The 72,089-nt window shown below is 40.0% G+C and overlaps 1 protein-coding gene and 1 long non-coding RNA gene across 2 annotated transcripts; both read right to left on the bottom strand.

The window, feature by feature from the left end:
* Nucleotides 1-28,103: 28,103 nt before the first annotated feature.
* TCIM (transcriptional and immune response regulator) lies at nt 28,104-28,678 on the bottom strand. The gene has a single exon (XM_037055426.1). It carries the CDS (start codon nt 28,608-28,610, stop codon nt 28,290-28,292), a length of 321 nt encoding a protein of 106 aa, XP_036911321.1. The 5' UTR covers nt 28,611-28,678; the 3' UTR covers nt 28,104-28,289.
* A 10,680-nt stretch (nt 28,679-39,358) lies between these two features.
* On the bottom strand, nt 39,359-42,255 carry LOC118993193 (uncharacterized). Its single transcript, XR_005067793.1, has 2 exons — nt 41,994-42,255; nt 39,359-41,802 (listed from the first exon to the last, which is right to left on the bottom strand). It is a non-coding gene; the product is annotated as an uncharacterized LOC118993193 (long non-coding RNA).
* Nucleotides 42,256-72,089: the final 29,834 nt, after the last annotated feature.

Raw genomic sequence — 72,089 nt, 5'->3', positions numbered from 1 at the left:
TTAATTAATTAATTAATAGGCTCTGTTTTTAGAGCACTTTTAGGAAACATTGAATGGAAAGTATGCGCATCGCCACATGCACTCTCCCTCCACACGTGCACTGCCTCTCCCACCATCCACACCCTGCATCAATGTGGTGTATTTGTTATAATTGATGAGCCCTGGTTGGCACATTCTTATCATCCCAAATTCAGAGATTCCTTTAGGGCTCACTCTTGGCCTTGTACATTCTACGGATTTTGACAAACATATAATGGGACACGTGTACCCACCACAGAGTAGCACACAGAATAATCTCACTGCCTTAGAAATCCCCAGTGCTTCATCCGTTTCTCCCCTCCCCCAACCCATGGCAACTACTAATCCAACCATGGTTTTGCCTTTCGCAGAATATCGAGTAGTTAAAACTACACAGCACATAGCCTTTTCAAATCAGTTTCTTTCACTTATCAATATGCATTTAAGTTTTCTCCGTGTCTTTTGTGACTTGAAGGCTCATTTCTATAAACACTAACTAGCACCATTTTTTAATTCTGAAGTTAAAATGTTAGTTTTTCTTTGAAGTAGAGAAATGAATTTTGTTATAAGTCGCTTTAAAAATTCAAACTACTCACAAGATCTTTGAAGTTTCTTGTGTCTGCCCTCAGCTGAGATTGTGTCACAGAGTAACGTGGGGTTATGTCCTCATGACACTTTTTTAATTGTAGCAAAATGAAATAAGTAGTGGACTATGAATTAGGACACCTAGAATTAGTATTTCCTGCTGAATCTGACAGTAGAGATCAAATCAAACCACCTATCTGAACTAAAAGCTTTTAATTTTTAAAATAAAGGGGTTAAAGACATCTAACATTCCTAATGGACTAGGAATATAATGCACAGACCTCTATTTCATAATAAGTGAATGTTAAATTAGTTTTATTTGACGTACCTAGTAATTTTTGTCCTTTATTATTCTGGTTTTATTTTAAAGTATTAAAATGGATACCCATAGATTTAAAATAACACACTATTTATATTAAAATATGCTATTTTATATACTTAAAATACTATTTTGAAAATACACTATTTTAATATACTTTCTAAATTCATTGGAATAGCAAATTACTTTTAGCAAAGAAGTTTTAAAACATCTCAAAAAATTTTTTGGTAAATGGTTGTGGAGTTATTCAGACATAATAAGTTGCACCTGCAACCTCCTGGGTTGCAGGGCATTGGGCATTGTCCTTCCTTAATTCGACAAGTACTGACTGAGTGTCCGCTATGTGCCATGCCAGGCAAAATAATGATGAACAAAAGAAATGTGCTGACCTCCTATTGTGTACAGGCAGGTGAAGTGTCAGGCATTAAACAGGGAACCACACTGCAGTTACATAGTGCGGTGGCCATCATGAGAACAGGTGTGTGCAACAGCGAGGTTTCATTTAGGCCAGGGCAACCAAGGGGACAAGTCCGTGAAAATGAATGAGACTTGAACAGTAAATAGGTGTTATGTACTCCTAGTCAATAATTAGGAGTCTGATTTTATATGTTTGAAAGTTTATATTCTGGTTTATGGGTTTAAAAGTTGTAATATGAACTCTTCGGAGTAATACAAAATTCAAGAGCTTAGAAGAAAGATTGGCTGGAAATAAGAGGTTGTTTCAGTCACATCCTCAAGCATACTTGGGCAAACATCTGTATACACTAAAAGTTCAGCCAAACCAATGAGCATGAACTTGGCATTAGCAGCCAGCTACCAAAAGGCGGTATTCCCAGATGATCTGAGCTCAGTGGTTCACTGGCTGCACACGCGCTCCTCCTTGGAATTTTCTCTCAGAGCTAGAGCGCAGATCTGGCAACTGGCCTGGGTGATGATAGCACAGTGTGAGCCCATAGAAGCCCACTTTCTCCTCTCTCTTTACATGTCCTTATTGACTGATAAATCTATTTACTTTGGAGAGTCATCTCGTCAACCACAAATCTGTTGTCTCTCAAGATGAAAATCTGAAGCTTCTTAATAGCCATTTGGTAGCATCATGTAGCAATTCATCACAGAGAGTACAAATAAAATAATAATAATTGCCACATGGGCATTTTTTCCTGGCAGGACAATGCTTAGTCTTGTTAAAGACTTGAAGTCATGTACTCTTAAGTACATCTTCTTCTAAAAGATGACAAGAAGTACTGGCAGTCCCACTGTAATTAAAAAGCAAACAGACCATCACCAGAACACACCTCTTTGATTACGTGGGTGAGAGAACTGAGTATCTTTGAAGTTAACAATCCCTTATAATTCCATAACGGCAAGAATTATAACCCAGATTACCTATCTCTCTGGACATATAGGCTACACAGCATATTGCATAGCAGTGAAGAAGAGCATATATTTTGGAGCAAAACAAACATGGGTTCAAATCCCACCCCACGATCCTTTAAGGCACAGGTGGCAAACACAAGGCCCGAGGGCCAAATCCGGCCCTCCACCTTGTTTTATCCGGGCCGGAACCTTGTTTCTACCCAGCGGCAGTGCCCAGCTGCCTGCCCCTAGATAAGGAGTAGTTGCATTTATACCGTCCTAAAATTACATTTGGCCCTTTGAAGGTGACTGTGAGGCTGATGTGGGTGGCCCCTGGTGAAAATGAGTTTGACACCACTGATCTAAGGCAAATTATTTAATGTGGAGTGTGGAGCCTTGTGACAAAGGTTCCCCACTCCGCATCTAGAATACATCTTCCCTTTTCTTCATTGTACAGGATGTCATTTTGCTTAGTTGCTGGGGTGGGGATTTGAAAAAGTTTTCCCTAAAGGAGATAAACGGCTCTTCTTCTGCTAAGCATTGTCTTCTCTGGATGTGGTTTCTGAAATGGGACAACCATTGACTGATCATGAAAGGAATGAGCCTAAAATAGGCTTAGATACCAAGGGCACAGAACAGAAATATGGAAAAAATTCTGACTCTTGGCCCATCTGAGGCCGTGTTTCTTCCCATATGATTCCTTAAGCATACCATTCATAATGACAAACTGTAAGGTTTATTTCTATGCTTCATTAAATGAAGGTCATAATAGCTGTATCATTGAGGTGTTACAAGAAGTTAATGATGTAATGTTTACAACTAATTTAGCGAGATGCCTGGTGCAGTTCCACACATGACAGAGAACTCGGGTCACCCTAGACCAGGGCTCCTTGTGAAATCTCCCTGCCCTGCAGACAAGTTAAAAGTGTCAATAGATATTAAACCGGAAATTACACTTGACACACCAGTATATAATAGACATGATGCTTCAAGATAACAGACCAAAATATAACATTTCAAATATTTTAGTTATTTTTTAAAGTGGATCTACAACTCTTGAATCAGTTGCCTGAGGAAGGAATGATTGGAAGTATTTCTTGGAGAGGGCGGTGGTGTGAGTTCTCCTGGCTACACATGAACACTCCTGGTGGGAGAAACCATCTTCTACCTTCTCAAGGCCAGAGAGGAATGTCAAGAAAACTAGTGAGGGTACTAAACATATGTGCGCTGCAGTTTATAACAGGGTGTGGAGAGAGACGGATCCAACTGGTCTGAGAAATATGACGCGTGAAATAAGCAATTGACTACCCCCTGCTGATGGTTAAGCTAAAGAGAAACTCCAGTGGATTTTACCTTCTTGGGGCAAAAGACAAGGAATATTTCCAGTGAACTAGATGTAGGCCATCCATAAAAAAAGAATACCCAGAACTTTCCAATAGAGCCACCAGGAGGGGCCATCTGGCTTCAGCAGAGAGAAGCTAAGGGATTGCTGTATTCCTAGAGGCTTAGGAAGGGGAAAATAAAAAGCCAGAGAAGTATAAATTATTCATTTTCAAGAGAAGTGTGATCACCCAGTGATGCTGGACAGATGGCCTTCAAAGAACCTACAAAGGCAACCTTGAAAGAAAAAGTCGTGTGAGCCCCTGCTGGTCCTGGAGAGCACAAGGCCATCCCCTTATAGCACGGCGAGGACTCCCCAGCTCCTCGTACTCTCCCCCACCCCGTGCAGATTCCTGGCCTATTGCAGGCCTTAGGTGGGAAAAAAGACTACTTTCAATAAGATGGAACTTTTCACCATTTCATAACTTTGACATTCTGTAAACTGAGTTGAGATTCTTTTGTGACACAAAGACATTCTAGGACTTTTAGTTTCTATCCAAGTTTTTATCTAGAGGTATGGGGAAAAAAAAACTACTGCATGAACAGGCTTAAAGGAAAAATAAAAATCAAAACAAGTTGCTTATATGTTTATATCCCATGAGTTTAGCTCTTTCAATGCACCGATTACACAGCTTCCTATTATGAACTCATTATGTGCTCTGCACTCAGATAAGTGTCTCAGAAATGAATAAAATTAGACAAAACCACCATTTCACTAAATTGAATATTGCTGGGGTTGTAGAGACTGGCTCTCGTCTATCATTGCATCCATTACAACAGCGCAATCCCTCCTCTAAAACTTTGGAAACAGTTGATGGAGCTAGAAATGGCAGTCATAAAATAATTAGAAGATCTGAGTTCTAGTTAAAGTTTCACTGCTGAGAAACAGTATAATATGGCCTATTTCCCTAGTCTTTGTGGTGCTTCTTCAGCATTTCTGTGAATTCAAAGGGAACAAGCTTGACAGGATAATTTCTGGGTTTAAAATTCTATAATTCTATAGCAATATTATTGTAACAACCCCAAACTAAAAACAACCCAAATGTCCATTAAGTGATGAATGGATAAATAAAATACAGTGTATCCATACAATGGAATATGACTGCTAGTAAAGAGAAATAATGTAGTGATGAAACCAGAAAAGTCAGCCTGTCTTTTGCTGTCTGTCACTACCAAAACCAATAAGTAGAGACAAGGATTGAATCTTTATTGGGAGATACATCCAGATACTGGTTATCTGAGAAGACAGTGGGTTATGTACCCTCAAATACCATCTTAACATCTCATTACAAGCTGACCTTTTTATAAGGAGAAGAAAGGGTAGGTAAGAGGTTTGGGAGGGAAAGGTTAATTAAATAAGAGTTGCAGTCTGGGAGCAATTTCTCTAGCACTTCTTTATCTGTGGATCAATAATTCTTTATCTGTGTGACTGATGTTTCCTCCCCAGAACACAGTGGCTCAGATACCATCTCCATCACTTGCAGACCCCTGGGGCACAAAGGTTGAATTGCTGGTTGACTTCCTGGAGTTATATAGGTTATGCTTTCCAGTTCCTGGAATAACAGCTTTCCAAATGCATTAATTACTTAAGCCTATCAACTATAACTCCAACTAACATCTTTAACTCTTTGAGTTTCCCCATCAGTGATAGAAACTACAGCATGGATAAGCCTGAAAACATGCCAAGTGAAAGGAGGCAGACACAAAGGCCACATCTGTATTTCAATTCACATGGAAGTCCAGAATAGAGAAATCTATAGACACATAAAGTAGATTAGTGATTGCCAAGGACTAGGAAAGAAAGGTGGGGTGGAAAAGGAAGCAATGGATAAAGAATATGAGAGTTCTTTTAGAAGTGATGAAAATGTCCTAAAATTCACTGTGGTGATGGCTGCACAACCCTGAGAATACACTAAAAACTCATAGGATGTACACCTTAAATCAGTGATCTGTATGGTATATGAATTATATTTCAATAATGTTTTTGAAATTTATCATGTTTGTATATGAATTAGAGGAAAAATTTGGTGAACACATTGAAGAAATGAAATGTGATAAAAATTTTAAAATAATATCCCATCCATTTTAAAAAAGATATCCTTCTTAATATTTTTATTTGTCACATTTTAATAATATACCTAATCTGGGATGAAAGAAAAAGTAAATAAAACCTTTTAGGATCAGAAGACTAATTTTACCATTTCTATCCTTCAACTCATAAGTCCTAATAGTAAAATTGTTCTTATTATTGATGGGTGAATAATGAAAACACAGGTAAATCTTAGTTTTTTAAAGGTTTTCCAGTTATTTTTAAGGTGAAAATACTTTCACCTCAATCTTCTAGTAAGAAGAAAAAAAAGACGTATACACTGAGCTCATACTGTGCACTAGGCCCCGTAAAAACCGAATTTGCACATATAATCTGATTTACTCCTCGCAGCAATGCTTACAAAAGTAGAATTATCCCAATGTCACAGAAGAATAAACCAATGCTTAAAAAAGGTGCAGTATTTTCACAAAGGTACACAATAGCACTCAGTAGATTTGGATTTTATTCTAAGTCATTAAGCTTTTTTAAAAAATACAAAAATTGTCGTGAATTTTAATTATTTCTATATTTCTACAATGTCTCTCTGTATAGTCTCTCAGATTCAGTATAAACTCACCATCCTAGCCTTAATGTCTTTGCTAACCTGGCCCTATTTCTTATCATTTCTCAGGACTTCAATAATAAGTTCTCAAAGCCACCATTGGATTTGTCTTTCTGTTCATCATATAGAATTTTCTTATCATTTAAATAAGAATGGAGGGTGGGGGTGGGTAGAGCAGGGAAAGGTGGTGGTGGGAAAGTGGAGATAACTGTACGTGAACAACAATAAAAAATGATAAAAAAATTAAAAGGTAACTTGCTAAAATAAAAAAGTGTATGTCAAAGAAAATAAGTTCTATTTTTTTAGTGGGAGGTCCTAGTTTGAAGTTAAGCTGATATTCTGACTTATCTGAACATGTTTTCTAAATGATGGGCAAGGCTTTCAGGCATTCATTTCCTGAATAGATGGGGCTGGAAGAAAGAAAGAAACATGGCTAGTGGCTCTGAGGCAATATGTGTTCCCTTCTGGCCCCATGGACTGGTGTTGGGCTTTCTGAAGAAAAGGCTACAAGCAGGAGCAATAAACAGCTCTTTTCTTGAGGAACCACAGAAACATGGTCCATATTGTTTACTTCAGTGCCCAAGTAATAGATTGTTAAATGGAGTCAGGTCGAGGCACGTTCTTCTCATAACTATGCGGAACACAGCATGAATGTGGACCCAAAAAGGCCTGCTGGAATTCAGCAACACTTTCTCCTAGAGAAACTGGCATTTGAAATATTAGAAGAAAACTCCTTTCAAGGATGTGAACATGAGCGTTCTCCCACCAAACACCAAAGTCACTAGAATTGAGGCGTGGTCTCCCCTTAGTGACCTCACCTTGCTGATGTCAATCAACATCAGCAAGCAATTTGAACTCATGGACCTGAGAGACTACAGAGAACACGGGTGGAACAGCCTCTGTTGGTTCACATAAATGTGTAGGTGAGATTTTGCACGGGGCTGAGTTTCTATAATGTGAGAAGGTACGAGTCAGTCAAATTGATTTTATTGTGTTTAATGTGACTCATTAGCACACATGAGCTATAGAGGATGTGAAAATGGAATTATAATTTGAATTCTGTCTACTTTATCGAATGTATCTGTCACTTCATGCTTGTCCCTTCTTCAACTTGTATTGTCCTCTCCCTTGGGTGCACTTTTTAAACAATAAGTGTAAATTCATCATGGCAGTATTATGCATGTTTCTTCCTCTATATTGGTCAACACGGCTGCAGGAGCGTTTACTCCAACGCTCTCAGTTTAGGATCATTGTGATCACAGCTCATGGAAGGTAAGTCATTTTCCCACGTTAAATCGTGCAGCTAAAGTTAGATGGACCACCTGAATGGTATTCAGGTTCTCCCACTTAACATTTTTTTATGATTCCACATTCTCTACCTAATAATTCACTATTTATCCTGCCCAAATTGGAAGTTAAGCAGCAAAACAGCCACCAAGCAGCCAATCTAATGAAAAGGAAAATTAACACTGAGTGTCTACTATGTATAAGGAAATGTTCTAAGTAATTTGCTCTTAGTCTTTATAACCACTTTTAGTATAGGTATTAATATTGCTATTTTATAAATCCAGGTCTGTCTAGTTAAAATTTCTTGCCAAAGAAGCCACAAAGCACGCCATTGGTCTTCAATTAACCAGGTGTGCCGTGAACATAAAACTTTCTTATGTTAGAGTTTCAAAGATCAAATTCTTTGATGATGTAGATATCATCAAAGAATTTCAAGTAGCAAAAATCTGTCAAGAATCTCTCTAAAGTGCATCTTGCCAAAAGTAAACCTAATGGCCATTAAGATTTGACTGGAGATTTTGCCAGGAGATTGGGAAGAACCCAAAAAAGACAGTGTAAAGAATTCTTAAATTCCTTTCATATGTGTACAGTTTGTTCACCAGGGAGAAGCTTTGATCTAGCAATCAGATAATCTAGGAAGTAATTTAAAATTCTTCTCAATATCTATACTATCCTCAGGGCAGGACACAAAGGCTTGTCTATTATTTTGATTCACATAAAAAGAGCAGCTTGGGCTTTGGGCGGTATTGACTTCTTCAGCTTCCAATTTGAACAAGGCAGGAAGTAGCTAAAGATTAACAAAGTAAGCAAACTTGTTTGCTGTGTAAACTGTGGGTAAGTTGGAGACAAACGTCAGGAATTCTGAACCCTTGGGCTGGGCTGTGTGGTTTCTATAGCAACTAATGATAGAAAATGAGGCAAATGGAGTGACTCATAAGAAATGTTTCTACCGAGTTCTCAAAGGCCAAATATGGTCATTGGGAGACCTTTAAAGAATAGAGTCACTGATGTCTTACTAATCACATTCAAAGGGCACAGTGTTCCTCAGTAAGAGCAGCTCTCTCCATGAGCAACCAAAGAGGCATATTCATTCATTTGTGAGGAACAGTGTGGTGTCCTTACTATTCACACATGGCTACTCCTTCCCAAAGCCCCACTGTCAAAGCATTGGAGAACATCAGTGTGTTATTGCTTGACCACACTGTACATGGTGACAGGGGTCAGGTCCACAGGGAACTGGACAGTGATTTAGGGGGTGGGGGCTTGCACTGTTGCATGAGCCAGATTCATTTCTGTTGGATCAGGGTGGCAGTGGGTGTTTGGAGGAGAATGAGGGGATCCACTCTGGATCTCTAAAAGGAAGTCGGAGGCCCACAAACAGTCCGTCTGCAAAGCACCTCGCCACGCCTGTCCTACAACTGCTGCAACTCGTCAGTAAGGCTGCTCTCTGGCTTCGTGCCCTGCTGACCTTCTTTGCTGTGTCCCAAGAACCTGTGTCCCAAGAGCTTCTCCGTGACAGATTTCTTTTCCCACTTTTTCACTTTTAGCCACTTCCCTATTTTTTGTCTTTTCCACATCATTGGTTAAGGCTTCCTTTAAAGCTCATTGCCACATTTTCATTATTTTTCTCAATATTCACTCTTATCTCTTATCCCATCTACTTTCACACAACAACCATAGTGAGCTTTTAAAAATATGGATCTATTTTGCCATCCTTCTCCTTGAAATAGTTCACTGACTTGGCTTTGCTCTAGAATTAAAGTCCAGACAGGATGAGCTCCACCCCAGACACCAGGCTTGCCTTCTCCACCTCCAAGCTGCCAAGCTACTTCTCTTGTCTCAGGGCCTTCGAATACCCAGACCCTTCTGCCTCTTCCTCCCATTCTTGGCCCGCCTGAGACACCCTTCGGGTTTCCCACTGAGAGTCCCATTCTCACTCAATACAGACCAGTGTTAATTAGGTCTTCTCTGATAGTCTCACTCATAGCACCCTGTACTTGAGATATATTGTAGTCTGAAATTATATGTTTGTGACAAGTATTTGATCCTGCAAATGCAACTGCAAGGCAATACAAATCTATTTCATGTTACTTTATACCCATGACCTAGCACAGTATCTGGCTACATACGTGTTGGTTAAATCAAATTGAATTTACCTCATTTAAAGGTAGTGGGAAGGGGTAGAAAAGTAAAGTGTTTATACTCCTAGGTACTGCTTGTCTTTTAAGTAGAGATTACAAAAGCACATCACGCAAAAGATATCCCTTACCTCACAATTTGTGGAGCATGTTTAATCACATAGTAGGCTATTTTGGGAAGATGTATGATGCAAGCTCTTGATCATATTATGCCCAGAAGAAACGACCACACTTGTCTTGGCTAATCCTGGTCTTGAATCATTTCCTGTTAGCTCTGAAAGTGCCTCGAATGCAGTACCAGACTCGTGGGGAAGGTTCTCAGTTTTGAGCAGGTTGAGTTGGCTCTGTGATGTCAGTCCTGCGTTGCAAACAGACCTCCACCATTCAAGTGCATTTCTCAAGGAAGCCCTTGGAATTGGAATTGGTGAGGCGGTTTGAGACTGACTAAAACAGTGTGCCAAAGAGAGGTTCTCCGAAAACTATTTTGCATAGCAATAAACTGCCTTTAAGCCATCCCTAGAGCTATGATAAAAATACAGAGCAGATTCATTCAGAAGAAATTTTCATTATAATAAAAGATGAAAATGGAAGTATTTGCAACCTGAAATGTTGGTTGTTTCTGTTCCAATGCTTTCAACTTGAAGTCAGGATGAAGAGCTTGGGAGCAGGGAGAGGGAAAATTACTTAACAATCACTCTCTCTCTTTATCAAAGAAGGAGCCTCTGAGAGAGGTGAAGTTCTTTCCTTTATTCAAATAAAGACAATGCAGCTGTAGGTGAGATGACTTTCCCAGTACCACAGAACTAGTGAGTGACAGCACCAGCGTGGAAATTCAGAGCACAGTGAAGTTCCAGGGGTCCAGGTCTGCTCTGAGCACAGTGTTTTCGGGGGCTTTCAGGCTTCCATTGAACCAGGAAAAGCTGTTGCATCCCCAGTACAATTGTAATGTTGAGAAATGATGTGGAGATGCTTTCCTTTCTAAAATGTCAAGTTAAAATAATTGGAATGAAGTGTGCCATTCTGTTGATTGGATAACAGGTTTGGGTACAAATCCCAAGAATTACATTTGTGACTCAAAAGTGATGAAATGTTGGCCAGTTCAGATTATATTTGTCTTTGAATTATCTTTCACTCCTAACAGCACTATATTTTGTCTTTATTTTTAGCACTTAGCACATTGCCAGTGGCAGAGGAGGCCCACTAAATGTTTATTGAAGGAGTTAACAAAATAAAATTATGTCCTCTAAGATACAGGCATCCTTCCATTTTACACTTTTTACACAGAGACATAACATTTAGAAAAAATACACGGTAGCTTTCTAAAGGCACCTTGGTGCAGAGAAAAGTATGTGGGCTTGGAGATAGGAAGACAAGTCAGGTTTTCACCTCCAATGCTGCCTATGTGAGACCTTGGGCAAGTCACGTGTGACATGGGAATGACAGCAGATACCTGCAGTGACTTATAATCAAATGAGATTCATTTCTACAGAGCCACTCTCACAGTAGGTAGTTAGCAAATATTATCCCCAACTCATACCTTAACTCTTAAATCAAGATTTAAAAATAATTGTTACCACTTAATTCTTGAAAGAAAACATGGAGTCCTAAAAGTTTATTGTTTGTAACACTGGCTTCAGCTAACGCCAAAGTGTTTAAAATGCACAGAAAATTTTTGAATGATCTGAAAAATCATTCAAGTAAAAATATATAAAGAAACAATATTTTGTAAGTGTGAAGTGCGTGAATACCTTAATATACTAATAGAGCACAGTAATGCCAATACATTTAAGAAAAGAAAAATTCTAGTTAGTTTCCTCTGTAAAATAGTATTTTTGTAATAAGAAATTCTATTTTAATATTGTGAAATGGTAAACTTCCTGTGTTCGAAGTTCATTATCATTGCCCTGCCCTGTGAAGATGATAATGGTCAGCAAAACAGAGCTATTTTGGTACTGAGTTAGGCTGTACAATCTTCCTCATCAGCAAAATTGAAGGGAGAGGCAAGAAAAGCTTTCATGTTTGCAATTAGGCTTTGATATTTAATAGTAAAAAAACCCAGAGCTTTTTGTTGATCTAAGACAATTTGATATTTCAGGGAAAAAGACAATTCATATGAAAAATGTCTTAGATTTAGTTTTGCTACTATGCAGGAAAACACACTTAGTGAAAACAATAGCATGTATTTACTATAGGAGAAGATTCTCAGGTGATTTTTCACCCTTCTTAAGTGCAAATGTCCAGAATAGTATTTGTTTGTTTTTACTTTATTCCAGAAAAAATCACCTTAACATAGCTTTAATTACTGTATTGCCTAGGAGTTCACATTGTGATTATCCACAGGATTAAAATTTAATACCATTGTTCTTTGTTCATTTAGCATTCAACAATCATTTACTGATTATTTACTACTCGGAAGGCACAGGTATAGGTTCTAAGGACCAGTGACCTACAAGAAAAAAGTATCTTACCTTCATTAAGCTTACATTCTAGGTGACTGTTCCCACCCTGTTAACTATAATTCATGCTTTGTATAAATTGTGGTTACACAATACTGAAGTGACATGGTTTGCTATTGTCTTATGATCTGGTCTACCCACATCAAATAGGTTATACACACACACACACACACACACACACACAAACACAAACACATCTACTCCACATGCAGCCATATTTTAAGTTCAACTCAAAGTCAAGGTGAACTGATATTTATTGAGGCCCAATTTCATAATAGACATCATCCTGGAGTTCTGATGAAAGAGACCAAGTCCTTCCCTCAAGGAGAAAACAATTGGGAAATAATGGGAGACAAGACTTGTAACAAAATACCTGCCAGCAAGTGCAGAGAAAAAAGCACTGATGCACAGCCTTGAAGTTTAGGAACTACCTTTACATGGCAGACATTTGACTTAGCCCATAAAAGATGTCAAGTGTGGGGTCAAGTGTGTTTCAGGGAGGCAACAGTGACCTTGGCATCATCTGGGAGCTTGTTGATAAAGCAGAATCTCAGGCTTTACCAGAGACTTCCCGAGGCTTGCATTTTAAGAAGATTCCCAGGTGATTTATATGCGCATTAAAGTTTGAGAAGCACAGGACTGGAACACAGAGGATGAAAAGTGTGGGTCTTGTTTTCCTACTTGGGCCAGTGCAGCTGCAGCACAGAGGAGGATAAAAAGGCAAATGCAATTGATGTTACTTTCCGAAGGGCTCTAATGGTGGAAAACTCCAGATCTTTGCTTTTAGGTTTAAATCAAATATTTATTTGAGTAAATCTAACCTTTTGAGTCAGACAAAAATAGCTGTAGTGAAATCAAAGTAGTAATCTTGTATCAAACTGGGACACAGACAAATTCTAGTCAATCAATAAGTATTATCCTAAGCAGAATTAACGACTTCTTCTTTTGAGGTTATTGCTATCACGTGTATTTTTCTTTTGTTGTACTTTACTGCCTTATGTATAATGATTTATGTATGTGTCTGGCCTTCTCCCACCCTTCTCCAATGTATCACTAATATTTTAAAGCAGAAACTGTTTGCCTTCACGTCTCCTGAACCAAATTTTCAATCAATGATTGAAATAAACTAAGTTACAGCTATGCAATCATTAAGAGTGAGGCCATAGCTTATTCCCAAATTACTTACAGTTCAATATTACAGCTAAAAATGTTGTTAATTATTTATTTATTCAAGAATTAGTTGCCAATGTCAGGTGTTTTCTGCCTCCCCTTTCTGGTGCCTGAGCATTTTCTCCTTTTACTGCCTCTCAGCATCTCCAGTCCCCATATGCATCCTATCCTCTGAACAGAGTATGTGATTATTGATTACGTAATCATCAACAAACCCCATACTCAGTATCCTCTCAACAGAAAATAAAATTTCCACTTCCATTGACATATGCCAAGATTACTAGCAATTGATGGCCATAGGTGGTAGATACAATAGCTTCTTATGTCGAATATAAGTTAAAGGCTCACCGAAAGCTTCTTAAGAAATAAGTTCTGATCCAGGATAAGAAATAATTGCAGGTAAGATACGAGTGAGGCCATCCATGAAGACAGAATGAGTGAAAGTATAGTAAGAGAAATGGTTTGTAACAACTGGCTGGCAGTGAGTAATCTGGCCTGAAATGGAGCTTAAGAAATATTTTTTGATTGAGTCCATGTTAAGATGATGAGGTAGATACATTAAGAGAGATCCAATCATAGAGCACTTCGAATGCCAGGCTAAGGAAGTCGAACTTGATGCTGTAGGCAGTAGGTACACTTTGAAAGTTTTGAGACAAAAAGTTATGCGTGTAGAGTGAGTTTTTAGAAAGCTAACTCTAGCTATAATGCAAAGGAAACATTGAAGGGCAAGAGCTGAAGGCAGTGAACTCCCTCAACAATGAGATGATAACAGAGGCCCGGGCAGGGTGACTGCTGACCAGGGGAAAATGACTGATCAAATAATAGAGGAGTAAGAGAATGCATCCTCAAAGGCTGTTGATAGTTCCCCCCAAATTATCTCTAAAACCCAATTATTTCTGTCCATTCCCACTCTCGCGTACTCCAATTTGTAAAATTAAAATAGCCACCTAAAAGATTAACACTTTTATGCTACTGCTACCCACTTACCCTTTTCACAAAAGGTTGTCGACTCAGCTTTTCAAACCACAAACCAGAATGCTGCCATTCTCCAGGCTGGAAGTCTTCTATGGCTCTCCTTGCGGGACAGTGCAATGCAAACTCTGCAGCATGGCTGGCGTGACCCGGCGCCGTCAGCGTTTCTAGCACATGCTGTTCTTCCCCCTGTTTTCTGGGGTCCACCAGGAGCAGCCTGTTCCCACCTTCTCGAACAACCTACGCTTTTCCCAACACAGAATCTTCTCATGAAATAGCCCCATTCTTTGAATTGGTCTCTTTTCCATCACTCGTCAAAATAACTTCTACTTATCCTATACGCTGTGGCTGATATCGCAAGAGAGCCTCTTCCTTAGTCACTAGGCCTGTAAAGTCAGGAATATTTAGAAAGTCCTTAAAAATAATTTGGAAATTGATTAGTAATTCTAATGTTTCAAGAGAGGTGAATATCCTTATATTTTGTTGCAAAATCCAAATCTCATTTTTTAACATTTTATTTATTTATCTTTAGAGGGGAAGGGAAGGAAAGAAGGAAACATCAACGTATGGTTGCTTCTCCTGCATCCCCTGCAGGGAACTGGCCCCTGCCAGAAACTGGCCTGCAACCCAAGCATGTGCCCTGACTGGGAATCGAACCGTGATCGTCTGGTTCGCAGGCCCGCGCTCAATCCACTGAGCTACACCAGCCAGGGCTCCAAACCTCATGTTTAACTCCTCATATTTTATTGTAATAAAATATGTATCATGTAAAATTTAACATTTTAACCATTTTTAAGTGTACAGTTCAGTAGCATAAAGTATAGTCACGTTGTTGAGCAGTTATTACCACCATCTATCTCCAAAACTTCTTCATCTTTCCACACTGAAGGTCTGCACCCAATTTATCAAAAAATAACTCCCCATTGCTCCCTCCTCTCAGGCCCAGTCTCTGTGATTGTGACAATTCTAGGTCCCTCATATAAGTGGACTCACACGATCTTCAAGGCTCATTCTAGCATGTCAGAATTCCCTTCCTTTTTAAGACTGAATAATATGCAACTGTATGCTTAGATCACACTTTGTTTATCCATTCATCCACGGATGGACATTTGAGTGGTTCTATCTTTTGCCTATTGTGGATAATACAAATATAAATATGGATATACAAATACATGTTAAACTTCCTACTTGCAATTTTGGGGGTACATACCCAGAAGTGGAATTGATAGATCATTCAGTAATCACATGCTTACTTTTCTGAGGCGCTGCCATTCTGTTTTCCAAAGTGGCTTCATCATTTGACCTTCCCACTAGAAATGCAAAAGGGTTCCAATGTCCCCACATCCTGGCCAATCCCTGTTATTTTCTGTTTCTGTTTTTGTTTTGTCATAGTGGACATCTTAGTAGGTGTAAAATTCATACCACATTCCATAACATAGCTATAAATTTAAGAATTAGAAGAGCCATAGTCTCATTTTGTCTCAGTCCCTTAAGGTTATCAAGAATGATAAAATCCAGTAATTTATTACTTTTCCCATGGTGCACATCAGCATAGGGCTAGACCCATGTCTCCTGCTTCCCAAAATATTATGGAGCCTCTCAGACATTGAATACAAGAATGGGGAATCAAGATTGTTATGCACAGGGTGAGGGATATACATCAGGGATAAAATCAAATAAAATGAAATTGAGGCAAAATTCTTGTTTTGTACTTTCCTATGTTCTTATGAGGTTAGAGTAATATTGGAAAAGTTGGTGAATATCCTGGAGCCTCAGGTTCCTTGTCTATAAATTGGAGATAATAAAACTAGCCTTACAAAAATATTGCAAAAATTAAATGAAATTATTCAGCATCCTATATAGTTCCTGACACTGTGTAGGCATGGGATAACAATATGAATTTTCCCTTCACTACCAGTATAGGGCATAATAGTTGGCACATGCTAGATGCTAATGTAAAGTTTGCCAATGTGGCTTGCTTTGACAAGGAACGGAGTCTAAAACTGCCTTAGGCTTCATTTTATTCTGGTAATTTCTTTCCAGTTTTGGGTGGGTTCTAACAAAAGGTCAGAGGAACAACAGAAGCAGATGGCCTTCCTGAAGCGTGTGCCAAAGAGCTTCGTGTGTGTCTTAAGGGTGATGTCTCCACCCTTCACGCAACTTGGAGGCTCAAGGGCAGATCCCCAACATTGTGCATGTCCCTTCCTGAGCACTCCCTGGTGCAGACTCCAAGTCTGACAAGGAAAATGTGCTGTGGTCATCACAGGGGGAGAGAGCAGCTGCTCTGAGGTGGAGTCTATTGTCAAGGCTCTCCTGGTAACAAAAAGAGGAAAAGGCCTATCAAAGCATTTCCTCTTCATGGGAGCCATGTGCTTCCATTAATTCTTTTCTCTGAGTCAGTCTGTCTCCTTCAGGCTAATGTCTCTCAATATCCACTAACCCAGGGAACAGGACATTTTTAGCAGTTACATTTATACTCCTTCCAAACTGTAGTTTTTAATGAGAGGAACTAGCTCAAAAAATGTTCAGTAACATGTACTCGTATATTTCCTAAGGAATAAAAGATTGTGGTTAGAACAGTTAAGATTTTTCAGAATTCTGTTTATACCCATCAGCTGGGGACAATAGTGAAGTCTCTGCCCTTCTTACACCATCAAGAAATTCCAGCGAGACGACAGTGAATACTCTGAGTGTGACACTGGTTAAATTCACGCCTCGTGGAGGACATTCGCTAGCCATGGAAGTCAGGGAAGCAGTGTTCCTGAATGAATGACTAGTTTTGTGAAGCAAAGTTCTACATGAATGTCTGAGTCTTCTGAACCAAATTAACCTGCTATTGGAGTAAGTAAAAAAATATATTCCTAAATGAGTAAATGAATTAACCTGCATTTGATCCGGAGGAAGCAGTCCTGGAGGGCGGCTATCATTAATAAAGTAAAGTGTAGTTTCTCACACTGTACCCCTGTTCAGGATAGGATGATGTTACAGAGAGGGTGGATGGTGAGCATGGTGTGTGCACATAGGGAGACAGAAAGGTAGAACTTGATAAATGCTTAGGTAGCACTGTTATGGTGAGAGTACCTAGGTGCTAATATGGTAGATTGCAAAAAAAATGTGGAGGATAAGCAAGATGCCCTGGTCAACAGCCTGCAATTACCAGACATGTGAGTGAGGCCCTCCGATATCCCCTAGCCACCAGGTGACCTGACAGCTGGCCACCTATGCATGAGAAAATCCAGCAGAGGACAGGTGACCTGGCTCAGGCCAGGCAAGCCCTCAAGCTACCCCCACCAAATCATGAACTAAATAGAGCAATTGTCATTTTGAGTTACTAAGTGTTGGGCGGGGGGGTGGTTAGGCAGCAAAAGCCCTATGTTGCAGTGGTCAGTGGATACGAGGTCTCTGCTGTGAGGCTGGCTCTTTAAAACCTGCTGACGCCAGGACGAAATCATCCTCAAGCCCCATTCTCCCTTTTGCTCTCACTTCGAATTTGCCCTTGTGCTTGGTAGTAAATTGTTCTAGTAGGTAAATAAACCAGGGGTCCTTATTTACATTGCAGACTATGAATTTGATGAGGGTGAATGAGTCTCTGTAAGTCTCTCAACCTTGACACCCAGAGGGCTGAGTTTCCGGTCTTTCTTAGCCACAGAGCAGAGCTTTGAGTGGCAATACTTCCAGCACCTCGCTGTTCTGCCCAGGGAGCTGGCTCTGTCTTGGTGGTCTAGAAATTTTACACTCCTATCTGACAGCAACATTGAGTTTTTAAAATTGAAAGAGGAAAAACTGTTCAGTTTTTTTATATCATTTTCAAAATAATAAGAAAAAGCTATAAAGGAATAACGCTTCACTGAAAATAGGTGTGAAAAGCAATCAGTGGGACAGAGTAAACTGGTCCTGACATTTTGGGGGGATGATGAAGAATCCACACGCTGGGTTAGGAAGTCCCGGAAGTACAGCATGACCTTGTGATCCCTTAAGAAAGGTGATGATGTAGACATTTTCACATTTGAACATATGCAGAATAAAAAAAACAATGCTAGTTCATACCTACTCAATGAGGCCACAATCAACTTAAACTTAAAACTCAGGTGTTCAGATTGTTATTTTGACTACCTATTATACCACTCTTGCTTGGCTGACTGATTGTAGTCAGTTTATTTCATTAAATGATTGTTCAATCATTTATTTGGACTTTTAAAAAAAAGATTTATTTTTTTATTTTCAGAGAGGTGAAAAGGGAGGGTGTGGAGAACAGGACCAATAAAATGGCATTGGTCCAATCAAGATAGCATAAACTATATAAAACAAGGTGGAGTCACTCATGTCCACCAAAATGGCTGTCCGTCAGCCATGACACTTTGGTTCAAGAGGGAAACCATCTAAGTCAGAGCAGACACATCTGGCAAGGAGGCACATGTAAAATACCTACACACGTGATCAGAATAGCCATGTCTACAGAGTGGGACCACCATAGATAGGCTCCTGGAGGACTTCCACACTGACCAGCAGGGGTGTCAAGCAGAACAGCCATATACCATCCATAGGCTTCTGGGAAAATTGTCCACTTGCCATCAAGGGTGCCAAGACATTTATCAAAAGACCCAGAAGGGTAGAGAACACACCACTTTCAAGGTGTAGCTGAGGCAGCTTCCAGACCACTGCTGAGACAGCCAATCTCCACACACCACAGTGCTGCCCCATGCCACACTGGTCTCCCTTGGGGTCGGCTGCCAGAAGCTCAGCCCTGCTGGACTGATGAGGTCGCTTGCCCTGCGGCCTCCCTGGCTCCAGAGATCCTTCCTTGAAAGACACTGACACCTCCCTTGCCCTACGTGCTGTCTTTCAGACCCACAGACTGAGACTCTGAGACTCAAGTTCATTATCCCCCATTGATTGCTCTGCATGTGTTATATTTTTTTAAACTGTTAGAGTGTGAATAGGATATTAATGCATGTCGATGTTCTACTTTGAGTGAAACTACATTCAATAAAGACTGAGTGAAGAGCATGGATTCTGTGTGTGACTCTTGTCTATTCCTTGGTGCCAGGCATCTAGCCAAGCAGGTGCCTGGCTGACTTGTAGGAGAGACTCCATCACAAACGTGCACGTATAACAGAGGGAGAAAGAAAGGGAGAGAAACACCGATGTGTGAGAGAAACATCAATTGTTTGCCTTTCACATGCCCCCAGCTAAAGACCTGGCCCGCAACCCAGGCATGTGCCCTGATGGGGAATGGAACCAGTGACCTAAAAGGCTGGCACTGAGCCCGCTGAGCCACACCAGCCAGGGCAGTGTGGTCTTAATTGTTGGTGTGAAAAACACACATTTAGTTGTTTTTCTTTTCCAATTGAAATCAGACAATAGCCAATGACACTTGGTTTCTAAAAACATGTTGCAAGGCTTTATTCCACAAAGGTTCCCACACTTCTGCCTTAGCACAGATTATAGCACTCTCTAAGCCTGTGCCATTCTTCCTGAAATTCTTGTTAGATGAGGTAAGATGTATAGAATTGCTTTGGGGATCAGCACAGCCTGCCCCCGCCCCCATTTTGCATATCACTTGGAGTTTTTCAACCCTCCCACCATCATGGCCCCCCTCCTTCACGCTCGTCCACGGGAAATGCCCAAGTCACAGCAGTGACTGGCTATTCTGTGTCTGAAGCTGGAAGGAGAACAGGAGAAAACAATACTTTTCTGTCTCAGATCCATAACCAGAGATACCCAAATTATGTCAAGAAAAAGAGTGATGGGGGGGGTGGAAACAGAGACAGCTGTACTTGAACAACAATAAAAAATTTTAAAACGAAAAACAGAATTAGAAGCCACCAGCAATGCAGCTCACAGATGTTCGACAATCTTGCTCACTTCCACTGAACACTTTGAAGCCATTCATGGGCGATGGAAACAAAGCGCTCAGTGGCAGAAGCGCGCCATGGTACAGTGCCTTCCCAATGTTACTCTTTCCGCATGAACTATGGCTCATGCCTTGGTTTAGTTATTTAACCCTTAGTGGCCACCGCTGACTGAGCCCTCCGCTGAGACCTGAGGAGACAAACAGGATGCAGATGATGACTTGTTGATTTCAGATATTAATAAATTAATACATCAAACAAATACCTTATGTTTATGTGGAGTGCGTTATGTTCGTAGTCAACAAACACTTAGGAAGTACCTACCCCAGATTTAGCACAGCGAGGGACGCTCTTTGATGTTCTACCATGAACAAAGCACCAAGCTGTCTTGAAGCATCTTAAAGAATCTTTCCCTTCTAGGTACCTAACTTCTCCCCTTTCTCAACACATCACCTTATATTATACTTACGACAATCAAGAGAAATAAGTGTGAAGTTGTTCTGAGCTGAACGGTACCCCCTTGAAATCCATCTGTTAAAACCCTAACCCCCAGGATCTCAGAATGTGACTGTAATTGGAAATAGGACCTTCAGTGAAGTAATTAAGGGAAAATAAGGTCACGAGGGGGCCCCAGTCCCATCTGACTAGTGTCCTTATCAAATGAAGAGATTGAGGTGCAGAGACAGAAGGTCATGTGAAAACACAGTAAAATCCTGGCCAAAGGGAGAAGCTTTAAATTTCTGTTGTTTAAGCCCCCTAATCTGTAGTACTTTGTTATGGCAGCCCTAACAAAAGAATATAGGGGGTACTATTATCCTTATTTTATAGGTAATAAGTTAACGCTGAGAGGCATTAAATTATTTACTCAAAATGTACATGTTACTAGTGCATGGCTGAGACAGGATTAGTCCCGTTCCCCTTGTGCCCCGCACACTGCCCTGTTTCTCGTTCTACCACCTACCATGCAGCACATCCACTGTGCAGCGATCTAACGGCCAAGACCAGCACTAAGGAAAGTCGGGTTGCAGGTGTTTTTCCTCAGGCCCCTCCCACCTTTGGTGGTTGTTGTCTTTCCCCATTTTGTGTCCCCTTATCCCGGATTTCCATCTCCCTGTTCTTCTTTAAAAGTAAAACTGCCTTATCTCAGTGGAAGACATTTGCTGTCAGGAAGAAATTTGTTTTCTTAAGTTCCAGTTATATAATTGATTGTCAGCGATCAGTGCTAAGCCCTTCTTTTCAAAAGACTAAGGAATGAATTCTCCAGGACTGTAGGCAAGTGGTAGATATAGTTAATGGGAAGAAAGGCCATTCATTCACTTGGGAAACATATTTTGATTGCTAAGATTATGTGGCTTATGGGAATTTAGCTAACGGTGACCAGATAAGATTTGTTAGAACAGGTAGTATTTATGAGCAAAGTCAATGTAATGGTATTATTTGGATCAGAGAGAACAGGAATAACATTTTCCAGGATGAGGTACCAGTCACATCCTGGGTCAACATTGTGTGTAGTCAAAAATGTGTTGTGACCTTCAATGTGCCTGGGGAGGCACGGGTGAGTCAAAATGAGCCACGTTCCCACTCTGATCACAGTTTGTGTTGTTAGTCTAGGTCAGTGGTTCTCAATCCGACGGTACAGCCATATCACCTGAAGAGTGGTTTAAGGACAGATAGCAGGGGACCAGCCCCAGAAATTCCGAATCATCAAGTCCAAGGGCATGGATTCTAAAGTGCCCTCAGGAGATTCTGGTAGGAGTAGATGTGGACACAACCATGCGGCCAGATGTGTTGCGCAATGTTAGTGGGGAAGACGCCTTTCTGAACAGCGCTGAGACACCTCGAGTTCTTGACTCTCTGGGGTCAGCAGACGCCCCCCAACCTTCCAGGGGATGAAACCTGGTCGTACATACTGAACATGGACCACTTACAGGAGGGTGGGAGAGAAGGTAGTGGTTAGGAAGCAGAAGCGTTTCTCTCGGTAAAACATATGTATCGAAATAGACCAATACCGGACTGATATTGAAGGAGAAAAAAAATCCCGTGAAAAGTGATTAATCTGCACACACTGAAATTATTAAAATTCAAAAAAAATGTGCTGTCTTCAAAATATGTCCTTGTTGGGGTATGATTTTCAATTAATGAAAGAATTAATATAGGAAGAAAAACTCCAGCTAATGGCATGAAATCAACAGAAGGTCCAATTGTAACATAAGAAATTGTTCCCGACATCCAGTGCTCTTCGCAGTGAACTGTGGATCTTTGTAAAAATGCCCATTACTGGGCCCAATGCCTAGAGAGTTTGGGGCCAGGAATTTGTATTTTTATTATTTTTAAAAATCATTTATTTATGTATTTAAAATGCTTTAATTTTTAAATTACAGTTGACTTTTGGTTCTGTATTAGTTTCAGGTGTACTGCACAGTGGTTAGACATTTATACAAGTTTTAAAGTGATCCCCCCTTACGTCTTGCACCATTCTGACACCATACACAATTATTACAGTATTATTGACTACATTCCCTAAGCTGTATTTTACATCCCCATGACTATTTCGTGTCTACCAATCTGTACTTGTTTTCTTAATATTTTGTAAAGATTCTTTATTTATTTATCTTTAGAGGGGAAGGGAAGGAGAGAGAGAAAGAAATATCAATGTATGGTTGCCACTTGTGCGTCTTCTGCTGGGAACTGGCCTGCAACCCAGAAATGTGCCCTGACTGGGAATCGAACTGCAGTCATTTGGTTTGCAGGCTAGTGCTCAATCCACTAAGCTATACCAGCCAGGGCCCAATCTGTACTTCTTTTTTTAGATTTTTATTTATTTATTTATTTTTAGAAAGGGGAAGGGAGGGAGAAAGAAATAGAGAGAAACATCAATGTGTGATTGCCTCTCCGGCACCCCACACTGGGGTCCTGGCCTGCAACCCAGGCATGTGCCCTGATTGGGAATCAAACCAGGGACCCTTTGATTTGCAGGCGGGTGCTCAACCCACTGAGCCACACCAGCCAGGGCCAATCTGTACTTCTTAATCCCTTTATCTTTTACACCCAACCTCATAACCCCCTTTCCATCTGGTGGCCATCAGTTTGTTCTCTGTATCTGTGAGTTTGTTTCTGCTTTTGGTTTGCTCATTTACTTTGTTTTTTAGATTGCACATATAAGTAAAATCATGTTGTATACAAAGCACATGGTAACCATAAACCAAAAGTCTACAAAAGATATGCAAGAAATAAAAAGATAGAAATCCAAACACAACAGTATAGAAAGTCATCAATCTACAATGTACGAGAGGGAGAGAATAAAAAAGGATCAGGGAAGAACTATAAATACAGTCAGAACAATTAATAAAATGGCTATAACCACAAACCTATCAATAATTACTTTAAATGTAAATAGATGAATTGCTCCAATGAAAAGGTGAGTGAGCAAAGAAGTGGCATATATATATTTGGCCATTAAAAAAAAGAATGAAATCTTACCATTGGTGACACCATGGGTGGACCTACAGGGTATTAAACGAAGTGAGATAAGTCAGACAGAGAAAAGAATCTACACTTCTAAAAATGCCACAGGTGATTATGATTTCCACCCCTAATGGGGATTTGCTCAGTGCCTGGCACTGCTTGGATGTGGAAGAGACAGTCAAATTAACAGCCGGCCTTGCCATGCACACCCACCATAATAGAGGCAGAATAATTAAAAATATAGATGGGTCCGCAGAAAGTTATTTCCCTCGCATTCTGCCTTTAGTAACCATTAGTAATCAAAACTTTAAATTAGGCTTTCGTTCCACTCAAGAGACATTCGTGCCCCCTGTGCACTACTGAGCCCCAGCGAGAAGTCCTGTCCTGCAGGGGGTTCGGTTATTAGTTCCCATTTATGCAGAATGTGAGTTCTAAAGGAGATCACAGACACCGTCCACTCTGATCTATATTTTCCCTTACAGATAAAAATCCAGAAATTAAAGAGGAATTTGCTTAAGGCAGAGTTGGAAAACCCCAGAACCAGTCTGGTGGCTTTGTTTATCAAACTCCTGCTCTCTGCAGCCGAGGGAACACAGGCTCAGGAAAGTGGACCGTCACGCTCTCTGAAGGACTGTGAATATTTAGTGTGTGCGTGCGACATTAAGTTTAAATTAGTTCCTGGCTTTTGGGCCCCTCTGACAAAAAGGCTAGAGATCCATTCTGGCCAACATGGCCCCCACATGTGGTTGCTTGCTGTTTCTGTTGCGTGAACAGGTAAGGTGCAAACCCTGACTCCACTCCCCGGGTGTGAGAAAGGGAGTTAACTAAGTTATGTGCCCTTTTGGGAAACCCGTGTCTGACATTTGGAAGGGAAGAGGGGAACCCTGAAAGGCCATGAAATTCCTAAACCATGGCTTAATCATTTGTTTATTGATTACGCTTGCCAAGGGAACATCACACCCTCTGATTACCCAGTGACAGTGGAAAAAAAAAATACCAGACAGGCATGTGTCCTGGGCCCCTTTCTCAGTATTTCCCATCTACTGGGATAGGCTCCTGCAGATACTAACCCTCTTTTTTTCTGTAGACCTTTTCTCAGGGCTGTAAGCTGAGTGAAAGGCTGAACTCTGGGTGAAATGAAATAGTGGATCTGCAGTGGCTGATCTCCCCCGATGAGCAAACTGAGACCAAAGCGTTAACTGACAACTGCAGACTTGAAAGGTTACATCGAAGGAAGGTTGATACAATTAAAATGACTAAACTTAGCTCTCCTCCCTGTAACACAAGTGACAAATGAAAGAGATCAGATCAAATTGATTTTCTCAAAAGCCACGACTTCCTGTCTTTCTGACTGACTAGTGTATAAGTAATTGTCATTTAAAAGGGAAAGAGACGCTTAGTTTCTTTTAGAGAAACAGTCTAATCCAGTGGCTTGGAATCAAGGCTTTGGAGCAAGCCTTTCTGGATTTTAAGTCCTGGCCTCAGCTGTGCGTCGTTGGGCCCGTTACATCAGTTTTGTTGCACTCCTTACGTATGTACATGTGGACACACACCCGCTCCTGTGCCACGGTGCTGACTAAGTGATCTAATGCTGATTAAGCGATCTGATTAAGTGATCTAAACAGTTTAGAAATGGTCTGGTAAGCAGCAAAACTCAATAAAAATTGTTATTGTCACCTTAATGATATGATATTATTAATGAGCTATTTCACCTTTGCTGCTTTTATTTCTTCTATCACAAGGAGGTATCTTGAGACATAAATTGGCTATCCCTGTGCCACAGAAGACTTTCTGAACTGAACTAATCTTTTTTAAAATTTTTTAAATTTATTTATCTTTAGAAGGGAAGGGAGGAGAGAGGGAGAGAAATATCAATGTATGGTTGCTTCTTGTGCATCCCCTCCTGGGAACTGGCCCCTGCTGGGGACTGGCCTGCAACCCAGGCATGTGCCCTGATGGGAATCTAACCTCGATCTTTTGGTTCGAAGGCCCGTGCTCAATCTACTGAGCTACACCAGCCAGGGCTGAACTGAGCTAATCCTACCTGTTGTAGTGATGTTTGCTTTTCCCTCACATTAAGTAGTAAAAGTTCTATGCAGTTAAAAATGATTCTTGTGCAGTCACATTGATTCCAACTTATCTTCACCAGGAAGGCAAAAAGAAGCCTGTTTGTCTAAAAATATACTGGAAGAGTTATTGTCCTCCAAACTGTTGCAAATCATATCCCAGTTGCTTTTCAATATGTTTTCCATGAAATGACCTTGCAATCAGAAAATAATGATAGTAGACTGCAAGAAAACTAAATTAGCACCTAATGTGAAAAGTGAAGATTTATATCATACTCTATTAAAAATACCTATTAAAAATAGGTACTCTATTAAAAACAGCCGCAGTACCAGCTTAAGAGTATGTAAAACAAATTTAACCATTGAACTATGTTCAGCATCCAAGATGTGTTTAAAGTCTTTGAAAAAAAATAAGTTAACCATTTTCATTGGAAGCATGGAGGAGCATTATAGGTATTCTGGAGGACCAAGTTACTAAGTTTCCTTCCCAAGCGGTTTGTCAATGTCCTTTGGGGATTCCAGATGTGTCACTGAAGGGCCCTGTCAGAGGTAGGAAGTTATTCCGGGCACCTGAGACAAAGACTTTTGGTGAGATCATTAAGCAAGCTCTGTTGGCAGGAATGGGGACATAGGGTCACGGAGCAGGTGATCTCTACAGAGGCTTCACTTGGACAATCCCAAAATACCATCACCAGCTGAGCCTCCCACCTGTCAAAGCCTTTCCTCCTTTGTTCTCAATTGATTTTGCTAACATGGTTGTTTTTGTAATCTGATAGAAATTAGAAATAGTGCTCCGAGAAAAATGCGCACACACGCACCTCTGCATATGTGTGTTTTCATCGATGCTCTCATGTAAAATATTCCTTTTTAATGGAGTGATTTTTTATGTTATCTTTAGTGAACAAATCAATTAACTTTTGAAAGGAGATTTGACCACTTACTCTCATTTTAAAAAATATGTTATTTAAAATCCTGACCTGCAACGCTCCCCAAAGATTTTAGATCATCCCCTTGTTTTGTCTCACTGCGATCAGCAGTTTCAAAAACCTTTGTAGATGTTTCTGAAACACATAATTTCTGGAAAACTTTTATTTCTATCTGATAGGAAAGTGTGGTAGGCATTGATGTATGCCTTCATAGAAGTGCCTTCTTATAATTTTATGAGGAAATAAGCAAAGACTGTAATGCTATTCCCATACTGGTTTGTATTAAATAAACATTGCTAGCCCACAGAGGTTTGATCATAATTCAGACTCTATCCCCAAAATATATCATTTGGGGAGAAATAAATGTACAAATGTATAGAGTTACTGTAGCCACAGAGGAAAAATTTCAAAAATATGGAGAGAAAAGTCCCTTAAAACTCACCCTCAATGGATACATAAACCACAATGTTGAAAATCAATAAATATTTGTGCCTACACCTTATATTTTAAAGTTGATAAGAAACATTTCAAATATTTTGATATAAGAATTTGGTTTGAAAAAGTTTGGCAATTAATGTAAAGATAGTCTGAAAGCACCTTTTGCTCTTAGAGTAAAATCCTTAGTTAAGTTTATAATAGTTCATAGAAGTTTATATTAATAATTTACTATCTTATTTTTTCTTTGATTCTAATCATCACAGACCAAGAGTAGTCAAGTTTATAATAATTTATTATGGTTGCATATCATTTGTCATGTATAATAAATTATAGAAACCATAGCATCTTTATAAACTATTTAGTATATCATATTCACTTCCTAATGCTCACTGCAGTAGCGGTAAGAAATTTAATTAGATTATACTTTGACATCCGTTAGAAGATTAAAAATATATAAATTCTTTCACAGTACTTTGGATTTCTGAAAGACCCATTATTCTCACTTTTGTGCAACCAATCTGAAATGCATAAAAACCTTGTGCACACCAGGAGGTGGCACAGATGTCACTGAGCTGCTGAAGGTAAGGCAGCTCTGTGACTTTGTACTGTCTGTCACCCATGTGGCACACATTTCAGGCACTGTAACAAATGCAAAGAAAAAAATCAGTTACTGATCTTTAAAAATCTATACCAATAGACAACATTGAAACTTAGAAACATCTTGAAAATTCAAATAAAAAATTCAGTAAACGATAAAGCGTGGTGTTCTCTCTCCCTTTTCTCCCTCCCTCCTCCTTCCTCCTCCCCCCACCCCCTTCCCAGTTTGGTTAAGGGGAAAAAAAGTTCAGGTTGAACTTAAGTCCTAGGGCCTGGCACAAAGACCCTGGCTGCAATTCGTCCTTAGCCATCTGTGTTCCTCAGTTTCAGTTCTCATTACATCTGTCCAGACACTTCTGATATCAGCATCAGTCCTTTCCCGCCGGGATGATTTTCAAATCCTTGCTGAAAGCATTTTGTTCTCCACTGTCACAGCACAGGCTTGAAATTGGTGGGACTGTCACCATTTGCTCTGTTCCTTTCCAGCCTCCTGAGTCCTGGCATGGGAGAAGCCTGCAAGGAGCAGCACAGCGCTGCATGTCAGGGTCTCACGAACTCACGTGGTCTTTTAAGTGTCCATCCTTGGATAACGTCCTTATCCATGCTCTTGTCCTCAGTGAACTTTGATGGAATATTTCCGCAACTTCAGAAACTGGAGAAGCTTGTCTTTCGTCCTCTTCTTCAGGGCCATCAGGGCTCGCGTTTTCTCCTCCAAATCTTGATCTATGGCAAAAATGATCTTGGCTCTCTCCTCTGCTTTCTTGTCCCCAGAGTTTCTAAAGAGCCTCTGCAGGGATTCCTGGTCGATGTTTTCAAAGATGTTGCCCACAGCTTTCTTACGAGAGGCTGTGTCGAAGTGGTAGCCGTGGATGGACGGGCTGACCCGCAGCGAGGTGGACATGGTGATGGCTTGGTGGCTTGGCTTTGCTTTCATAGATGTGGGCTCTCCGGGATTGCAGCTCCCAGGCTCTCCAGAGAGTCTGTAGCAAAATCATTCGGGGACTGCTATTTAAAGCTGGAACAAAAGCTCTGGGCTCAAATTACACTGGTGACATCAGAGTGATCTCAAGGAAGAATAATCACAGACAAGTTTAACAGTTGAGCTGCCGATATCCTGTTCCTGGGCAGAAGGTTACCAAAAGCTGCGTTCAGTGGTGGGGAGAGAAGGTGGTGATTTCTTTTTGCCTCCTCTGTGGCAACAGGATTCTAGAGACTCGGGCCCTTCTTTAAAAAGTAGCTGAAACGAAGAAACTGCAAAAACATACATGGGGTGGCTGGAACTCTCACCATCTTTCAGAACAACTGCAACAAAAGTTCTGCTCACGCAGGAATGTTGGGACTCACAGAGAAGTTGTTGAAGTGTACCCCAAACATTTGTGCCCTTTGGATATTGCTGCTCATGGCGACTCCTGGGCTGTTGAGAGAGAGCTCAGTCGGGGACCTTCTGGTGTCTGAGTGTAGTGGGATGGTGGTTTACCTACAAAATGCTGACGTGACACGCAGCCTGAAACCGCGACCTTCAGAGATTGTATGCAAATGCTAATCTATAACCACGGAATAAAAGTATAATTTAGTAATAATAATAATAGACAATCTTCTTTGGGCTTGTGTGTATACTAACAGTATACTTACTTTAAAAAATAAAATAAATAAATGTAATCAGGTACTTCAAGCACACAGTACTCAAAAGGAATGATTTGACTTTTTCCTTTTAATATTTATTTTGGCATCAGCCAGACATAAAATAACGCCTTTTTTGGAAGAAATTTAAATTTGTTCTTTTCACCTTCCATGATATTAGGCTAGGTAGTGCCCCACAGATGTATGGAGCACTTACATTCAACCGACTGATACACGTCAACTTCAAGAGACCCCAGAAACTTCTCTTCCTGAACCTTCTGCCTGGTCCACTTTCTAATACTCCAAGAAGCTGACAGATCTTCATTTTCCTCTCAGCCAGTTGAATCAGATCTAGAAAACACACAAAGGGAGAGGGTGTGCAGAAGGCACCACACTAGAATTGAATTAGATACTTTTCTCACTCATTCATTCATCCACTCACTCATTTATTTAATCAACATGTATTAAAGGTCTACTTTTACCTACAACTTTTCTAGGCCTTGGAAATATAACAGTAAACCAAGTTAAACCAAATAAAATGAAACAAAATCCCTACTTTACCTTAGTGGAGTTTACAATCTACAGAAATAAATAGTAGAAAGATGTACATTTATAATATAGATGATGTCAGGAAGTCACCAATGAAGCAGAGTTGTACAGAAGAGGAGGGAAGGGGTTGAAGTTTACATAGGATATTCAGAGGCAGCTTCTCGTGACAGGGTGCAAAGATTGGAAGGAGTTAAGGAGTGGCCTGTGTAGGCATCAGGAGGCAAGGTGCTGTGGGTAGAGGGAACATCAAGAGAAGAGGCCTGAAGACAAGAGCGCTGGGGAATGAATGAAGAACAGCAAGAAGACCAGTGTGGTTGGAACCGAGTGGCCAGAGAAGAGTGGGAGGAGAGGAGGTCGGGGGAAGCGGGCAATGGGAAGAGGGCAGATGCAGACTGAGTATAAACTCATAGGCTTTTTCATGGATTTAGTATTTACTCTGTAAGAGCTATCTGAAGCAGAGAAATGACACGAATTTACTTAAAATTAAAAAAACAACAACTGGCATTTCTTTGGAGAGAATAGATTTTCAAGGAGATGGCAAGGACATCAGGAGCAAAAAGACGAGTCAGAACATTCCAAAACAATCCAGGCAAGAGATGATGAAGGCCTCCTCCAGGGAGGCTGCAGTGCAGGTGGTAAGAAGCGATCTGATTCTAGGCATCTAATGAAGGGAAAGTCAAAGGGGTCGCTGAAGGCTGCGGTGTGAGGAGTGGAATACGGACAGTAGCCTAGGGTGATCTCTTCCTAAAGGACGCTTCCTTAAAAGACGTCCCTAGGTGGGCTGACGTTCATCTCACCAAGCTCGGCCGCTGGTGCTGCTTCTGGTGTTTCCATGGCAGAACCTGCTGCTCTGCTGCCTGTGCCTATGGCTTTACTACCTCCGGGATCACACCTGTGGCAACCACCTCCCTCGCTAAATACAGAAAGTAGTTTTCTGACAACAGGATTTTTACTGAGTTTTTATTGAATACCAAGAAATTTATAGAACCCATTTTTCTTTAAAATTTTATTTTTTTCATTGCCATTTAGCCCACATATACCCCGTCCCTCCACCCCGCAGTCACCACACTGCTGTCCATGTCCATGAGTCCTTTTTTCTTTTTGCTCTGTCCCTCCACCCCCAAACACCCACCCCCTGGAGCGGTCAGCCTGCCCTCTGTCTATGAGTGTCTCTATTTCACTTGTTAGTTCAGGTCATTCATTAGATTCCACATAGGAGTGAAATCATATGGTATTTGTCTTTCTCTGACTGACATATTTCACTTAGCATAATGCTTTCCAGGTCCATGTATGCTGTCACAAAGGGTGAAAGGTTCTTCTTATTTACAGCTGAGTACTATTCCATCGTGTAAATGTCCCAGAGTGGTTTTATCCAATCATCTACTGATGGACACATGGGAAGCTTCCAATTCTTGGCAATTGTAAACAATGCTGCAACTCACATAGGGGTACTTGTGTTCTTTCAAATTAGTGTTCCAGGTTTCTTTGGATAAATTCCCGAAAGTGGAATCACTGGGTCGTGAAGCAGTTCTATTCTTAGTTTTTCTGAGGTATCTCCATACTGTTTTCCATAGTGGCTGCACCAATCTGCATTCCCACCAACAGTGCAAGAAGGTTCCCTTTTCTCCACATCCTCGCCATCACTTGTTTTCTGTTGATTTATTGATGATAGCCATTCTGACAGGTATAGGGTAATATCTCAGTGTGATTTTAATTTGCATTTTTCTGATTATTAGTGATGTTGAGCATCTTTTCATATGTCCATTGGCCATTGTGTGTCTTCTTTGGAGAAGTTTCTATTCATATTCTTTGCCCCCCTTTTTTAAATTGAATTATTTTTTTCAGTGTTGAGTTTTATAAGTTCTTTATAGTAATCAAAACAGCATGGTGTTGGCTTAAAAACAGACACATAGATCAATGGAACAGAATAAGCAACCTAGAAGTAAACACACATTTCTATAGTCAATTAATATTTGACAGAGGAAGCAAGCACATACAATGGGCTAAAGATAGTTTATTTTCAAAATGGTATTGGAAAAATTGGACAGATACGTGCAGAAAATGAAACTTGACCACGTTCTTACACAACACACAAGAATAAATTCAAAAATGGATTACAGACTTAAATGTTAGACCTGAAATGGTAAAAATCCTAGAAGAAAACATAGGCAGTAAAATCTTGGACATTGCTCATAGCAATATTTTATCTGATATATCTTCTCAGGCAAGGGAAGCAAAAAACATAAACAAATAGGGCTACATCAAACTAAAAAGGTTTTGCATAGCAAAGGAAACCATCAACAAAATAGAAAGATAGCCCCCTGAATGGGACAACAGATTCACCAATATATCTGATAAGGGGTTAATATATATAACCTATCTTAATTGTTGTCTTACTCAAGGCTTTGCCAAGCTTTTCATGTTCTGATCTTTCTTGAGGTGATTGTTATGCTTCTTCTCTCCTATCTATTGATTACTCCCACATTTTAAATCCTAGCTTGCTCCTTTTCTCTGAGGTAGAGACTCGCTTATTTAACTAATCAATACATATATATATGATACTAATATCTGTTCAGTTATAAAAGTCAGAAGCCCAGTTATAGTCTTTGATATCTCCTTTTCTTCTTTTCCTTATGTAGACCTGTATATGGCCATATATAGCTATCACCAAGTTCTGTCAGTTCTGTGCACAAAATATTTCTCAAGTCTACCCACTGTCTATCTTCACTGCCATTGTTGAGGCAAGTCTCCATATGGTGGTTGTTGGGATGCACAAGCAAGGACTTCCTGCAAGATTCCTCCAGATGTCCAGCTGTCAGCCCCCATCAGAGACTGCCACCACTGAATATGGTCACCAGCCTTCTTGCTGCAGCTCTAGCTAGTGACAGATGGACATGAGGACAAGAAAGCCTGCACCCCTTCCTCCACTTGGGGGGTTGTCTGCACTTCCGAGCATCCTGTGAGGGTCAGCTGAGACCTTTCTCTGCCCAATTCTGCTACTTATCCATCTGAGGCATTGAACTCAAGAACCCTCCATAATAAAGCAGCTGCCTGGGGATCTCCACTCCAGAATTTTCATCCTGGGGAGCCCCATCTGGGACACCTCATCTTCTCACCTGGACAAAGACCATGCTCTACACAGCATCCAGAGCAATATTTTCTAATAATCAGTCTGATCAGATCCCTCTTGCTATTACTTTTAGGATAAGCCCCCAAATCTTAACATAACCTTTTGAGCATGACTTGTTCTGGTCTCTGACTCTTTCCATAGCATGCTAGTTTACCATTCCTCCTCCATGCCTTTATGTCTTCCAATTTCTCGAATGCACTACGCTCATTCTTGACTTGGGTCTTTGCACATGTTTTCCTTCTTTCTGGAAAGTTTTTTACTTTTAATGTCAGCTAGGTGACTTTTATTAATTCATAAAATGTAACTAAAAGCTACTTGCTTCAAGGCCTTCCCTGATCCTTCTAGACTAGATCTGGTCTCCTTGGCAATGGACCCTTTACTTTTCCTTAGTAGCACTTATTATAGATTTCAAGCGTATACTTATTTTTATGATTACTTAAAGTATATCTCCACTAAGATCAAGAACCAGATCTACTTTTCCCAGTAATGTATTGAAAGCTCCTGAGTCAGTAAAACATTCTTGTACTAGTGTTAATGAGTACAATTCTATTTAATTCTCATAACAACCCTATGACGTTGGAACTACTGTAATCCTCATGTTACAGATAAGAGATTGAAGCAGTGACAGTTTACTCCCTATTGTGGGGTGAATAGTGCCTACCCTAATTTGGCCACATTCTAATCTCTGGAACCTATGAATATAGGCAGAAAGAAACCTTATATTGCAAATGGACCTTACGGGACAAAGGAAATTTACAGGTGTGAATACGTTAAAAATATGAGATGCAGAAATCATTTGGGATTATCTGGGTCAGCCCATGTAATCATAACAGTCCTTGAAAGAGGAGGGTAGGACGTCGGAATGGAGAGAAGATGCTCAGCTGCTTGGCTCTGAAAATGGAGAAAGAAGCCAAGATCCATGGAATGTAGGCAATTTCTAGAAGCTAGAAAAGGCGAAGAAACAAAGTCTCCCACAGATCCTTCAGAAGGAATGCATCACTGCAAATGCAATTTCGACTTCTGGCTTCCTGAAATGTAAGATAATACATTTGTGGGTTTTTACAAAGATTTTATTTATTTATTTTTCAAGAGATAGGAGAGGGAAAAAAAACACTTATGTGTGGTTGCCTCTCTCATACCCCTCACTGAGGACCCAGCTGCAACCCAGGCATGTGCCTCAATTGGGAATCGAACTAGTGACCACTCAGTCCACTGAGCCACACCAGCCAGGACAAATCTGTGTTGTTTTAAGCCACTAAGTCTTTTGGCAATAGAAACCTAATGCACTCCGCAAATCCTTCCACTAGAATAAAACAACTTGAACCCAGGGCTATCTGGCTCCAAAGTCTGTGATTTTAAATTCTATGTTGTATTACTATCAAATCAACTGCAAGTTCTGTCTTCAAAAAGTGTGAATGATATTTCTTTGTGACATGGAACAGCTCTCCTTTGAATACTGCCTAAAAGCCTTCACAGGGATTTGAAAGATTAATGAATTTCAAAATTGTTGAGAAGACAGGATCACCCACAGGAAAATAAGGTTGATTTCCTTTCCCCAAAACAGGACATAAGCTATAAGGTTATGATTTCCTGATGCTCCTTGCCCAAGGTAACGCCACATGTACTTAAAAAGCATTTAATTCCTGTCACTCCACCCTTTCTCTTCTTGTACAGATATTTTCAGTGAACGATGTGGACAACAGGATCTAAAAAATTTCTAGCAAACTTTCACCAATTGCATGTAAATAAGATCATATCAAAAAAGGCATCTTAAAGAACTTTTGCTTTCTGCAGTAGAGACAGAAGACGATGAAGGCTGTTCACAAGAAGCAGCTTCTGGGCGAGCGCATTTGCTGCTGGGCACTGGCGGAGAACTGTTTGACCATCCGGAGAGACTGGCTGTTTGCCAGCAATAAATGTGCTTGGCTGGTTGTGTGTTTGATGAAGAGATTTGAGAAAACAAAGGGAAAGAAGAGAGCAAATATTTATTAAGTGACTTGTACGCCTAATTGTCTTTATATACTAACTAAATTACTCTCACAACAATGCTAGAAATAGATATTATTGACCTCAATTGTGACCAAAGAATTCGGCTAAACAATGTGCCCAAGGTAAGTGCTGAAAAATAAATTCATTTCCAAATACTTTTTTATCTCCCAAATCTCCTCTGAGAAGGTTTTTCTGACCTCTGGCTGAGTTACTTGAATTTCCTGTTTGTATCACTAGGGCTCTAGGTTTACTTTTTTAGAGGAAAATCATGACATTTTTATTTCTATCTTTAAAGCATTAAAGATAATAAAGGTGTAGTGGCCGGCACATAGAACATATCCAGTGAATACTTATTGACTTATTATACGAATAAATGAAAGAAAAAAAGCATACCAAATTCAATTCAATGCTACCTTTGTATATAAATTTATCTCTCTGGTAACTTCACAAAGGTGGGAAATATAGAGGCCACTACTGGAAATTTATGCCTAAACTTCAACTAAATTATTCCTGGACATTTTTGTTTTAACAACGGAAATTTTATGCTGCATAACAATCACCAAATGCTTTTACATATATTATTTCTTTTGACTTTCACCATATCACTGGTATTTTACAGATCAGAAAACTATGACAGAAGGTAAATACATTTTTCCAAAATCTTGGAGCTAATTAAGTGACAGAGCTGCCCCTGTAACTCTCATTTTCTGATATTAAATCCTATGCTTTTTATTACCACGGCTCGGCTTCCTAATTTTGTTCATTATTTACCTATCTCCTATAGTTCAAAAATTCTACCACAGCTATCTTTCATCTTTCTTTCCCTGTATGCATTCAGTGATTTTTAGATTTATTTACACAAAAGCGTCGAATTTTTCTATGCCAGGTACAATGACATAAGCCTGAGGAAATGGACGTGGCCCCTGTGTTTGTGGAACTTGAGGTCTGGAAAAGAAAAGAGACGTTAGGCAAGTAAGTCCATGTGTAGATAAAGGAAGAAAATTTTATGAGTGCTAGGGGATGAGAAGCATCAGGTGATATAAAGGGGGAAACGATGTGAGGCTTCATTTAAATTGCTGAGTCCTAAAAGCCTTTCTCAAAAGAAAACACTTAAACGGAGACTTGAAGTGAGCGTTGAAATTAATCAGGAGCCTTGGCAAAAAGCTTTCGGGGTGGAAATAAATCCTGTTCAAAGGCCCTAAGGTGAAAGTGAGTTTGAGGGGCAAAAAAACAGACACAAGGACAGTGCAGGTGGGAAACCGAAACCAGTGAGGAGAGGAGAGAAAGACAATGCTAGATTGGTAGGCGGGGCCAAATGGCGCAGAGTGCTGAGGACCACGTTAAAGATTTGAAATTTCGTCCCGAGAGCAAGGGACAGTCTAAAAGCTTCTAAGCATGGAAGGGAACTTCTGTTTTGCTTTGTTCTTTGTTTTTTTTTAAATTTATTAAAAAATTACTTTGGTTATTGGGTCATCCAAGACAACCACTAAAAAAACCAATTACGGTTTCAGATAGTAAGCAGATTATTCTAAATGCATTTTGGAAATAAACTCAAAGGGACTTGGTAATGACTTGGACAGGGAATGGGGGAAGGGTTAAGGGCTGCTCTCAGGTTAAGTCAGGAGCTCCTTGGGAGGGAAGGCTGAGATGGGAAAGATGGAAATGGAGAGAATTTCAGAGAAAAATCAAGAGTTTGGTTATGCACACAGTAAAAATCTGAAATGCCTGGGACACAACCCAGATGATAGTTGAATACATAATTGCAGAGCTCAGAAGAAGAGTCTGAAATGTAATTTCAATTGTTTACTCTCCCTCGTTAATAATTGTCGAGGAATCAACATTGACCACAGCTTTCTTCATCCTACTTATGTATAAATATAGCACCCAGAACAATGCCTGGCACAAAGTAGGCTTTAAATAAATAATTTTAGAATTAGCCATTAAAGAGATACAAATTAAAAGCACAATGACATATCACTTAATTCCTGTCAGAATGGCTATCATTAATAAATCAACAAACAATACTTGCTGGCAAGGATGTGGAGAAAAGGGAACCCTAGTGCACTGTTGGTAGGAATGCAGACTGGTGCAGCCACTGTGGAAAACAGTATGAAATTTCCTCAAAACCTTAATAATGGAACTACCTTTTGACCCAGTGATTCCACCGCTGGGAATATACCATAAGAATACTATAACACCAATTTACAAGAACTTATACACCCCTATGTTCATTAGCAGCACTGTTAACAATAGCCAAGTGCTAGAGTCAGCCTAAGTGTCCATCAGTCTATAAGTGGATTTAAAAAGTGTGGTACTTTTACACAATGGAATACTATGCAGCAGAAAGAAAGAGGAAATTCCTACCTTTTATGACAGCATGGATGGAACTGGAGACTATTATGCTAAGTGAAATAAGTCAGTCAGTGAAAGACAAATACCATGTGATCTCATTTATAAGAGGAGTCAAATGAATAAAATAAACTAATGGGCAAAATAGAACCAGAGACATGGAAACTTGGAGCAGACTGACAGCAGCCAGAGAGCAGAGGGGAGGAGGATAAGGGTGGAAAGAAGGAGAAGGGAGTAGTCAAAGAACATGTATGAATGAATGGCCCATGGACATGGACAACTGGGAGGATTGACTGTGGGTGTGGGGAGAGGGTTGGGCAGAGGAGAACAAAGGGGGGAAAAGTGAGACCACTGTAATAGAGTAACAATAAAAAAATTCAAAAATCCACAAATGAAGCTTTTACCAATTAAGAAAAAAGAATTATTTTACAAAGAAAACTACTGAATCCTAGAGACACTTAAGGGACGTACAAAGATAAAAGAGCTGGTCAGTGGCCATGTTGGTTTTTTTTTCACCTGTTGTTGAAATCTCCACTTTTCTACACTTAACTGAAGTGGGAAACGTTCTCTTCAGTATCGTTTTGACGGTCTTTTTATATTCCCTATTTATATATAAATCCTATTCTAGACTTCCATTCTTCATAAACTCATGAGTAATCCATTTTCGAAACTAACCAGCATTTTTTCATTCAGTAAATTTTATTGAATGTATTTTTATTCTTTAATTATTGTTGATGAGAAAGAACAGCAGCTTTACTTAGAAGCTTTGAATCTGACATTTATTCTTGATCAGAGAAAGAAACTAATTATAAACTCTGAAGCAATACAAATTGCAAAATAAATTGAGGAAATGCATATTCAAAGCCTTTTAGTCAAAATATGGGGAGAATCTTCAACTTTAATGAAAAAAATTAGCCAAGACCCGTTTTGAAAAGTTCTTCTTTGTAAGTCATGCTTCTGCATGTGAAACGAAACAGCTGTCTTTGCTTAAGCTGTCAGTCTACACTCGCAATGTTCCCTAAAAATGGAACTGAAGATAAGCTTTTCTTTTTTAAAAGTTTAATTAACTGTCCAGATTTAGATACTGAGTCCCTGGTATTTATAGCTACTTAAAAAAAAACCAATTGTGAACATAAACTAACATGTTTTTCTCAGGAAGTGAGCATGAGATATTTAGACGTATTTATAGTAACGTGTGTGGTTCTATAATCTTTAACTAAAATAAGTCTTTATGAACCAACTCGTCCCACTCCTAGCTCCCACCCACTCAGTGCGTGCTCCTGGCTGAGAGTGGTGACGCAGGCATGTCTCAGTCATTCTCAAAGTGGCACTGCTAGGAAGAGGGGAAGTGTCTAGTGTGTGCTTCCCAGATGTGTACGAGTTGTGCGGCTTTGCAAATGATACACGTGGCCACTTCTAAAACTCTTTTATTTTCTTTTTCTGAGCAGGGTGCAGTCATATCTGGCTCCTCTCTCTGTGGACCAACCTAATTCCTTATGACTTTCCAAGAACTACACGCAGCCCGGACTCAGGGCATAGAGAAACCTGGTCCGTGAAGGTTCACAGAGCCACTTAAAAGGACACTTGGAGGCTTGACATTTTTCATAAGGTGAAGCAAACTCTCAGCTGGTACAACACATCTCAGTTTAAATATTAACTGGAGGGTTAGTATGGGGAGGGAAAATTAGGCTTGTCTGAAAATTGCCTCGGGGTAGAAATAAGGACAAAGCAGTAAGTAAGCTCCAGGAAGACAGAATTGGACTCAGTACAGTTACAGGCATTTATCCAATGGGTGAATAAGCAATGGGAATATTCAAGTACAATCAGGCTGACTGTTTCAAAGGTAAACTGTAGAGGCATGTAAGCAGATGAACAGTCCAGTGCTTAATTTTACTTACCTGATATTTTTGTCTTTCATCTATAGCCTGGGTCACCGAGTTACACACACATATAGAAGTGTGTAACATTTTTGTTTCAATTATTATACATAAGAACATCTAAATATCACAGATAAATAATGTACATATATATAACTACAACACAGATTTCAAAAAGAGGGTCAAACTGATTTCCTAACTCACTTGCAGTTTGAAAATCACTTGATTAGACCATTTTAGTGACCCTTCCCATGCTGGGCACAGGAGATAGTCATGCTTTTATTCAGTAAACTTTTATATAAGTAGTTGTTGCTTTGTGGCTGTTGCTGTTGTTTTCCCACAGTGATGAGTAAGAAATACCTTGAACATAGCTGCCCTGGGATGACAGACAATCCTGAACTGCTTCTTCCAACATGGTCTTTGGTCTTTGGGGGAATTTTTCTTAATGTCTGTCGAAGGAAACTGCAGAACTACATAAAAATATCTCAGTTGTTCAGTCCATATAGGCACTTAGTCAGTCATTTATTTGTTTATCCATTCAATAAAATATAATTCTAATTTATTTTGAAAGCCTCTTGTCTGCTTTGCCATGTCCTAATGAAACAAATACCGTATGTGCTTATTAGTCCTGCCTGCCGCTCCTCCAAGCGCCCCCTAGTGTGCCCTGTTCCCTTTCGAGCTGAGGACCAGGGTAGTCAGAAGGGGGTCCCGATAAAGGGCAAAGATGGTAACACTGAATGTGGGAAGAAAGTCATGAATAGCCTTGGTGACAGGTGACCATGTAGATCCAACACTCCCAAGATGCTCCACAGGACTCATTTTTAATGCGTGGGATGAAAATCAACCTTCAGCTAATTTATTATGTGTTGGACGTGAACATGAGAGCCCCTAAAATGTTGGGGAAATTGCATAACTGCTTTAAAATCAAAGCTTTATCTCTATTGACAAACCCATCTTTCTATTTAAACATGTCATAGCTAAGTTTTTAGGCTTTCTGGGAAGAAAGGGAAAGCAGCATTGAACATATTCAGGCATTTCAGGATCACCCAGTGACTTGCACTCAATAAGAATTTTGGATTTCATGTCTCAAATGCAGAGAAAATGGGTCACTGTCCTTAAACTTTGTCTGTTTCTGTTTTAAACACTGGCAGTTCCATCCATGGTCATTGGGTAATACTGACTAAACGTTTCTTGAACCCCTTAGAGGAGGTTTTTATTTTTAAAAAGTTCCTGACATCAAGTTACTATATAGTTTTTTTGTCTTTTTTCAAAGGTATAATATTCTATACATGCTCTCAAATATTGTTAGGCATTATTTTCAATTAGTTATGTTCTAAGTTTTATTGTGCATTAAGTAATTCCTCCAGTGGTTTAAAAAAGTGCATTCAACTGAAAAGTTTGCAGAGCCAGGCCATTGGTCCTGTCATCCAGATTTTGTGACCAGAGTGGCACCACCCTCCCTATTTCACAGATTAGACTTGGGAAGGTGAGTGAGGTAGTTTTCGGAGGCACATGGCCCAGCAAGAGTTAAAACAAACCAAGGGCAACTCTGCCCATGCAAGCAGGCAGAGTTCGTCCTGATGCCTCACACCCTTCCTCCTGCTTCTTTCCAGGGAACAAATGCCTCCCCCCCCCACCCCATTCAAATGAACTCTTCCACGGAATCGAGAATCAGCACTTTACAAATTTAAGGCTGATCAGAACAACTTTTTGTGATGCCTTTTAGAGAGGGTATTTGCTTTTAAGCCGGATTTCTCTCCCAGCCTACTGCAGACCTTCAGCTTCCCGCAGGCGATAAAAACACACAGCCCTCTCACCTTCCTGGCCTTAATTTCTACTCAGTTGCTTAACTATTGATCGTGACTTGATTACGCACTGGACCAAGGGTGGTTACTGGTAAATCACTAAGTACAGGGTCTGGCACAAAGAACAACAGACCCCGTACTTTTGTATTACAAACTCTTTTGTTACAAAATAACAGCATGTAATTCTGTAATTTAACCATATCACACTCAACCACACCATATGATATTTTAAGTGAAATGTTTAAATTCAAACTATAAATTATTACACCCAAATTATTACCCTGACAACCACACTCAAACAGGTGTTACTTCTGCCTGTCTCTGTGTAGGCTGAGGGCCTATTAAGTGCCTAGCACGCTGCCCACCTTTCTTTTTGACTTTCAAAAGCAATGCGCAGAGCCCTATGGTGAGTTAGATTCACTTGACCTGGGGTGGTTCTCTGTCTCCAGTCCCAACTAGTTTCCAGTGTTCTGTTTGTCTAACCTTAAAGACACTGCAGAACTCCGAGTTCCCGGACTTTCCTCGGGTCCAATCACGCTCTGTGTCCCAGAGTGTACTGCAGTTCTTGGCACATTTGTTCACCCCTAGCTCCAGATCCAGAAGGAAGTAGGGGAGCACAGCCAGAGGCTGCACCCTGAGCAGCTGCAAGGTTAAGCGCTCACTGGCCCTCAGAGCTTCTCAGAGTCCCAAATCCCTGGGGTGGCAGGAAAGGTTCAGGCTGTGCACAAAAGGAATCTGGCTGTTCTGGCATCCTCACCTTCCTTCCTCTTTGTGCTTCTGGCAGGAAGTCACTGATACAAGATGACACTGTTAAAAAAAAAAAGAGGAAAAGGAATGACAGAATGCTGCCTGAACCTCAAGCTTAGTTCACAGTTTTCTACTTTTCTAGAAGCCAGCAAAACTGAAAGATGACATCAGAGCACATCATCTATTTAACAGATATTTTGAGAATGCCTTTGCTATTGAACACCTTACTCTAAACCAAATACCATAGTTACTGGGTTTGGAGCTGTAGCTGCAGAGTGTTACAGAGGAGATGTGAAATAAGGCTGAGTCCTGGGCCGCTGGGCTCAGTTCATCCTCTTCCTGCTAGTCTGCTGTTGTTTCCCTGTGGTTTGTGGGGCTGCTGGTGGAGGATTCAGGATACTGCGCAGGCCAACCAAGGGACCAGACGGCATTGCCAATTATTTCGAACTGAAATCCTCTGAGAAGCAGCAGGGGCAGAAGAAGCTCCCTGACGCTCCTCTGATCTCTCTAAATGCGGGAAATAAATCATGTAATAGGTACCCCCCTTGCTGCTGAGGACTGGGAGACAGCCCTGTCACAAGGGTTAAAACGAATACCCAGTGTCCAAAAAAGCCTGTAGAAACAAACCTTGTCAGGCCATTACTAATTTACTAACGAAGCCCAAATCTGGCTTAGATTCCTCTCATGAGCACTGACTTCCTTTCTCCTGTCAATTCTCCATGAATTCATTGTTTCTTGTCTACAGAGTCCAAAAATGTGCCTGGTTCGATGATTTCTGTGAGCTTCACTCCATGATCTGAGCATCATCTGTGATTTTCTGTTGTGCCGACATATTGGGTTTTCTCCTGTTAATAATCTGGCCTTGAGTTAATTTTATTATTTTAGTATAAGACTTGCCATAAGAAGTAAATGAAAAAAAAGGTAGGAGGGGGAAATTATCACCCTTCCCAAAAGACCCAAGACTCGTTTTTTCTGAGACGCCCAGAAATGCGGGGACAACAGGACATCTGACTGTCCATCTCCTGCCTCTGGCTCACATCACACAGTTATCATGTACAGCAGGCAGATGGGAAGTTCTCTAACTCTGTCCCTAACTCCTGGGCATTGGTTATCTGTTCCTGATCACGTATTTTCACTTTGATGATAGTGATGGGAGAGAGGGGAATTGGTTTCTCTTTTAGAAGAATTCTGGAGAAAAGCTGAGGTTTAAAAAATGTCTGGAATTTTACCCTAGATAGATCATGATCGTAAATAATCAGCCTTCTGGTAAGCAGGATTCCACATCTGGGCAAAGGAAAGAGGGAAGGGAAGCCATCATTCCTGAGTTCTCCCTGTTCCAGGAACCTTTCGTGTGCTTTACATATGAGGGGGGAACCCCCTCAAAAAGGAATTTATTTATTAAAAATTATGTGTTTATTCTTACATGTTTAAACTTCAGTCACCTTCGAAGTACTCTCCATTTGATGCAATATACCTGTTGAGATGTTTTTTTCCACTGCTCATAATAGTTTTTGAACTCAACAATTTTGATACCTTTTAGTGATTTTTCCATTCTTTTGTTTCATCTTTCCCACACAGGCAAAACCTTTCCCTTTAAGGACTTTTTATCATCTGGGGAAACAAAAAAAATGTTGATTGGGCCAGACTGGGTGAATAGGCAAGGTGGGGCACAGGGTCATGCTGTTTTTGGTTAAAAACTGCTGAAAAGTCAGAACAGTGTAAGCAGATGCACTTGTAAATCACCCATCATGAAATGGGCAAACATTTTGTCTTAAAAAAAATTCACTGAAGCCAAATGCAGCCTCTCACCGCAACACCAGCCGGCACACTGATACACATGGATTCTTAGAATATTCATAGTGGAAGGATACTTGTACTCCAAAGGGCCTGCCCTCCAGAAGATAAGTTCATTTTTTTGAGTCCCCCCTGATATTGTCACCATAATCCTATAACAGGGTAGTCAGGTATTGGTGGGAACTGAGGTTCAGTTAATAACTAAATGCATAGGGTCTCATTTTTTGTGTGGATATATCTAAATCCAAAGGTACAGTCCACGTTTCGCAAACTGCTACATCCACTGTTTTCTCCTGCGTTGGCAAACATGGGGCACTGTGCCCACAGTATCATGTTTCACACAGACACACAATATATATAATCTAAACTAATCCTCACAGCAACTTATTTATTGAATGCAGGAGGAAACTAAGGCTGAGGGAAGTGAAATGTTACACAGAACCTGAAGTAGCTCAGATGGAACAGCTGTCCCAGTTCTGTGTGACTCCAGGTCCCTGCTTTTCCCACAGGCCCACTGCCTTTGTATGGGACATTCGAAGAGGGCTTTACACACGTCAATAACTTGCAGCTGTATGGGACCCACGGGAACAGAGAGGGGAGAGCTCTGTGATGAGGAAGACATATGGAAGAAGTGAGAAAGGAAGGGGAGGGAATCGGGCATGAGATGCCTCTGGCAGCACCAGCATGTTGGCGATGGCTAGCCACTCTGAGAAGCCAGAAGAGACCAGGAAGGGGTCCTTCCGTAGAGCCAGGAGTGACAGTGTGGCCCTGCCAACATCCTGATTTCAGGCCACTAGCCTCCAAACTGGGAGAGGACACATTTCTGTGGTCTCACACAACTCGGTTTTTGATCATTTCTGTGGCAACCCTGGAAATGAATAGAGAATTCAATCAAAATTCCCCCAGCTAACTCTCTATCCCAACACCCTATGTATTTCATTTTATTTATCACTCTCTGAAATGACTATTGTCATAAATATAATTCATAGACACAGTTATAGTACGTATTACTATATATCATGTTTATATATGTAGATGTGGGTATTTGAAAGTACAAAATGTATCTATCTGGTTCACTCAACACATAAAGGATTGTCTATATATAACAGAGCTATATAAATATTTGTTGAATGAATATGTGAACTCCTTGAATGCAGTAATAAAACAACATTCACATGATCTCTGAACAAAAGCCTTTGTTATAAATGCTGCAGCCTCCTCCCTCACTGAAGGCTGGGTTATCTCAAATGCAAAATATTCTTTCAGTACTTCACTTGCTAAATCTAATTCTATGAGCACTGAACTCAAATCCTGTCCCACTTATTTCAACTCCCAGGGAGATGAAGTTGCAAGGACAAGATTTTGAATTAGTTAAGGATATACACGTCTCAGTATGATTCCTGCAGCAAAGATCTGGATTGGAAACAATAACAGTAGCTACTTAGTCTGAAAAAATAGAGAAGACGTTAAATCAAACATATCAGTGGGAAAAACCAATTAATTTACTTTCAGTTGTGCCTATTATTTGAAAGCTGAAACAGGAGATTCACAAACAGCTATGGTTTTTCCTGTGACTTGGCCAAAAGAAATTTATTTTTGAATCTGAGTTTAGGTTGGCTAATTTGCCTATGCCTGTTTGTGCTCTAATTCACTATGTGATCTGCTTGATCAAGTTTGTACTGATGCCACTTCCGGTTGATTTCCTAAGTATAAAGCCCCGGAGGTATGTTGACTGTCCCAGATGGGTCCCAGTGCAGAAAACCCAAGTTTGATTCAGTGGGCAAAACTCAGGCTTCAAGAACCAAACCATCTGATTTATATCATAATACACCATACAATCATGGCATACTATTTTTCACGTCATTTGTTTTCTTTTAAAATTATCATAAGAGTAAGAAAGAACTACAATAATAACTTAGAAAATACAAAAATACGTCAAGAATACAAATCAGTCTCAGTCTTACCAGCCTTCAATAACAACTGTTAACATGCTCGTTTATTTTGTTTCAGTTGGTTTTGTGCGAATAAATTCATAACATAATGTATGCACAGTAATATAAATGTGTTTCTCACAAAATTAAGACCATATGGTATACAATATGCAGTTTTATATGCTGTTTTCTTTGGGGGCCAAATAAACACTGTTTCCTTTTATTCACATTTTATGTAAATTCTTTGCATGTGAATATGACTTTAAATGGTTGCCCAACACTTAATTATGTGGATACACTATGCATTAGTAAGTGGTCTAAATGACATGTTAATAAACATTGCTGTCCATCTACATTTGTATGCATCACTGACTGTTTCCTGAAGATGAATTCCAGAGTTGGAATTGTAGAGTCAAAGTATATGACCACATTTAAGGCTTTATACTACCTTATGATTCCTTCCAGAAGTATTTTTTAGAATCCCTCCCTACATACAATGTACATATATATGCTTAATTCCAAGATAAGTAAAAATCAAATGTTATTGTTTTAATGGGGTTTTGAATAATGACAAGATCAAACACTTTCTATGTTTATATCCTTCTGTTTTTTTCTATCTACTCATCATATATTATTCAATAGTTATAGTTTGGGCTGTTAATATTTGTCTTCCTGATTCATATCATATTAAATACATACAAAATATGTTAACCCTTCGAATAACATGTTGCAAATGCTTTTCTTAGTTTATTGTTTGTCTTACTTTGTTCTCAATGTTTTCTTATAAACATTTCTAAGTCCACAATAGAAAATTCAAATTAAAACAACAAGATACTACTACACACCTACTAGAATGGCCAAAGTCCAGAAAAATGACAACACGCAATGCTGGGAAGGATGTAGCACAACCGGCACTCTCCTTTATCCTGCGAGAAGGCAAAACGGCACGGCCACTTTGGTTAACAGTTCGGCAGTTCCTTCCAAAACTAAACATAGTCACCATTGGATCCAGCCCTCGTGCTTCCTGACAGTTACTTGAAGCAGCTGGAAAATTATGTGCTCATAAAAACCTGCACGTGGTTGTTTTTACCAGCTTTATTTATAATTGCCAAAACTTAGCACCGACCAGGATGTCCTGTAGAAGGTGAATGGATAAGTAGACTGTGGTCCATCCAGAGAGTGAAATATTATTTAGCACTAAAAAAATATAAGCTTTCTAGCCAGGCATTTTAGAGAAGAACCTAAAATGGGTATTCGTAAGGGAAAGAAGCCAATGCAAACTCTTTGATATGATATCCTGGAAAAGGGAAAACTATGGAGACCATATCGAGATGTGGTTGCCAGGGGTTGGAGAACGAGAGGGGGGCTGAGTAGGTCAAGCACCGAGAGGTTGTAGGGCTGTGACAAGTCTCCGTGTACCGTAACGATAGACACACATCCTACTCACAGAGTGTATAACACCAAGCGTGACCAAACTATGAGCTTCGGGAGATTGTGATGTGCCCGTAAGGGTGCATCGACTGTAACAAACGCACCATTGCGGTGAGGGATGCTGATAACGGGGGAGGCTATCTGGGGAATCTCTTTACTTTCCCCTCCATTTCGCTGTGAACCTAAAAGTAGTCTAAAAAATAATAAAGTCTTAACTTATACATAAAGCCTACAGCCAAGTTTCTCAATCTTTTCAGTTACGTTTTCTTCAGTCCGTAGGTTGGAAAGAATATCATCACCGTGAAACATTTCTGAACACCTACTGCATGGCAGACCCTGGTGGGGGCTCTGGGCTGTAAGAGGAGAGAGACATGAACTGAGCTTCCAACCTAGTGCTGATCGACTCACAATGAACCACACAGACAGTTAGCTAACTAATTCAATAAACTATGAGGTCAAGGTCTCTTCTTACTCATACCTTATATCGGACTAAAATAAATTAATTTGCATTTTCAAATTCTGTCTAGAAATCTCCTTAGCCAAACACTTTTCCCTTAAGTATATTTTATATTTTCCATGTTACTGTGGGCCAGAATGTTGCCAAAATAATACAAATTTTTTTTCAGCATTTGATAACAATTTTTTTCATTGTCTTTCAGGCTTACAGTCGCCAAGAACATTTTAGTTTTTGTCTACTGATATTCTCAAAGAAAATGCCCCAGGTTTTAGCTTTTGACGGCATCCCAACTGCAGGCATCACTTTAGGTATCAGGTAGGGTCTGATCAGGCAGACAAAACTAAAAATGACTTGGCATAGGGAATGCATCATAGAAATTAGACTAGTCATTTGCGGGAGTTGGTGAAGAAGTCTACGGAATACTGTTTACTCCGACTCTGGTGTTGGGAATGAGGTTCCTGTAGGTGAGCAAGACCAACAGTCAGGAAAATAACCAGAAGTGAGTCGGGGAAGAGTGAGGACAGACTGGACCATAGAGGATTAGAATGGACTCCATGAGAATCAGCTGTAACCTGTATCAGCCACCAGTTCAGACTTTGACAACACCCATAACCAGCAATTGAATCCAGAGTCCTTGGCCACAGAGCCACTCACGTAAACCTGAACAGGACTCAAAGAAAGTGAAAAATGAGATCTGAGCTGGAAGAGGCGGCGGAGCTGCTGGCCCAGGTGCTGTGCATGACCATGAGGTAAGTCAGCACACTGAGGTGACAAGCGTGAGATGCCATGACACTGGGCACCCTACCCTGGAGAATGTAATGCCTGTGTAGTTTGCACCTTTCAAAACATGTACAAACTTCAGGTTATCTTGTTCTGTCCTCACAGCTGAAGGCAGCAGGAGGACACACACTGAGTTCAATCTAATTTCTGGAATCATGATTCACACGAGGCACGTTTTGTTATGGGACCAACATCTAAGAGGCAGTGTATCTCCTACTGCAATGATTGTCTCTCCATCAGCAGGATAATGAAGAACTTGTGTTTTACAGATTTTTAGCTTTGGCTTTGGCTTTGGCTGCAGGAAAAACAGTTAAATTGAGATACTCAGTATGTTTTTATTATCTTAGGTCAATGTTTTCTATTTTGATAAAAAGTTTGTCTTTATTACCATTCTTTAAAAAATTGGACCATTAAAAATTGTTTAATATTTAATTTTGTAGGGCATCTCAAATAACTTCTGGAGCAGGCTGAGCATAAACGTGTTTGTGGTCGTTTAGCAGCTGCTGCCAAAGGCTGCTTTATTCCCTCTCTCTCTTTCTCCCTCTTCCCCACCTTCCCAAGAAAATCTTACTTTTAAGACTTGTTAAGGAAATCTTGAAGTAAATGCAGATATTGTTAGATAATGTCTCAAGGGAATAAGGTCTAGGGGCTCATTTTCATTGAACAGTTTTGCATACAATAAGGACAAGAGGAGAACCCCCCTGGAAAAAACAGGGGTCCCCCGATGAATAACGTAAGCCAGAGGCCTCCATTTTGCCAACCAATCTTCAACTTTTCTTTATCTTGTATAAGCGTAAGTTAATCACATCGTGCAAAACCAGGAAGAAAAGAATGTGATGAATTTTAGATTCTCATTGAGAACTAATAGTCTGATACTTCCCATAAATTTAGTGCCATCTCTTGAGTCCCTAATAATGCAGTGCATGACAAGATAAATTGCTAGTAACTTTAAACAAATTACAGTTTTACCAACCTGAGAGGCACAGCAGAAACTTGTGACATTTTCAAAGTGTTCACAAGGCGACAGGAAAGAACTCCCAATTAAAGCTGAAGAAAATGGCAACCATGAACCTGCATAAAGTTCTTGCTTCAAATATGCAAACCACTTCCCTCTCTTTTGTCATTTTGCACAGAGGTCTTGGCTGCAGCTTTAGCTAGCCAAGAAGCTACAAGGTAATGGGTCAAGAATAAGTGTATATCACTATCTTCTTTTTTTTTAAGTGTGTCCTTAAGTTGCCTGAGGGCCTCATCTGGATCTTCGTCATCTACTTATCACTCACGACGAATTTACATAGTCTCCAATAACTATTAGATAAATGTTTGTTAAACGAATGAATGACGTTGAATAGAAATTGTCTTAAATGCACAGAATCCTGCGTGTCTGTGTCTGTGTGTAATACAGAAAGAGGAAGAAATTTAGTGTGGTTATCTGCTTCAAGTGATAGCACCCCCTAGAACTGTTACCAGACATGGGCCTGGCTCTGAAGGGGGTGAGGGGGTGTGCCCAGGACCAGCTGTAGTGGGTGGGTTCTTGACTTCCTGTAGGAAGCATTTCACAACACAAGTCCAGGTGACTGTGAGGATCCGTTTATTCAAACCGGGGCGGTGACACAAGGAAGGTCTCAGCATAGAGGAGCAGCAGGAGAGCCTGGGCTGGGCTGCCCAAGCTCACTGGGAGATCAGAGGAAAGGGGCTCTGGGGACGGGTTCAGGAGATCAGCCAGGACAAGCTGCCAGCTGCCCATCCCCTTAGAGTTTAGGACACCCATTCCTGTGAAGGAGGAAGTGGGGAAAGAAAAAGGAAAAAGAAATTGCCCCAGCTGCTCTCCAGAGGGAGTGTGCCTACTTGATCCTTTGTCTTGAGGCTTTTATCCCTCTCCTGCAGGCAGAAATCCCAGGGGAGGTCTCGGGCGAGGGTTTAGTAGAATAGCCATAGTTTCTCCAGGTGTGCCCTTTCAGGGTCACCGTCTCCACTGATTGGTCAGTGACAGGGTAGGGGGTCTTTAGTCATTGCAGTTGGTTCTGAAATCGCCCAGCTGGTTTTGCTGATTTTCTGGGCCTGGAGCTGAAGCAAAACTGAGGACTGGATGTTCTCTCCAGGGAGGAAAGGCCAAGGGAGAAGAATTTACTCTGGGGGTGAGGTCCTTGTGTTCCCAGTTTTGCCCCTTACCAGGCACTGGGGGTCTTCACCTTGGTGGCCCTCTGCACCTGGCTGTACATTGCTCAGCCATTGTGTTCAGCTGCCTGTCTCAGTTTCCCTATTCTACTTGCCAATGAATTTCCCTAGCTTCTCATTGTCTTGTCTCAGAACTACCGGAGGCCTTGGCCACCACAGTGCATCTATGCATGCTATTAGAAAACGACTGGGTTTTTCTCTGAAAATCAGTTCCATGTAAATTATGACTGGAAAACTGAAGTGATATAAAGATGTGTATGGAGTCTAAGACCCAGCAGTGGAGCACAAAATGACAATACATATCTTCAATTCTTTTTCTTCTTATTCAAAAAAGAGAGGATAGAAAAAATCTCTTTGTTTTTATTTTATTTTCTCAGCTCTTTTTCTGTAACTGAGAATAATGCCCTTTGAGCTTCAACAACATGGGTAGTTTGACCATGGAAGCAGGGACGCAGAACAATAAAAGGCTAAATACTCTGGTTTTACTGTGAAGAGAAGGATCCACTAGAGGGTCAGTTGAAACAGGGCACAATCAATTGTCTTTATTTGTGGTAGTCGTACTCTGTAAAGTCACTGTGGATGCTGAATCAGTGACGACTGAGCCATTGCTCCTACAGGAAATACACTGCTAGGTTCCTGAGAGCCTCTGGTCAAAACGTTTTCATCAGCCAGTCAATGCACATCTTGTTTTACGTGTGTTTCTGCTCAAAGGCATGGTGTTCAAGATACATTGTCGATTCATTAACTCTGAACTCACAGCCAACAACGCTGTAACTCACGCTGGAACAAAACTTATCTCCCACGTGTTTCTTTCCCAAGGGGAATCACACTAGATAACACTTAGCATGATGTGTGGGAGCCATTTAAAACAGCAAAAACACCAACCAAAAGCAAACAAAAAATGTGGCACTAAATAGGCCACCCAAAAAGACACTTGCTTGTAATATGAGAGCTGGAATAAAAGGCAGAGGTGTCTTCTTGTTTGTCCTCAGCTGGGAACGTGTGTCAGGCCAAATACATTTTTTTGGCACTTACACATGTCTGCAAGTGGCCATGAAAGTGCCATCAGTATTGATTTTGGAGATACAGGTAAATATTAGCAAGTAGGTGATTCAGAAATACAGAATCCATGAACAATGCGGATTAACTGTACATGCATCAAGAGAGAAGTTGGGAGCCCGTAAGTTGAATCCAATTGAAGGCTGCATGTTTATACCAGGGTCTATTATGTATCCGTATGAGTTCAAGAGAAAGCAGAGAAAGAAGTGGTTTCCATGACATGTTTCCTACAAAATGCATTTTCCCATTAAGCCTATGATGAGTGAGACACTTAACCATTTGGCAAAGCAATAAGAATTCTGAAAAAATAAAGTAAGTAACGCCTCTATTGTTTAAAACCCAATGACAAAAATGGAGATTATAAAATGACGACTTGGCAAATAAAATAGCAGTGAAGTCTATTGCTATTTTAGGCCCATCATGGCCAATTGTATTTCAGTGACATTTGAAGTGTCCCTGAGCTAGTGTGAGCTGTAGATGCCACTTCTGAACGAGCACTTCCCCAGGAGTCTGGCTCTTGCTTTTATTTTACTTTTATTTATTTAATTTTCAGTTATTGCTTTTAATAAATTCCTATTTTAGCTATTACAAGAGGATCTGTGGACATTAGAAAACAAGTACCATGACCATGCTTTTAGATAAGACCAAAAAAAAAAGAACTGTCCCAAGAGTAACATCTCGGAGGGTCCTAGTAAGTTTTCATGCAGAACTTTCTTTGAAAGTGCTCATTCTCCTTAGGCCAAGCCATTTGCAGCCAAAGGCTGCTGAAGATCCTAAACAAAGCAGGAGAAAACAAGGAACACAAGACAACACAGAAAATCTCTATAATGCAGATTTTGTTGTTTAAAGGATCACTGAGACGCTGTATAAGCAAAGAATTACTGCAAAACTTAAAAGTGGGACCCGTGAAGATGTTCAGTATATAGCAGCTACTAATGTTTTTACCTCAGCAGTGAGCTAAACAGTAATTTGTGGGGAAACAGAGGACCTTTTCAGACTACTTTATCCAAGTAGACTTCTGACAAATTATAGGCGTTGAAGTGGACTTCTCCATTGTAATAGAGACTATTACCTGCAAACTATCTATTGTCTCTCTTTTTCTTTCTAAGCTAAAATAGTACACTCTAAGCTTTGTTGACATTAAAATGTGGCCATGTGACTGAGTTATGGCAAATTAGGCATAAGTGAAAGGCACTGAATGAGACTTCTGGGAAAGCTCTTTAAAGGGAACTAATAAAGTTGGCATACTGCATTTTTCCCTCTCCCTGTGCATGCTGGGAGGACAACCTGAGAGTGTGAGGACAAGGGTTACATTCTAAGAATGGAGGAGCACAAAGCTAAAAGGAGACTGACTTCCTGCTGAAATTGTGAAGCCTCTATACCAAGACTGGACTGCCTGCCTCCAATGGGAGACTAAATAAACCCTAAGTTGTATAAGCTATTGAGTTTGAGGTTTCTGTTATTAGCAATAACAGAATTCTATTGCTAACGGACAGACCCGGGAATGATACCCCTAACTGGAGCTCAAAAGTGTCTGGTAGGTCCCTGTGTTGGAACATAGTCAAGACTTTCAACCTTCTGAGCAAACCAGAGGGACAGCATATAACATAGAACCTAGGACTTCGCAGTGCTCTCATTTGTATTCATGTAATTGTTCTTGGGACAATGGCATTGAGTCAATAGGAAGATGGATTTAAGAAACAGTTTTCTCTCCTTTTGTAACTTGGGTTTAACATAAAATGATGCCTGATGAAAACTACGGCATACCACAGATTTTTTTAGAGAGGTGAGTTTCCAAGTTTTAGGGTCACATATTTGATTTTGAGCAATCTTGTCCAAAATGTCTTCGTAAATAGATACTTAAGTGATCCCAGGCAGGGTCACTTGATAACATTTAGATCATTTAAGATAAAGGAATTAGTTTCTCCTTGGACTTGATTACCTATTCTGCCAGCTCCTCCTTTACATATCACTATCAGTTCTACCCAGCTTCTGAAAGACCAGCCTGAGCTAAAACTGTTTGCTCCTCGGCCTTAATTTTGATGACAGCAAGCCCCTCCCAATTACTGCAAACAGTGTTGCAATTTCCTGTTGAAGAGGGGCCGGGTGGAGGGGTGAGGAGGTGTGGGTGAGGCGTCAGTGATCCTACCTATGAAAATATGGCATAGGCTTTGCTAAAAAAGGATAAGGATTAAAGACCTCTGAGTTGCTATGTATCCATCCATTGTTTAGTGCGGGCGACGCTGACTCACCGTCCTGCTTGCGAGGGGAAATCCTGTATTTTCCTCTCTGGGACTTAAGAGAGCCGGGCGCTTTATTGTTCTGCTGGAGCCTTGGTGCCAGGTCTCAGGTGTCCTCTATAAATCATGTCATTGGAACTTGGGGACGTAACTCTTTCCTCATTTATTGTTTGGACACCGGGTAGCATTGTGTTCGCGTGTGTATGGGCAACTATCTATCCACCTGGGACTATTCAGCTGGGTCTTCATGGGAACACCTCTCACGCTCACCTTTATTGTCAGTAAGACTTAAGTCTCAGCATTTGTATCACATTGGGAAAACCTCAAGTTAATTGTCAATGGTTTATTTCGTCACATTAATGAAATGGTATACAAATTGTCAGTCATTGCTATATCATGTACTCAGTACTATTCTCATCAATTTACAGGGGGCACACCAACATTTTTAAGATACAGTGTCTGCTGAAAACAGCAAGACGATTAACTTAAGAATACTGTGACCCAGCACTACCATCTTTCCTCGCACGTTCCCAGATGAGGTTGAACAAAGCCACGAAGGATTCAGTGAGAAGCTGTGTGGACTAGAGTCAGTGAAGAATTCACCCAGAAGGCGGTGAGTGACTTGAGGAGTCAAAATTTATGTAGGTTCTAAATTAGGGGATGGGGGAAAAGGCAATGGCAGCAAGAGTCAGGCTATGCAAAAGCTTCAAATCAAATCTAAATAACATGTTGGCATAAAAGAGTAAATTGAAACCCTGTCTGAAAAAAAAGATGATTGACAAAGAGAGCGCGTAGCCTTTTAAAGCAGTTACTCAGGTGATGCGATATTGAGGAAGGTGTTTGTGCTTGATCCTGTAGGAAACAGAGAAGCTTTGGAGATTCGCAGGGCCACGGTAAAACAATGTTGAAGAAGAAAAGTTGGCAAAGGCTCATTAGTTATTAATATATTGCTCATAAAGCAATTAATGAAATTAAAATGTAATGTGGACTTAAAAGGATTAGCTGTTTGCTTACATTAAACAATCATTTAGGACCCTGGCTGGTGTGGCTCAGTGGGTTGAGTGCCAGCCTGTGAACCAAAGGGTTGCCAGTTCTATTCCCAGTCAGGGCACATGCCTGGATTTCAGGCCAGGTCCCCAGTAGGGGGTGCATGAGAGGCAACCACATATTGATGTATCTCTGCCTTTCTTTCTATCTTTCTTTCTGCCTATCTCTCCCTCCCTTCCTCTCTCTAAAAATAAATAAATAAAATCTTCTATTTATGGATAACAGATAAGCTTGTCCAAATTACAGAAAGATGAAATAGGACAAACTAGAAACATTCATTCTTTCCATCTTACAACATTTTGGGTGAAGAATTTCTCCCCAGCTATTATGAGTCCGCTTCCTCTCATCCTAAAAAAAAAAGAAAACAAAACAAAACAAAACAAAACAAACAAGTACACTGGCATAGGCAGCCTGGTGCAGGTCACACAACTTACTTTAAACAACTCTGTAATTTAAACTTGCGCTGGGACTGTCTACTAGCTGTTATGAACTAGTGGAATCTGTAGCGGCCACAGTAGACAAACTCTGGTCTAATGCTCTGGGGATGTAATTAGTTGGCAAAGCCGGGTGCATAGCGGTGTCACGTGGCAGTCAGTGGAACTCGTTGCCCGTGCCCACTGCACATTGCATAATTTGTTTGCCAATCCCGCTGCTCCAAATAAGAATTTGCACTTGGCAATTATTTTTGCTGAGAGTCGAGTTATTTGACCACTTTAAATTTATTCAAGTTATTGTTTCTCTTCCTCTATCTTTTTTACCCAGTTAATTTTTGTTTAGTATACTGTTGTTTATTTCTTTAGGTTCAATTAATTAACCTTTACAAAATTGTAAGACTTAAACTATTTAATCTTTTTTACTTGGTATTTTGGTTATTATTATGTTTTTTGTTGTGCTACTCCTGAGTGAAATTTGACAGTCATCTGTCATTTTGAGAGCAGTCTGCTATTATAAAATCTTTCATTCTCTCTCTTTTGGGTCTTGAGGGTATTACTCAGTTATATGTCAGAGCTCCTGACATGCAAAGAAATAGGTTTAACTACAATAATTTTCAATAGTATACAAACTACCTTTATTGAAGGACTTTCCATGTAAAACACAGTCATCAGAGTTATAATGAGATCAAATCTCAGGATATGACTTCTCTCAACCTAGAAAAGAAATGGTGATTTCATTCTCAATTTAGAGAATATTTTGGTATTATGTGACCTTCTAGTTTCCAAATTTTCAACTTTCATGTTCTCTCCATCATTTGTATATAGTTTTTATATCACAGAGACTTGTCCTACCGTCAAAGTAAGTCTTAAGATTAAAAGGTTTCCAATTAGTAAGTAAATAAATAGAGGAATACATGAGTAAATGAATGAGTGAACAGTTTTTTGGTCTTTAAGTCTCTTTCACTGACGTGATTTGAATCGTCAATGCCAGGACAGAGTGGGTCTCAGGTCAGGAAAATGATCTAGCAACAGTGAAAGGCAAGGCGAATATTTTTATTGCAAAAAAATTACAACTTTACATCTCAAATTTTTTAATTTATTCTTTTATCTTCTGGAGTTAGAGGAGCAGTTTCTCTGTGGTAGCTCACCGTGAGTTCTGATTTGATTTTGATTTCACTCGTCAGGGAGCGCCAACGAGCTTCAGTGCCTAGGGTTTTATTGCATCTCATTATGCAGGCAAAACTCCTGAATCAATGGCTGTGCGATTCAGTTCAATCTCTCTATTCGCCTTCCCTTCCTAGAAGTCAGGAGGCTGGGCTGACTTCACACAGCTCAAAACCCCAGCCCTCTAATCATAGATCGGTTTTTCCATCAGGGCCAGGCCCCACGTTGCAGTTATCCAGGGCTTCGCCAGCAGCCACCTCTCATTAGCATGAAATCCCCCTGTGGCCCCAGGGGTTAACTATGAACAACAAAGTCACTTGTATCATTTAGAGAATTTCAAGGATTTGGAGTCTCTGTCCGTAGATCCGGGGATAAAAGCCGGTCAAATCCTTTATTATACAACAGGGTTCAATAAATTAGCTACATTTATTAATGTTATTATAGCATTGTGTGTCATAATAACTTTGTGAGGCAGGGAGAGCTTTTACAGAAATGTGCACATGCGTTTTTTCAGAGAGGAGAAAACAGTGAACGTGTGAGGGTGTGTTACAAGGTAAAAGTTTCTGAGGGTGTATTCAAGATAAAAAGTTTCTGAGGGTGCATTCAAGATAAAAACTTCTGAGCACCTTTACAAAATCAAATAATTAAGAGAATAAAGAAAAATGCTAGGCACTTCCCATATTTTCCATTTTCAGATTGTTAGCAAAAGAATAAAAAGGCTAACTCTAACATATTTCTATAAATTAAGTCAAGTTTTAAAATGTGTACTTGAATTCTGGGTTAATTATGTATAACACAGAAATAACTTCTGTGAGAAAACTGATGACCTGATTTTTGGAAGAACAAATAGAAATGGAATGTAAGTCAGCCTCCCCAAAATACAAGCTACAGACCTTCAGCATATTCTGCTTACTATCACTATCGTTGGTGGCAAACGGGGAAAATGAACTCCTGTCAAAATGTCTTAGATTTGCCTATATCACTACAGGTTTGATTTACCTCATTTCCCTTCCTCAAAAAGCAATGACAGGCTCAAAAGATTGCATTAGCATTTTTATCCCTTTGTCACAGTGGGTTAGATGATGGTTTTGCGTCTATGAAACATAAATAAAGATATTAGGTGTGTTCTGCTGCAATTATGAGATGTAAGGAGTTTCACGGTTCCCTTATTTGCCCCAGCTGGGGCCTGACTCAGCAGCTGAACTGCACGAAAATGAGATTGCCTCACCGGAGAAGGTACAAAAGGGAGGGCGAATTTAGTAGGCATTTGAGAAAGAGTCTCGAGAGAGTGTCTCTTCTGACCTCCTTCCTTCAGACAGTTACACAATTCAGTAACAACATATACTTGAGAAAACTAAGGTCAGAGACTAGGTAATTGGATCAGGGATCTGTAGCTCTTTAAATGGGATCTGTGTAAATATAAATGCTACCAAAAGAGGTAAGCCCCAAAGTCCAGGAGTTTAAAATGTTTCTCAGGGATCCATTCACTCCATGTGAACATAATGTGATAGAAACTGTTAAAGAACTGTCTTTAAGTAAGATTCTGAGAGGTCTTCCAACAAAGGCATTCGTTGTTTTAGACATTCTGAGTTACCTGTTTTGGATTGCATTTAAGCAGAAGCTTTGCTTGTCAGGTTATTTGTGTCCGTTTAATATGACTTATTTACATAATCATCTTCAAAGTTTAAGAGGAACTGGTTCTTCTGGGGTGTTGGAAACTCTTTGTTAATATAATGTGTCAGCATCATAAGCCCTCAATAGGGGAATGTTTGGTTACTATGTGACGACAAGAGAAATTACGTTGTTTCTGGAAGAAAAGACTATAGAGACGATACACCTAAAGACAGAGCCAGATGTGAATCATTCAAAGGCACCGGACTGTTTCCACTTTTGGGTAAAGGGCAAAGTAAGGTGAAGTCCAACCATAAGCAATGTAGTAATAATCGGCTGCCTCTGTGGTGTAACGTTCCTAACCCGCCCCCTGCCCTTTGGAGTAAGATCTGGTTGCTGCAGAACTTTTTCTTTACATGGACTAATTATTTTACCCCAGAGAGTTCACGAGGTCTGTTTGTGACTCCGGCACCTGTCTGGAATGCCCAGGATTCTATATTGGAACGTATCAGATGGACAAATGATTCCTGTTTTTCATGTATACACAACTCATATAAAAAGAGGAACCCCCAACAGAAGAATGGGTGAATGGTATGTAACAAGCACATTTAAAAAGGACCTATGCTGATAACCATTAAACGTTTTGGGAAACTGTTCAACCTCGCTAGCAATCAAAGCTGTGCGATAGTTAGAAATAGTTAACAATTTTTATCTACCAAATTGGCAAGCGTGTAAAAATAATGTAATCTCCATTTAATGAATGTTCAGATCTTTCTTACCTTCATGTAATCACTAGAGAGCAATAGGATAATAAGTATGTCATCTTTCAAAGTTTTATATTTTCGAAACAGAAATTCCACTTTTAAGAATTTGTGTGATGTGAAGGGATTAAGCAGCACAAATTGGTGGTTACCGAATAACCCCAGAGATACAGATTGCAGCTGGGTGATTCGGTAATAGTATCACGACAAATACGGTGGGTGTTGAAGCAGAGTGGGAAACACTCGATAACAACTTTGCTGTACATCCAAAACAAATAGGGAATAATATTGAATGTGAAATGTAACTGATACATTTTCTTTAAAAATTGAAAAGAATTTATATTATGTAAGAGCTTACAAAGATATTGTTAAGGGACCCTGGCTGGCGTAGCTCAGTGGATTGAGCGCGGGCCTGCAAACCAGACAATCGCGGTTCGATTCCCAGTCAGGGCACATGCCTGGGTTGCAGGCCGGTTCCTTGCAGGCTAACTACCAGCAGGGGATGCACAAAAGGCAACCATACATTGATGTTTCTTTCCCTCTCTCCTTCCCCTCTAAAGATAAATAAATAAAAAAAATCTTTTAAAAAAAAGATATTGTTAAAAATGAGTGTTCATGCCAATGAAAACTTGGAGACAGTGCTAACTATAGAGGACTTTTTAAATTGTAGGATGTTTTTATGAAGAAATAGTTATGATAAGTAATTAACATCATATTCTCAAATATAATTAGCACGTAGAAATATATTCATGATATAATAAGTGCAAATTGCAGACTCTAAAAAAGTATAGTTCTTATCTTTTATTTAAAAAGATGATGTACTTAAAAAATACTAAAAACATAACCTAAAAATTTAATACCTAGTGTCTCAGATATGAAAATACATTTTGAATTGTATATTTTCATAAATCTTTATTTTTTAAAAAAAATGAAACATGAACTACTTTTAGGGTCATAGGAGGAGGCAACAAATGTTATCTTCCCCTAAAGAAGAGGGACAGAATAAACAGCATCTCCTCATCAAAACTGGATGATTCTTACTTTGAAGTAAAGGAACCTGTTAATACATGTGTTACTAATCAGTTGATGGGGCCCTGCATTGGGTATCAACTAGCCCTGTGTGTGGCTTTAAGCCGAAGTGAGGAAATATGCACTTTGATTTGGGAGAAAACGGGGTCCAAAAGTTTCAGAGGCACTGCAGCCTCAGAGGAGAGCACAGTCCACGTGCTGCCCTTGAGCTGGGTCTCTGGTGGCAGAAGAGACCCTTCTTTGTCACCCTTCTCAAACCCCGAGAGCAGAGCTTTGACAGGCCTTGCTTGGCACAGCATTTCCCCAATTTTAAAAATAACATCCACAATTGTAAACTTTACAAAGCAACCCAACCCACTCAAGTAGAGATCAGTGCCTGTGCAATGCACACACAACCACACAAACAAATGAAACAAAAATGTCGATCACACACAAAAACTACCCAACCTTACCATGTACTGATATTGCTAGTTTATTTTCTTTATAAGAAAAAGTACTGGGTATAATAGCATGGAACTTTACACTGAAAGAGAGCTCAACTTATCATGAGCACACAAAAATTGAAATAAACACTAAAGACAGAGGAAAGATTCAGAATTTCCAAAGTGGAGTAAACTTATTAAGGTGAGAAAAAAAAGTTTGAAGTTTTATTCATATTTATTATTTTCATTTCCACTTATGTGACATAGTTGCATATATAACTATTATACAGGTATATAATCTATAAATAAACATAGGCTGGATAATTTTGCTCAATTATTATTTTTTCCTGCATAGGGCTGTGTGATTGAAAAGTTTGGAGAACAAGGTATGGTTTATATATAAAAAAATGTTAAGAGGAGATGAGATGTTCAGGAGTATCTAGTTAGGAAAGTTGCCCAGAAAACAGTATTACTTGATTTGAGCCTTGAAAAATAGAATGTATTTGGCTAAACATATGTGTAAAGGATGTCACACAGAATTTTGGTGTTCAGAGGATCAAGTAACAGGCCAATGAGCAGGTGGGACCTTGGAGAATCCCCAGAGAGATGACAATGAGATCTTTTTTCTTTTTTAAAGATTTTATTTATTTATCTTTAGAGGGGAATGGAGAGGGGGAGAGAAACATTGATGTATGGTTGCCTTTGGTGTGTCCCCTGCTGGGAGTTGGCCTACAGGGAACCGGCCTGCAACCCAGGCATATGCCTTGACTGGGAACCGAACTGCGATCCTCTGGTTCGCAGGCCTGTGCTCAATCCACTGAGCTACACCAGCCAGGGCCCTGAGATCTTAAATTATGACAAACCACACAGGAAAATAGGTACAGAGGGGGCATCAGAAAGTCCTTCTCCCTAACGACACTAGGGCTGGGGCACCAGGCGTGTTTGCTGCAGCTCTCTGGTGCTGGCGCCTTAAGAGGGGCGAATGCCGCCTCTCTCTCAGACTTCTCCACTCATCTCCCCCGGCTTAATGACCCAGCTGGTCTACCCTTGGCTTGGTGAATGGATTCCCTTACCCTGTTTCTGCCTTGGACTCTTCAGTGTGGTAAGAGGTGAGCATCAGAAGATCAGAGGACAGGAGAGGGTGAGTTTGGAGTGTGTCCTCCCAGGGGTCTCCCCATGCTGGCTGTGTCCCTTACAAAGGGCTACTTGTCATTTCAGGCTGCCTGGTGCTCTTTAGCTCTGGGCTCTAGAAACTGCTCCATTCTTTAGCAGCCTCAGACCTGGAGGGTAGGGGTTTTCCTCTGTTACTAGCCCAGGGATAGTTCAGTACATTATTTTCTATTGATTTCCCTCAGTCCTGCTCCCACTTTTGTGAAAATTAAAAAACTTCCATCATTGAACTGCCCTCAAGTTTCCCAATTTGAGCTTGTTAGCTGTATCCTGGGGTCCGGACTGGCAGGTGCAATATTAAATGGGTTGGGTTTCTAGAAGGCAGAATATAAGAACAACTATAGTCTGAGCGTCAGAGCAGGTGGGGGCTGGGCAGTGCAGGGAGAGAGATGCAGGTTAGTTGGGGACACAAATAGAAGGTTTCTCAGGCCACGTCCTAAGGTAATAATGTGGGGAGGGGCCCAAGGAGGCAAATGCACTCACTGTCAGGTATCATATTTCCGCCCAGGAGCAGAACAATGAAGAGGAAGGGCACACAGGGGACTTCTAAGGTTCTGGCAGTGCTTAATTTCTTGGCCGATTTGGTTGATTCATAGACATTCATTTTATTGATTATTGTAATAATGGTACCTATATATTTTGTACACTCTTCTCTATGTTTATGTGTTTTGTGATTAAATACACAGGGAAGAGGAAGAGTGAATAAGGATATGATGAGCAATATCACCCATGATTCTGTCAATTTAATATTTGAATATTTTATATACTATTTTCTGCTGTGTAATCTTCCTCCTAGGCTTGTGAGGTGGACATTTTTATGCTTTTTTTTCAGGTATTCTCAGGAAAGTAGAAGTGGGGTATGCGTTAGCTGGCAACATTTCACTGAACAATGTAACCAGGAGGAAAGCTGTGGAAGATGGCCCAGGCTGTGGTGCCTCCCTTTGAAAGCACCCCTCCTGACCATCTCAGATCAATCTGTGAGCCAGAAGTCTTTTTAATAAGCAATTACTACCTTCTAGAAGGAGTCTTTAATCATGTACAGGAAATTTTAAAGTTCAGTGAATGCAGAGTCCAAACCATTGCCAGCTTGTGTCTAGCTTTAAAATATTTACCGTATTTTTATCAGACTGGCTTTATAAAGCTAAAAACATTTCCAATATTTCCTCAGTTATTACAATAATGTAGAATGCATGTAAAAAAAACCTATGCAGGATAAAGTTTGGCATTGTATTAGATTTCTAAACAGAAAGTTCCCCAGTACACGTATGCATAAACTCCCCCAGAGACTGACCTCGCAATGGGAATGGTTTCAAGGACAAAAACAGAGAAATGTTTATTACACTCCTTCCCCACCAAGAATATAAATGAGTAAAGACATTATTATTAAACCCCTTGAATTGGATTTTTTCCCAACAACTCCCATTTACTACTGTTAATTTCATTTTAAAGTCAATGTGAATTCTGATGTGAGGAAGGAAATGCTTTATTCATACGAAATTTCTGCAGTGATTTATACATGAATGCTTCAGGCTGAAAGTAAGATGAAAGCACTTTATTTCTTACTTAAAATTCTTTTCCACGGTTCAAAAGTAAAATTGTTTTTCACTGTGGTTATTGAGTTTAAAGCCACTTAAAGCCCTAAAAAAATCGTGCAAGAGGGAGTCTCTGCTTGGGCTCAGTCCCGTCTGCTGCAGGAGCTGCTTGGGCAGAAGGTTTGGGGTCTTAGAGGCAAAAAGGAATAGAAGGAATTAACCGAGAAGATAGGATCAAAAGACACATTCATAGTCACACTTTGGTTTCTGTGAGTTAAAAGGCAGGATGATTGTACAGAATTGAATTTTGGAGATCCCTAAAAACTAGATTAAAAATTAGCATTTCTTCACTTATCAACAGTAAATCGCTAATATGTTCTTGAAAAGTGGAATAGTCCAATACATGTAGTACTTCAAGAGATTTGGTCTGATAGAAGTGTAGCAGTTGAATTGTGTGCAGAGAAGACACATTTATAGTAACCCACAATAGCAACAATAAAGACCAGTGTAATTTAGAGGAGGATGCACAGGGAAATAAACTTGAAAGCTAATTTAGAATTTCAGTGAAAGCAAAAGACTTTACTAGAATTACATACATATAAGGAGATGGAAGAACAGGACATAATTGCAAAGATTCCAGCCTCCAAGATTGAAAAGATGGTGGACAGAGGAAGACTGCTGGGACTGTGTTTGTCATTTGCATTTAGATTTTGGTGGGGAAGACCAGTTTGATGCGGGCATGTGACATTTATAATGCACATGGGACATCCAACTAGACATATTTAATGTGCAGCATGAGTGGTGCGGTCATCAGTAATGTAAAAATATTGATGGTGGCTAGCTCTCTAAGAGAATCAGACTGAGCAAATAGCTGAGGAGACAAGAACTATTTTTAGTGAAATAGCAAAATGTACCATGAAACCAGAGTGAAGGAATAGGAAGAGAAGTAGGAGAAATAGAACATAAAATGCTATGAAAATGCAGAAGAACTTTAAGAAGTAGATAGATACTAAAATCAGAGTTTTTACTGATGTCAAGAACATGAAATTTGAGAATACGTTACCACGGACAAAGCAGTTCAATGGAGTAGTTAGGGTGAAAGTGAGAATGTAGGAATTGAAGGCAGGAAGGAGGACATCTCAGTGAAGGTGTTGGATAGAGACAACAGTACAAAATGAGCAGAGACAAAAAAAATACCCTAGAAGATGTGAAGTAGATTGTAGATACAGATACAGCAAGGTCAAGTGCAAGGGTTTATTTTAAGATGAGGTCCTGGGGGCATAGAAGACTTTTGAACCTGGGGGTGAGAGTCTGTATGTTTTGATACACACTCATCCGGCCTTGTGAGGTGCCATGGTGAGGCTGACAACGGCTCCAATGCTGTAACCTGGTTTCTGGTTATATGTTGGTAGATTGAAATGATGAATTTAAAAATCAGCTCACAATCATAAAAGGAAGAAAGAAGAAATGCTAAGGTAGCCATTGCACTCAACCCCATTGTAGAGAAGGCAGCCTCCCAACCCCCCACTAACTGCTTAGAACATCAGCATCTTACTTCCTGCTCAAACTGCGAGGATAGATGCAAACCAGATGTGCTTGTGACCTTATCAAAACCTACACACAGGCAGGAGGCCATAACATACTGTTTAAATACAGCCCACGTGTCGCTAATCCAGGCCCTCATTTTCCATGATGAACCTAAGGGACGGGGGGCCCAGCAGCTGCAAAGGCCCCAGGCTAGAGTTTTGCAAAGGACACGTTTGCTTTAGAGAAAAGCCTGTGCCCCAGACAGGGAAGTCATGGCGAGGTCCCTCTTCAACACTGAAATGTTTCACCTTAAATGAAACCACCAGGAAAAATCTGACATATAATTTTGACCTTTTTCCAATTTCCTCATAATGAAAAGAAGAAATGGAGATGGGTCCCTGAAAGGTCAACTTTCAGAAACTGGAAAGGACAAAGAAAATAGTGGGGGTTTTTTTCCAATGTGACTCAAGTAACAGACTCCCGCCACTTCCCTTGTGGTTCAGGTCAGCTGTCCAGTGTAGCCCTCATTGGGAATTTTGTATTTTTAATATCTATCTTTGACATTTTTCTTAATTTGTTTTCATTGCTTCTTTTAGACCACCCAGGAAACATTTTCCTTTTCCGTTTTCTCACACGCACACATGTACACACATACACCTCTCCCTCGTTCTCTCTCTCTGATTTTAAAGGACTAACAAGCATTCAAATTTCAATATAATAAACACGTACTTAAATGCCAACCGTGCACTAATCCTCTACTTGTTCTTGTTTTATTTTGAAAGCAATTATATTGCTCTTAGGGACAATAATCAAATATTAGGGGAAATTTTTCATTGAAAAATATAAAGCAGAAAAATTTGTATATCCCACCATCCAAATATAAGTAATGGTAAATATCCTTAATGGTAAATATCCTAGCTACTCCTTAATGCATATTTATAAATGTGTGTGCTTATAATTTTGCAAAATAGAAAAATATGTAATGTCTATAGCACCTTCTTTCACTCAGTGTGCCGTGAATATCTTTCCTAATCAAGATGTATCGCTGTATTACCATTTTAAATAGTTGCATCATATGAAATAATATACATACACTGCAATTTTCCTACCTGGTCTCCCAATGACCACCCAAGTAACTAACCTTTTTTCTATTTGAATTTCAAGAAATAACCTTGTGTCTACTTTGCTTTTTGAAATTGTTATTCTCTTAATGCTTACTGTTTATCAGTAGATTGGACAATGGTTTTCCCTTGATGCATTCTTTCCCATTCTGCATTGGCTTCAGAGGCCTTGTAAGTACATGATCTTCAATACGAAAAGATTTTATGTTCTGATCTGGGCAGGTGAAATCAAAGGATAAGAGATGCATGCAGGTAGATTGTGGTTCAACACTCAGACACAGGTCTCAAGATAACTCAAATAACTATTAAATAAATGAGATGATACAGATCTAAAAGTGTGCTGAAAGTTGCATAGTTTAATCGTTAAAACAAATATCATTAGTGTGATGTAATTATGAATGAAATTGCTTCATGTGAATTCCTAGGTCTTTACTATGTTTGTAGTGAAGCTGGATAAATAATTTTCAACAATTACAAGATAAATTGTTCTTAATGTTTGAGCAAGCTGACCTTTTATATACTCATGTAACACTTTAATAATTTTCTGAGATTTCAAAGTGGGGCTAATATTGAATTAGGCTTTAACGTCAATACCACCTCCTTAAATCTCCTCCCATCCCCCAGAAAAAGATATTTATGCTTTAGAAATGGACTTCTGAACACCTTAATTTTGGCAGATTGTTGGCAGGTAGGCAGAGCAGGATATTTGGAGTCAGAGAAGTCTTCCTAACTTCTTATTATAGGAAGTCTTCCGATTTAAATCACCACTTTTCTAATATTTATTTATTAGTCTCCAACTTAGATTCCATGGGTCTCAAATGGGATTAATTTCCAATGCTACCATACACACACACACACCTTAAAATTGTCTGGTTTGAGGGGGTGGCCATTGGATGGGTAAAGAAGAAACGGCAACAGAAAGAAACATGCACAACCCATAATATCTCATTATATCTCCAGTTACAAATCGTAAAAAGATGGCCATACTGGACATGAAGGCACATGTAAACAGAGGTTGTCATTCACAACCATGGTTGTGGGCAACATACACACCCTGCTTTAATAGTCATTTCTTACAACAGCTTCGGGAAGAGTTGTTCTTTCAAGAAAGCATCCTTGCCCCACTCCTGGGAACCAGAAACAGCCAGCATGCATGCACAGAGTCTCAAGTACAATGTTCTTAACTTTGTTCCTACAAAAAATTCAGGGAAAGTAGTATTTGCCCACCAAAAAAAGAAAAGCTGCATTGTTGCAGAATGAAGAGTTGTTCGTAGAAATTTAATATTCCCCCAAATAGAAAGTTTCTCAAAGAAACTTTTGACTTTTAAATAAAAGAAATAGTGTCCTTAAATAAGAAGCAAAACACATATACTTTCCCAGAGGCCAACTCTTTGTAGCCCTCTGTTGGCCTCTGAGCCAATCTTAGAAGAATATGCTGAAATAAAAATAAATAAATAATGTATGGGCCAGTTTTTGAAGAGATAAAGGCTATCTGGTATTCAGTAGGGATAGCAATGGCCTTCATATTCTCTGTTCTCCAGGTGTGAGGAAGAGTTCAGGAGAGAAAAAGTTCCCCTAGAACAGATAAAGTTTGCATTTGCCTGCAGCTCTTATCTCATTTTAAAATTGCAGTGTACCCCAAAATAATGTGTGACTCTCTTTTCTTCCAAAGATTTGCAATGGCTTTCCATAGCGCGTTTTCAGCTGGAGTACTCTCACTTTGAAGGTTATTTTTAAGTTCAAGGTATTTAAATTGCTAAAATAAAACATCTGCCCACAAATTGGATTTTCTGGAAGTTTTGGTAATAGAAATTCAGCGTTGTTATAATCAAATTAAAATAGACATTATGGAGTAGAATGTGACATTAATACACATTATCATATTTTAAAAACTATCCATTTAAGTTGTTACCGTTACCGTATAACTTCAACACTTTCCCTTCACAGTCAGATGAGAGTAGGAGCGATGACATATTCTTGTGGGCCTCGGGGATACTTCTGGGGAAAGTTTTGAGAGGCATTAACCTAAGAGTGGGAAACACACTCCCAGCGTGGTATTCAAAATCCTTCGTAATTCGGTCTCAATGCTCCTCTTTTCCCATTACTCCCCTGTCTGAAATCTGAACACCAGATGGCATGTCTACCGCCTCGGTATCCCTCAGGCATGTGAAGCTTTACTCACTCGATGCCTGTCTCCCTAATAGGTTGTTTCTTACTTCTGGTTTCCAAAGTTCAGCTCCAGTAAACTCTCCTGACACCTAGTCCCTTGGTGATTCTCCTTTCCTCTCTACCACATTCATATTTTCTTTCATGTTACTTACTATTGTGAAAAAAAATATTGCTTGGTTAAAAAAATACAGCCTCTTATTTAATTCTATTTATTGTCTCCCTGACTTAGACTGAATTTCCTAGAAGAAGGGACTTTTATATTCTTCATTACTTCTGACACAGAGTCAACCACATAGTAACACAGACTAGAATACATGGCCAGCATATCAGAGTTCATTGAATCTGAACTGTTCCCTTTAAAGATAAGGAAATAGACACCGAAGGTAGAGAAATGACCACTGATGAATGCATGAGAGGGAAAAAATAAGAAAACCTGAAGGATAACACAGAAGAGTGGTTTTCATTGATTTTTTTGCAGAGATTATTTCTACCTAAAGCCTTCTAGCAGTTGGGAGAGACATAGAGAAGCAGACAGAGTGACTGCCACCGCAGCCTGTGGCACATAGATTAGGTTAGAAATATGGTATTTTGTCTACTGAAAAGGATTATATCATTGGTTTCATTCTGGCCTCTGGGACTCTTTCATGTTGATCTGAAGGATGTCTGGTATTTCCTGAAAACAGAAGGTACTGCATTCCTGTGATTTCTCTCATCTACAATGAGCACTAGTTTGGCCTTCATTTTTAGCATGGGTTTATTTGGGGGCTGTTACTCATGCACACGCAAAACCGTAAGCCCCACACCAATCTTTTGAAGATTTCTTTACAGTCTCCTCCACAGCTCTTACACAGCCACTGACTTGGTTTGTTCAGGTCAGTCAAACCTCCTTGATTTAGTGTGATGTCATTTGAGAGATTGGTGGAGGGTGAGAGTTGAAAGAAATCAGAATGTTGGAGATGGGAAGTGAGACTTGTGTCTACTAGGGCACAACTTGCAAAGGCAGGTGAGACTAGGGGGCTTTTTATTCATTCCTCATTCTCTTTAGAAGAAGAATATTATTGGTCTATGAAGTCTGCATTTATTAACTCTCAACCTTGTAACAATCCTATAAGATGGGTCCCATTATAATCAGAAACTGGTGCTAAGGAAGGTTATAACTTGCCCAAGTAAGTTAGCTTCATAGGTGTCGGTACCAGTAGTGAACCCATAAAGTGCAGAGCCAGAGCCATACTTCTATCTACTACACCATAGTGCCTTTCAAAGGAGAGACTTAAATTAGAATCATTATGATATAAGAGAAGTTCAAGTCAGTGAAGCTTAAAGTGGTAGGCTTATATTCTTATCACTAATTTAAACCATTTATGGGATATAGATTGGATATATATATTATATATCTATTATATATATATATATATATATATATATATATATATGCTACCAGAGCAGAAGGAACATTGTGCTGCAGTGACTAAAGACCTGATTCAAAGCTCTACCAATGAACCGGATAACTTCAAGAAGGTCATAATCAGAGATGACTGGTGAGTCTATGGCTATGATCCAGAAACAAAGGCCCAGTTTTCCCAATGGAAGCAGTCTAGTTTCTAGCCCCTAGGAAGGCCTGGCAAAGTCGCAGCAAGATCAAGACTGTGTGGACTGTATTTTTGACTGGGAAGTTGTTGTCTATTATGAGTATGCTCCTCCAGGACTAACAATTAATAAGGAGTACTATGTCAATGTTCTCCATCAATTGAAAGATGCAATAGGACTAAAACAGCTACAGCTGTGGGCACCTGGTGATTGGCAGCTTCATCACAACGGTGTGCCTGCTCATGCATCACATCTTGTGCAGAGTTTTTTGGTGAAACATCAAATCATCCAGGTGCCTCAGCCCCCCTGCAGTCCAGATTTGGCACCTTGTGACTTCTGGCTTTTTCCAAAACTAAAATCACCTTTGAAAGGGAAGAGATCTCAGACTGTTGATGAGATTCAGGAAAATGCAATGGGGCAGCTGACGGAGACTTCAACAAAAGATTTGCAGAGTGTTTTGAATAGGGGAAGAGACACTGAGAGAACTGTGTGAGGCCCCAAGGTGCCTACTCTAATGGAGACTGAGGCGTCATTGTCCTATGTACAAAGTTTCTTGTATCTTCTTCAATAAATTTCTCTATATTTCATATTATATGGCTGGATACCTTCTTGACAGACCTCATTGTGTACACAACTTTAGAGAACTTGTGGAGAAGTGTAGCTGTTAAAACAATTCCAAGTTCAAACTTCTGAAAAAATGAAAATTTGAATACTTTTTTCTAGCCTAAGTAGATAGTGTAAGAACTTTGTGAAAAAATACAATATTCAATGAAAGAGACCTTAGATGCTCATTGATGGGTAAAACCCTGCCTATATTGAAACATCAAATATAAAATCTAGTCCTTAAGAGATTCAGACTGACACACACACATTTTAGCTTCACCTCTCCTGTGACAGAGAAGTTCTTGAGCAAGAAGGGTCAGAGATTTTCCTAGAGAGTGGCTAGGAGGTAAGTAAGGGCAAAGAATGAGAAAAGAAGCCCATTGCAAGACTATGCTAATACTTCAGGGATAACTCGACTGTCAGAGTAATAACCAAAACTTTTGCCACAAAAGATTCATCATAAACCTATAACTAACCAGGAATGAAAGTTGACAGATGACGAAATGAAAAATGACTCCAAAGTCTGTAGCCAGGAGTGTAGAGAAAAGATAAGTGTCAGTGACCGAAATTAGTTGGCATGGGGTGTAGCAGAATGTGAGGCCTCTGAGGGCAGGAAGTGACAAATTTATCTTTGTACCCCCAGTGCCTGTCAGCTAGTAAGTTTTCAGTAAGTGCTGACTATATGAACGAAAGAATGAGATTGAAAAGAAGAATCACTTTTATAGGAAGGCTACATACTGATTTTGAGAAAGAAAATGTATTCATCTGCTCGGGCGGCCATAACAAAGAATAGCAGGCTAGGTGGCTTAAGAAGCAGAAATTTATTTTCTCACCGTTCTGGAGAGTAGGTGGCCCAGATCAAGGTGTTAGCAGAATTGGTGTCTTCTAAGGCCACCCTTCTTGGGTGATAGCAGATGGTCCTCTTATCCCTATGTCTCCACACTGTCTTCCCATTCTGTGTACATGTGTCCTGATTTCTTCTTTTTTAAGGACACCAGTCACATTATGTTACAGTCCACTCATATGACTTCCGTTTACCTTAATCACTACTTTAAATGTCCTATCTGCACCGCTTTGGGGCCTTTTGGCTAAGATCAAGTGTAAATGTCCTATCTGCAAATGCAGCTACATTTTGAAGGAATTGGGTATTAGGTCTTTAACATATAAACTTAGAGGAAGACACAATTCAGCCCATAAAAGAACATTATCCAACTGTGTACCTTTCAAGGAACTGGAAAATTAAGATTGTAACATGGGGAAGAGGACCAAGGTAAAAGAGTGATTTGAAGGACTTAAAGTGGGTGGAGCCATGAGACATATACTCCTGCATAGCCACTTGCTCCAAATAGGGAGAAAAATAGAAACAAACATGGGAGTTTCTCAGAGAAGATTTGGGGAGTGGCTGAATCTAGGTGGAGCCAGGAAATAATAAAGAGAATGGAGTTTAGTCATTGTATACTGGAATCGCAATCCAAACAGTGCCTACCGCAGGCACTTCCAACCTTTAACCTCACTGAGTGGGATGTAAGACAACTACACGGTTGAGCTGCACTGCTGTGCCTCAGGCAAAAATTCATCTGGAAAACTGATTTGGTGAATTTTGTGACTACAAGAGACATTTTAGCCTTGTGATTGTCAACCTATTTATAGTTGGTACCAGACTGACACTACTTTCTTCAACCACAAATGCGTAGTTACAGTTTGGTATACTGCTTTTGTTTTTGTTTTTGAAAAATAAAGAATTCACTTTATCTTTTTTTTTTATTTTAACATTTTTTATTGTTGTTCAAGTACAGTTTTCTTCCTTTCCCCTCCACCATGCCCCACAACTCCAGCCTTCCCCACCTCCCTCCTCTGTTTCCACCACCCTCCTTGTTATTGTCCATGTGTCCTTTATAATTGTTCTTGCAAACCCTTCACCCTTTTTTCCTGTAATCCCCTCCCCTCACCCTTCTAGTCACTGTCAGCCTGTTCTCAATTTCAGTGTCTTTGGTTATATTTTGCTTGCTTGTTCGTTTTGTTGATTAGGTTCCTTTTAAAGGTGAGACCATATGGTATTTGTCTTTTACCACCTGACTTATTTCACTTAGCATAAGCCTCTCCAGTTCCATCCAAGCTGTCACAAAGGGTAGGAGCTCCTTTTTTTCTTTCTGCTGCATAGAATTCCACTGTGTAAATGTACCATAGTTTTTTGATCCATCCATTTACGGATGAGCACTTAGGTTGCTTCCAGTACTTGGCTATTGTTAATTGTGCTGCTATCACAATACCTGAAATCAAACTGTATTACAAAGCCACTATAA

This window comes from Sturnira hondurensis, unplaced genomic scaffold (genome assembly GCF_014824575.4).
Source record: "Sturnira hondurensis isolate 20B ecotype Veracruz unplaced genomic scaffold, ASM1482457v3 Scaffold0008640, whole genome shotgun sequence".
Taxonomy (NCBI): Eukaryota; Metazoa; Chordata; class Mammalia; order Chiroptera; family Phyllostomidae; genus Sturnira; species Sturnira hondurensis.
This window is presented reverse-complemented; position numbering and strand designations above follow the sequence as displayed.

Bases quoted from the DNA above. Each gene is read 5' to 3' on its own strand.
- TCIM (XM_037055426.1), bottom strand. From the start codon at position 28,610: ATGAAAGCAAAGCCAAGCCACCAAGCCATCACCATGTCCACCTCGCTG.